Source organism: Capsicum annuum, chromosome 9, assembly GCF_002878395.1.
Source record: "Capsicum annuum cultivar UCD-10X-F1 chromosome 9, UCD10Xv1.1, whole genome shotgun sequence".
Lineage (NCBI taxonomy): Eukaryota > Viridiplantae > Streptophyta > Magnoliopsida > Solanales > Solanaceae > Capsicum > Capsicum annuum.
This window is the reverse complement of record NC_061119.1, coordinates 33,394,586-33,466,674: the sequence shown is the minus strand read 5'-3', so window position 1 is coordinate 33,466,674 and position 72,089 is coordinate 33,394,586.

Below are 72,089 nucleotides of genomic sequence, written 5' to 3'. Positions count from 1 at the left end.
TTACAATATTTAATAGTATTTCCACACAAGTTTTAATTCAAATTGATCATTTAGAAGTCAACCGAGAAAACTAGTGTGACTAGCTTAAGCTAGGTGTTTGTCTAGTATATCGTATTGGGTTATAACGTGTTTAATAATTTTATAAGGTTGCTATTGGGTATTTATATGTGAAAAAATTATTGGTAATGTTGAAGGGTCAATTATATCAAGACAAGAGTCAAAACAATAAGTTAGAAATCAAAGTGAATGAAGCCTATGCTTAACTCATGTTTCTAGTTCTCTGTCTTGGATGTTGTGTTATTTTGATCTTTAATTTATTGTGTTTAATTTGATATGATGCTTGATAAATAGATTATAATGATATATTAAGTACATACAAGAATCACGAAAGCACAATATGAGACTTGACACAAATTTGGATGCATGAAATGTCATGGATGAGTGAGGGTGCATGGGAAATTATTTTGGAATGTTATACACACCAAAATACTTATAAGGAACTTAAAACAGTGTGTACTTATGATATTCATACGTCGTATACTCTATTTCACCCCTGGACTGCACGTTGATTCCTTGGCCAACACGGCTTGGGCTTACCCTATTTCTATAAATACAACTTTGTAAACATTTGTAATCACTTTTGGACATACTTGGAAGATATTGGAGGATACCAAAACTTTTTTTTTGGTTTTATCATTCTTTAATTTAGTTTTCTTTATGGTTTGTATCATTAACCCAAGAGATTGGATGATGAATATTACCATTAGAGGCGAAACTCCCTTTCTGGGGTTAAGGCCAAAATCATGACTAGTTTTTTAAATTAAGTTTGTTTCATTTGATTATCATTGTTGGTTGTTTTTTTTATTCTTTTCATAACTATTTTAAGGATTTACGACCCTTAGAATACATTAATTGTCAACCATGTGAACATGGGAGAGAAATATGGCAATAGAACATGGGAATAAGAAAAGTATGGTTTGTGTTTCTTAATGTAATAAGGAATTCAAATTAGTATATATGATATGGATGTACTTAAATGCCTTACTTGATTCATACGTAGGATGATAGCTTAAATAAATTAAGTGGATGATTGCATCCCCGCTCAATGATGTAGTTGTAAGGTTCAACTTAGGTAAAGGATTAGAGGTTGGGAAACCATAATCATGCGATTAACCCTACGAATCAACAACCAAGATAAGTGATTTAATGAAAGAAGTTCAATAACATAGTATTATTGTTCTTAAGGCTTAAACCTGGGCTTCTATCCTTTGATTGTCCAAATTCATTACTTTTCCGCATTAGGTTAGTTTCTTTTTAGTTTACAATTCTAAAACCTTTTTGTTTACTTTTTCTCAATTGTCAAACTAGAATTGGATAGTCGGCGAACGCAATTCCCTGAGAGATTGACACTTTAGCTTTCTTGAAGCCACTTTACTACTTGATAACACCACATGCAGTTGCGTGTGCGTTTGGATGCTATCATGTTCTTGGCGCTGTTGTCGGGGACTTATAACTAGACAACTATCTTATTTTTATTTTTTTCCTATATTGAGTGGTAAATAGCTTTTGTTTAGTTTCTTTTTATTTTCTTTTATTTCTCCTTTTATCATACTTCTTGATATGTCAGCCTGGGATAGATGGTTTTCGAGTGATGATGATTCTTGTTTTTTTAATGGGGGAACACATAATGTGGCTTATTCTCTAGATTTTGATGGAAGTGCGTGGACGGGAACTACACAATATGATGTGGATACTGTTCTATCTATGGAATAGACTGCAACTTAGTGTTTTGTTTATAATCAAAGTGATCATACTGTAGCTATGTGTGCTGTCAATCCCAATTCAGGATTGTTTGTGGGCCATGATGAAAGGAAAAATTATATAAAAAACTACATTCAAACGGTACAAAATCAGCCATAAATTCAATAATGGAACAACCAGTAATAGTTTTACTAGGAACAACCTAACGTGCATGCCACTATTCAAACGAGCAATTTGGAAGAGATGATAAAACAACTTTTAGCGGCTCAAGTACAGTTGTTGGTAAACATAAGAACCATCAAAAGGCTATAAAGAAATTGTATAATTAGATAGTGGTAGATACAGAGTTGACTCCCCAACCTATTGCAAACAAAGTTATTGATAATTCGAGGAAGTTTTAGTACTCGAAAACTAAAGTTGTTGAATAAGTTGAGGAGAATTAACCACCAACACAAGAATCACAGCCACTATGTCATGACCCAAGCTGGGGCCCTAGCCGAGACTAGCATCCCAGACCATGACGGCTCGAGCACCCTTCTCTATCTAGCAATCATACACACTTTCATATAATATGAAGGGAAATGTAGAAATATAAATAATACGAGATCATGGTCAATATCATAATTCTATTGAACAATTTGGAATGTAAACCATAAAATCTAACAATGTCTGACATCAGTCTATAAAATTTATACTAACTGAAAATGACATTTATCAGAAATATTGGACAAGGCCCCTAGTCAGACGACGAATCAAAATGAAATAATAGTATAGAGTTTCATAACCAGGCCTTCCGAAGTAAGAGAGGCTCACCAGCAGTAAACTTCTGACAATTCAATCTACTGCTTACGAGATCCCTGGACTGTGTATCAGAATCTTAAGAAATAGGGGTTCAATACAAAAGTACTGGTACACAAAGAAATACAAAATAAAAAATTTTTATTCAACATATATGAGGGCAATTTATAGAAAATTTTATATAAGATATATGAAAAACACATGGGCATATTTAAAAGACTCTGAACAATTATCTGAAATCCTTGACGCACTCCTTATCTTACTTCTGAGCTAGGTGGTATACCCTATAACTCTAAAATTCCATGATCTATATGGAATATACCCTTGACTTGGCAACTAATCCCCCAACTCAACTTTGCCACAAGGGTTGGAGTCTCTATCTCTAATATGCCACAGGACACTAGGACAACGTATGGCCCCTCTTGGGGACATAATAAACCCGTATCGGCAAAACACAATTTTGAGCAAAGAGTTATTTGAACTCAAGCCTTCTTCGGGCAACCACCTAACCCTTTTTACGCCCATTTTAGCTCTTTTAAAACATGTATTCTCTGAAATCAAATCTGAAACTCTTACTCTATCATGGCATTCATTTATATGGTATCATCATACCATTGACTTGCAAGTCGCATCTCTGGGCCATTCATAGCATATTATAATTCTTTTCTTTCAAAACATAAAGTTTTGGACCACTATATCAATCAATAAATTCAAAAGGACTTTTGCTTTAAACTCATGTGAACACATGCATGAAACTCTCTCTTTTCAACCTTTCAACAACATGCGGTGGTCATGAAATTTATGGAAAATCATTAAACTCTTTTAGCAACTCTCTTAACATTTAAGATCAAACAAACCGCCCCCTCTTAAGTTCAAAATCATAATCAAGTCAGAAACTACAAATCAATTCATTCATATCATGCTTTCTCAAAATGCAATCGAGTATTTCATAACACACATAGAAATAAGAAGTTTAACAACATATATAAGATTACAAATAAAATTTGGGGGAAAGGCCTCAATACCAAAACAATAGTATCATTAAAACATTCATAATGCAAGATGGAAAACATAATTCCAAAACCTTTTTAAAATTTTATGATTTCTATAACTTTAAATCTTATTCAATGTGTTTTCAACAAGCCCATGTAGTTTAAGAAAACTCCAACTACCTTAGATTATCAGATTTGAAATATGGAACCTGGATCTTGATCCATTTCTTGGAATTGTTAATCTTTGGGATGAGTTCTTGATCTTTGGGGATGAGTTAGAGTTTTGATTTTTGAGAGAAAGAGTGAATAATAGGAAATTTTGGCTTCTTGGGGCTAAAATTCTATGTTATAGATGGATTTTAGGTGAGGGAAAGTGACCACAGTCGACGCGACGCATCAAGATCGCATTGGCTTACTGCCTCACATGGAAAATTCCATAACCTTTTGATCGGTTATCTGATTTTGGTGAAATTGGTATCGTTGGAAAGATAATTAAATTATACACAATTTGGTGAGTCTTGGGCTGCAAAATTCTATGTGTATCAAAAGTTATGCATGTTAAAAGTATACCCTTGTACAATCAACTATCCAATTTTGGATGAATGAAAGGTTCTTAGCTCAACTTTTCTTTAGACCATTTCTATGAACAGTTTTTACCTCATAATCACTTCATATACTAGTCAAAAGATCATGACACATGAATATAAACATAAACTATGGAATTAGAGCTTACCCACGTAGGAATGATGATTCAATTTCTAGCTCAAAAATGCGGGGCGTTATATTATCTCGCCCCTGGGATCATTCATCCCCGTATGATATGTAGGGACTTTTGAGGATATAATAGTATAAAATAAAGAACGTAATCTCACAATGAATAATTTTCCTCAACTAAATATACAAAGGCATCAAACGAGTTACATGCTAACTCCGAGCAAAATGTGTAAGCACGAAACATGAGGCAATGAGAATTTACATAGGGATGATCTTACACTGAGCTCTATGAAGCATAATCATCACAACATAAGACATGAGTTAATTTGGTGATAACAGGACTGACTTACATCGGTACTAATCATAAAATAAGGTTTTCATAGGTCATAGGATTTAGAAGCATTCTCCAACTTGTACGGTACACCGAATAGACTTAAACTTAGAAACACTAATCGTCTATTCCCCAAATGATAAATAACATACTTCACACTTTTAAACTTACATTTATCCCATAACACATCTAGTGTAATATCCCAAATTTGACACCTGAAATGCCACACAGTGCTCATGACCTCGAACGACCACAAGCTAATCCATGACTGATATCTGTACCTGAACACTGCATAATATACTATATAAATATGGAATTAAAGGTTGAAAGGCCATAAGGTTCAAAATTAACAATAAATAACATCTGAAAGTTCAGTATATCAATACCAAACCAAATTGAAACAAAACTGTCTGAACATACTGTGGTATGAAAATCCTCTAAAACTGAACTGTCTGAATAAGAAGTTGATGGGACATGTCCCCAACTAACTCCAACTACTGAAATAAACTAAGTAATGAATAAATAAAGTAATGATCATGTCTTCAAAGGATGAGGACTCACTGCTGACTCTGACTGTTAAGACTGGAATGCTACTGATGCTTTGGAGATCGTGCTTCTGAACCTATAGTATAAAAACACCACACCACAAATGCGTCAGTATGATTGAATGTACTGGCATATAAGTGAGCTAGGATAAATGCAAAGGGTTTAAATGCAAGAACAATGCTAACTGACTATATAACATGAACATAAGAATATATTCATGAATGAGTGACTGTAACTGAATTTGTGATGATACTGATTACTGAGTCTGAATATTGATAACACGAGTTACTGATAACTAATATAAATGATACTGAGCGGCTGTATCTGATAGTCTAGGTTATGATAGAACTAGTTGGGTTCCGTACTGTACTAAATTGATTATAGTTGACAGTCCTGAATTTTCTATAACTATCTGAGTTCTATTATTGAGACTGAGTCTATAACTGTGGTAAGTAGTCATCTACCGATATACCCTAAATAATGCATTATAAGTGAGTTAGGGTCCAATCTGTAAACCCAATTGGAAGGGTGTCAATACTGTGCCACTGGTAAAGATAGGCTGTGCGTGACCCTAAGCTGGCAGTGTCCCTAAAAGAGAATGGTGGGACCCTTATCTGATAGTGTTTATCCATATCATTATCCCTCTTCTGTCAGTGTTGATGTCTTAACCTATTATAACTACATAGTTTTGGAATGCAAGGATTGCTTCTACGATCACACCCTCAACTGTCAGTGTATGTCCTCATCCCTGGGTTCACTCGGTTCTAAATCCTACTCCCATCTAAATAAACACTAAACATGATTAACTGAACTGAACTGGACTGAGTTCATTGAGTTCTGTTGACTGATGGAATACTACTAAGATTACTAGGATTACTAAGTTTTCCTGAGTCAAATGACTGACTGAATTCTAATAAACATGTCTTGACTGAGGATATCATGAAAACATGACACTAGATCTAGGCATACAACTAAATTGTTGGGTACAAGTACCCCCAGGACTCGATAGAAGAAAACTACATGACAAGATATTTTTGAATACATGACCAACATCAACAATCCATAATACAATAAGTTGGGGATTTCATGAAGTACATGGTTATCATAATCTTGTGCATGAATGGGAAAGCATATAAACTTGTCATAATTTTATCAACTAGTCTCATGAGCATTTTATAAAACATTTATAATGCACAACAATATCATAAAAGTAATTATGATCATAAGGGTAAAGCATGCACTTATCATTTGGGTTACAATTGAGTTATGATGCATAATTTCTAGTCCCTTAGGCATTTTGTGAAACACCTTGCATGCACAACTTAAGGCATAGGCATAATCATCAAATTATCACCTCAAAACTCTATGAATCGACTAAACTTATAGATTTCAAGCCACACATTAACATAGTTTCATGAACAACACATAAAGATTTCAGCTTGGGAATCACGTCATCATAATCTCATGAACATAATCAAGCCACAACAAAATATTCACAATACATGATTTAAAACATGGTTCTTGAACTTCATGGATGGAAGTAATCTATGAATAAACACTATGCATACCTTAGTTCTTGATTCTAAGAAGTTTGACGATGGTATTTCCTTGAATTTGAATCCCCAATTGAAAACCCTAAACTTGATCATGAGGAAAATTGAGAGAAACTAGCCTATTTTGGGTGAAAATGGTTGAATTATGTATTATTAGGTTTATAAAAAGGTGGAGAATTGAGCCTTTTTCCCTTAAAAATGCAGACATTTAATGATTGAAATTGGGCATCGACGCGATACCTGACGCATCGCACCATGATTGTGCCAAGCCTTAATAGTTTCACTGACAGTCCCTACAACAATGTTAACCAACGCGATGGGAGATGCAGTGTGCCAAGATCACATTGGTCCACTATTTTAGGACACCAATCATGGTCTAATCGAGGTCCAAAAAATCCGAAACTTGTCTAGGAACACCTATTGACCTCTCTGATCATGAATTAACAAACATATGGACCATTAAAGGACATTAAAGTGGAAAAATGAGATTTCCAACTTTTTAAGGCCAAAATAAGCTAAGTTTGGGAACTTATCTAGAGTTTTCTAAGTATGGGACCCCTTGACAATCTTAAAGGACTGAATTAAGCTTAGAAATTTTGCAGGGCCTTACATTTAGCCATAAGAATTTGAGTCTCACTACTTAGTGCTTCCATGTTGAAGCCTGAATCAAAGTTAAAAGGTGCTAACTTAAGCTACGGGACCCTGTACCCTACACATCTTTCATAATATTTCTTCACCTTATCACTATCGTCAAACACACTTGAGATTTAATGAGTACTAACCACATAACACATAGGTTTATGTGTCTAGCAACCACAACATTTATGCCTAATCATTACTACACCTACTTCATGGATCTCCCCACTGAGACCAACATTTTCAATCACTCTCACAAAGATTTTCGCCATGTATCTCATTCCCAACTATTTCTTATAGTAAAAATCCATCCCCTCATTAGATATTTCACACAACAAAAGTTCATCTCCTTCTTTTTTCCTTTCAACTATAACCTTAGTTTGAGAATTCACATCAATTTTTTCACCTACAAGAACATCTACTCCCCTACCTAACACATCACTACGCTTCCACAACCACCATCATACTATCATACGGAGGGTCATTAAGGGACCCGAGCATAAATGTCATCAATGGAAGTAACACTATTAGACCATAACTTATACTTATTGTACAACTCAAGGAGGGACATGAAATGAAGATACGATAAAATAGACACAAAGTGCTCCATATATCAAGTGTCTGGATCATACGTAGAGAGTTGTTTAGAAGAAACACAATGCAAAATGAATTTTTAGGATAGAGCATAGTGAGAAATCATTGGTGCACATATCAAGATAAAATGAGAGAAAGAGACTGAATTACCCTTCTGGACCTGGAAGTCAGTAAGATGAACTGGGTACCCAATGCATTAAGTGACGGATCACGTCAGTCCCTACTAATGCGATTCCTACCACGATGCATTGACATCGCATTTACCTACTATTTTGATCATCCAAACATGCCTCAAATATCTTCTTAAAAACCTAAAACTTTCCTGAGACACCCCCTTTACACCCCTGATTATGAATTAACTCAAAAATCTACGTCTCGGGGTCGGGAAGATCAATTTATAAATCATGGATATTAAGATATTATAAATATGACTAAGTCTTTTAACAATTAGTAAACTTTTTAGGTTGTCAGCTCTCCATACATGCAACCAAGAGTGGTATCGAGTCGGGAATGCTATGGGGTGTTACATTACAACTAAAACAAAGATTTTCACTTGAAGCGATTGCTCCTCATTTAAGGAATAGAGATTTTCCATGAGTTTGCATAAACTTTATCACTTTGGCTAGACCTGACATAGTATGAATTGGTGATATATAGAAACATATTTCCTTAGGACCAAGCATGCTAAGAGACATAGATTTTTATAGATCACGAACAACATAACCAATGGCTTGAATACATGAAAGACTGGATTACTGAGAGACATAAATGCTCCTAGTTTGGAGTTTAGGTCATAAACATAAGTCCATAGAGAACTCGAACCATAGGCCTTGGCATGAATTAAACACATGACATAGGATATTAGCAGAATAATCTCTGAAATGGAAGTAGGAGGAGTATGCTTGAGTAGGAATAGATTTATCATGGCTCCTTCCCTCAACTTGCCGAATTGAGAGTAATTTGGGAACTAACTTAATTCCCCATCTCCTGTTTAGATCAAAGTCACAATCCCAGACTTATGAATATATCCCCTTATTAAATCTATAGCCACAACTCTCAAAATAAAAGAGGCAGCATCACACACTTAAACTATAAATTCTCCCTGAAGAACTATACTCTGAAGGACTTTCTTTTCTGTAAATGCTACTCTTAACATCTACTAGCCTCTATAGCTATCACTCTACAAATCCCAGTCTTATGAGCGCACACACCCACACTTTTTATCATAAAAGGGGTATCAATATACGCATGAGCATAACTCCCCTTAATAATTTTGATAGAAAGACACTAAATTCTTTCTAAGACTCCCCCTCAAAGGACACTAATCGTAACTTTCCGCTAACTCCCAAAGTCATCAACTTACAACTAATATTTTCATAGTCATAGATGATGTGTGAGAAGAGGCTAATATATTTGAGTCTTTTAACTGAGAATAATTACAATGTCTTAAGCAGCTTTTGTCATTTTTGATTGTTTTCTATTTGTTATTGCAGGAAAAGTCAAGATGAAATAAAGCCAACAACAACTGAGACAAAAAAGTTGAATAAGCAAAATAAGAAGAGAACTATAGTTGATGACTTGTCTAATCAGTCGTCAACTCCCTAATAAGTATCAGACTCATCATTAGCCTTAGATAGAGAATGAGATTTAGATAAAATTCATGATGACATCTGTGATAGGCTGTCAGGAGTGTGATAAGGTGTCAGGCTCATTGTTAGGCTTAGATAGAGAATGAGCTTTAACTAGAATGCATGGCGACATCTGCGATAGGCTATCAAAAATGTGATAAGCCATTAGGATCGTCATCAGGCTTAGGCAGAGAATGGATTTTAAAGTGAAGAAGTGACGACATCTCTGATAAGTCATCACATGTCTGACAAGCCATCACACATATCATCAACCCAAGGCAGAGAGTATCAAAGTAAAGAGGAGCTGACAAAATTCTTGATAAGCTATCAGACTCCTGATAAGCCATCACACATATGTCACCTGTCTGAGAAAATACAATGATATATGATTTTGTTTCCATAATTAGACTGAAGTATTTAAAGCATATGTTAGGGTTTTCATTCATCATCTTGGACATCTGGAACTCATGTTTTAAGCACTTCTCTCTCTAGATTCTGACTTTAATTCTTTACAGAGATTATTATAATTGTTTTGGGATTTTCTACTGGATCAAATCTGAAAAACACTTATAGCTACTTATCTTGCTATAAGATCATCTATCTAAGTATGAATTCATGTTGTTGTCTTGCTTATTTTATTATGAGTATCTAAATTCCCTTAGCCCAAGTTGTGGGATCTATGGGTTTGGGTTTGTAATGTAACTAAGTGTTCAAGATTCTAACGGCGGTAGGAACTTCTTGTTAATTCCATTATTTTACATGCTGACTATTGGTTACAAATAATAGACTTTGCTTACGGGTGATTTGCTCGAGATAAGAAATCAACCCTAGTAAGAAGTGAATTATCAACAGGGACTTGGAAGTATTAAACTTCCATTTAATAATTAATGTTGTAACAAGATTAATTAACTTAGGATAACATGCTGTTATGAAATATAAATTCCCTAAGTTCAAGAGAATTAGGTAATTCAATGTCTAAATTGGTTGAGAAATATTTAGACATAACTTGAATAATGATAGTCTGTTGTTCCTACCTACCATAAGAATCTTAAACCGTTACTAGTGTCTGTCAAATCCCAATATCCGTAGTGAACGTAACTCTGGTTTTTCTTATCATATAACTATGAAGTAATTATTCGTTAAATTTTCAAAATAAACCCATTCATAGAAAACTGGTAACTATCAGTTAATTAATCTGTAAATAACTCAAATTCACACCCTATTTCCTATTGGATTCAACCCCAACCCAGTTGGGTTATATTGTGAAAATGATCTCTTATATTTTCATAAGAGAGGTGTATTTTGAGAGTTATAAAAAACAGCGCCGTTGCCGGGGAATACGGTTGGAAATTAAAGTTTGTGTGTGCTAATTGACTGTTAGTCAAATTTCCTAGTTTTACGTTTATTTGTTGTTTTTGTTTTTTCGTAGGACTTTTGTGGTTTATGCTAAGAACCAGAATTTTTAGAGGACCATTATTACCATTTAATCTGGAACTGCAACTAATAGGCAGAATGAAAGACTAGCAGGAGGCTGACAGGTTAGCAGGTTTAGCTAGAACTCAGGTAAATGTGTAGAATGTCAGTCAATAAGTATGGCATCCAAATCCTGAGGATGGAGATTTGGGAGATAAAGAGTTGCTGAACCGTGGTAACCCAAGGCATGCAAAGCAAATAGATGCACCAGTATAGCGTAATGCTAATAGGAACCGTTCGTTCTAAGGAAGACAAGATCACCAGCCAGTCCAGTATGACCTTAATGAAGATGATGATGGAATGGATGGATCAGGTGCAATGGGTGCAATTATTTCTCCACCATTAGAACCTGGGGCAAAATTCAACATTACAAGTATTATGATTGAACTCCTTAATTTAAAGGGGCTATTTGGTGGCCTTCCTTGGGATGATCCAAACTTGCATATGGTGAACTTTTTCACCATCTATAAATTTTTTGATAGCCCAGGAGTGGGTCAGAATGATATCCGTTTGAGATAATTTTCATTGTCTTTGTCTGGGGAGGTAACATTTTGGTTTAATTAGCTGACTCTCGATTCTATCACCAACTAGAGACAGTTAAAAGGAGCATTCCTAGAAAATTTCTTTCCACCTTCCAGGAGGGTACAGTTGAGGGATGAGATTAGTAACTTTAGACAGCTCCCAACTGAAGCCTTGCATAAAACTTGGGAGAGATTTAAAAAGAAGCTGACACAGTTTCTGAACCACACTATGATAGATATACACTTGATGAAGACTTTGTACAGGGCTCTTAACTCTGTGATAAAACTAATTGTAGATAATGCTGCTGGTGGTTCATTTGTTGATCTTACATTCTCAGAGGCTTCAGAAATTCTAGATAGAATGACCAAACAGAGTTGGGCATGGAATATCAGAGACTCTATGGTAGCAAGACCCACTATTTTTATGGGTATAACTGCGGAACAACAAAGAAAGATGAGGATCATGATCAAGACATGGATAACCTATAAACACAGATGGACTTGCTAACCAAGAATTTACTATGAGGTAAAACTAAGAAAGTGAAGGCTGTCGGATCGCCGGGCAAAGTGGAGTCTCACTCAAAAGAAGTGGAAAACTATGTAAATAATCAGGAGGGTTTCCTAGGCAATATCCAAGGAAATCAAAGTCGGACTTACTATGACAAGGCTGGATATAAGAATTAGGAGCAAGGAAATTGGAGGAGCAATAATGATAGGAACAGGTTGTATGTTCCTCCTAGAAATTGTGAGGATGCTACAACAAGCTCTGAAAAGATGTCCATGGAGGAAATGATGGCTAAATTGTTAAAGGGAGTGGAGGCTACCAACTCAGAGTGACTACAATGAAGACCGATCTGTCCTTTATTAGTCAGTTGGCAAATTTACACTTCACTGTGATCAAACAGCTGGAACATCAAATGATCCAACTCTCTACAGCACTGAACCAGAGAAAGAGTGGAATATTACCTAGTGATATGGTCCAGAATCTGCAAAATAGTAGCTCATGTATGGAGATTACCACTAGAAGTGGTAAGATATTACCTGGCCCTTTTGTGGGAAAAAATATTGTTGATAAAGTAGTTGATGATGAACCAGAAGAAGGTGGTCCAGTGGAGGTTGAGAAGCTCGACAACCCTAGTGATGCTTTAGAAAAGGGAAAATAGAAGGAGACAGAGGTAGTGGTTACCATTATTCCAAAACCATCAACTTCTTTTCCTCAACTATTGAAGAAAAAAATTGATGATGCAAAATTCAGCAAGTTCATGGCAATGCTCAAGCAATTGACAGTAAATGTGCCATTGGTTTAGGCACTAGAGCAAATGCCAGGATATACTAAGTTTATAAAGGATCTGTTGATATAGAAAAGGGTAGTAAGCTATGACCAGGTGGATAATATCCACCATTGCAGTGTTGTTTCTACATGATCCTTAGTGTAGAAGAAGGCTGACCCTGGATCATTCACTATTCCATGTACAATTGGGCCTCTCGATATTGATATGGCCTTATGTGATCTAGGGGTAGGCATAAATCCGATGCCATTAGCCATGTATAGAAAGCTGGGTTTGGAAGATCCGACCCCGACAAACATGCAGTTGGTGATGACGGATAGGTCTGTAAAGCGTCCAATAGGAATACTATATTATATATTGGTAAAGGTGGCCAACTTTATACTTTATACTAATTTTGTAGTCCTTGACTGTGATGTGGACTTTGAAATACCCATTATTTTGGGCAGACCATTCCTTGCGACAGGGAGAGTGATAGTAGACATGGATCTGAATGAGCTAAAGTTCAAGCTCAATGACAAAGAAGCAAAATTCGCAATGCACTCATCCATGACACAACATAAGGAAATTAGTGTTTTCTTAATCATGGATATATTCTATGAAGATCGTAAAGAGGTATCAACAAGTTTTCTTGATAAAGTCTAAGTAGTCAAGATACTTGAGTCGTGTCGAACGTTAAATCAGGTGCTATATGGGAGGCAACCCATGACCCTCGAGATTGATCTACTCCAGGTATACCCTAACCCTTAGTTCAGTTTTTCTTTGATTTTAAGTTGAGGGTGTAAGATGAGTTGTTGTTGTAACATTTTGTAGTTGACTAGGAGAAATACAAGTACCTGAGGAAGTTAACATGGTTTGTTATTTTGTGAACACCTCTCAAATGGTCTAATTCTTTAACTGTGTAATTTTCATCTAATTTTGACCACTGTGCATCTTTGTATGGTATTAGTTCTAGTGACTTGATAACCATTGCTAAACAATTGCATGAAATGGATGAGTAGTAACTTTTGATATACATGTATGCCATGTGCGTGTGAGATTTTATTTAGTTTTCTTTGTATGTTGAATCTAGAACTTACCCAGTTAGTCTTACCTAGGTTAAAGGATAGGGGTTAGGAAAGGATCATAGGCCATTTTGATGTTAGCCCACTTTAGCCTAAATGACCTTCCCTATATGCATAATATCCCTTAATCCATTTTTTGAGCCTGAACAATCTATTTCTTTTTATGACACCTATTTCCGTCCCATTTATATCATAATGAACATGTTTTGGCCCTGGTCCTCCTTGGACATTGTGCACCTTGACTTAGGAAAATGGCCTAAGTTGAGGGTGGATATCATAGGGGTGCATGATGTAAAATGAGTATGAAGAAAGGTAGAATAAAAGAAAACAAAAAAATGGGTGCGGTGGAAAAGAACAAGAAAAGAAAAGTTGCAAAAAAAAGTGATTGTAGAAAGGACTGCACCCATCCTGAATATATGTGATCAAGAAAAAAGAAGAATAGAAAAAGGCTAATGAGTGAGTCCCCAAAATCTAGTGTAGTGTCAAGGAGGCTTATTCACTTTAAATATCATCGAGTATGATACCAGCCCCTAGTCTACATTACAAGCCAAAGAGAAGACCTATAGTGATCCTAGCTGACCTATCTGGAAATTTTGGTAATGAAAATAAGGGCAACCCTATGGTATCCGGCATACACTGAGTGGAACCTTATTTTGAGAGTGAGTGTCTTTTGATTGTCCCCATGGTTAAATAGTTGATGTCTGATATAAGTGAAGTGGGACTTCTTTGTAGTGGGGGTACACTGGCTACATTGCTAAGTGCTAATTGGTTGGATAGTGTAGTCTTGGTACATGCATGGTTGTTATTGCTGAACTGATGCCATATCTTGATTCCTGTGTGTCCCATTGTTGTTCTTCAATAACATACACAGTTGTTTTTAGATTGATTGACCTTGGAGATAGTGAAGATATTTTGAGATTATATGGATGGTTGGCTGTTGAATGTGCATTGTATCCTCTTGGTGGTGTTTTTGTTGCTTGAGGACAAGCAATTGTTTTAAGTTGAGGGTGTTGATATGTAAGCAGACTCTAACACATTTAAGGCTTTTAACTGAGAATAATTGCAAAGTCTTAAACAACTTTTGTCATTTTTGATTGTTTTCTCTTTGTTATTGCAGGAAAAGTCAAGACGAAATAAAACCAACAACAACTAAGACAAAAGAGTTGATTTTTGAACAAAATAAGAAGGGAAGTGCAGTTGACTACTTGTCTGATAAGTCATCAACTCCCTGATAAGTTATCAGAATCATCTCAGCCTTAGACAGCGAATGAGATTTACCTAGAATTCATGACGACATCTTGGATAGGTAATTAAGAGTGTGATAAGCTATCAGGCTTGTCGTTAGGCTTAGACAGAGAATGATATTCAGTTGTAATATGTGACGACATGTGTGATAGGCTGTCAGAAGTGTGATAAGCCATTAGGATCGTTGTCAAGCTTAGGTAGGGAATGGATTTTAAAGTGAAGAAGTGACAACATCTTTGAGAAGTTGTCACATGTCTGATAAGTCGTCACTCACGTCGTCATCCCAAGGCAGAGAGTATCAAAGTGAAGAGGAGCTGGCGATATTCTTGATAAGATGTCAGACTCCTGATAAGCCATCACATGCATCATCACCTGTCCGAGAAAATACTGTGATCTATGATTTTGTTTCCATAATTAGAATGAAGTATTTAAAGAATAAATAGGGTTTTCCTTCATCACGTTGGACATCTGGAACTCACATTTTAAGAACTTTTCTCTTTATCTTCTGACTTTAATTCTTTAGAGATTATTACAATTTTCTTGGGATTTTCCACTGGATCAAATCTGAGAACATCTGTTTCTATTCATATTACTGTAAGATCATCTAAGTATGAATTCAACTTGTTGTCTTGCTTATTTTATTATGAGTAGCTAAATTCCCTTAACCCGAGTTGTGGGATCTATGGGTTTGGGTTTGTAACGTAACTAAGTGTTCAAGATTCTAACGGTGGTAGGAATCTCTTCTTAATTCCATTATTTTACATGCTGACTATTGGTTGCAAACAATAGACTTTACTTATGGTTGATTTGCTTGAGATGAGAAATCAACCCTAGTAAGAAGTGAATTATCAACAGGGACTTGGAAGCATTAAACTTCCATTTAATAAATAATGATGTAACAAGATTAATTAACTTGGGATAACATCCTGTTATGAAATATAAATTCCATAAGTTTAAGAGAATTCGGTAATTAAATGTCTAAATAGGTTGAGAAACATTTAGACATAACTTCAACAAGGATAGCTTGTTGTTCCTACCTACCATAAGAATCTTGAACCATTACTAGCATCTGTCAAATCCCAATACCCATAGTGAACATAACTCCGGTTTTCCTTATCATAATGATTTAAAACAATGAGCTGAGAACTAACTATTTGTTACAATTTCAAAAAAAACCCATTCATAGGAAACTGGTAACTATCAGTTGATTAATCTGCAGATAGCTCAAATTGACACCCTATTCCCTGTGGGATTCTACCCCAACCTAGTTAGGTTATATATTAACAACGATCGCTTACATTCATGTAAGAGAGGTGTATTTTGAGTGTTATCAATAGACACCTATGTTTCTAAACACTTAACGCTCCATATTTAATTCCTTAGAATACTATATTACACCTCTAATCATATAACTTACAGCTTCCCAGACTTCTCCATACTACAAGATTCAAGAATTAAATCTAGGTACACAAAACACTTATACACATACAACTTTATTTAGCAACCTACTACCAGGGGTTCTACTTATTCTCATATACTCATGCTCTTATCCACATAATGGTTCAATTATAACTCATCAATTCTTTATTTTTTGCACTAGTCATCATAACTATATACGTATCACAACTATCCACTCTTTTTTCCACAAGTTGCCAACTTAAGCTATTTTAGACACTACTCTATCCCAACTAATTCATTCCCACAAAACATGTATTATCAATCTGGAAATACTATTCTTACCACTACACTCCACATCTAAAGTTCAAGCGCATTGTCTATCCTTAATTATATACCACCGGTGAAGTATGCCACATACTATACTAGTCCATTAAATTGGGAAATCGACCCAAATACTTCACTTCACTTAACTACTACCTTCAATCACAACCCCACCATAACCCCACTATTATAACCCAAAATCCACTACATATCTTCTCACATGAAGTACTAGTTTACTATTACTTAAAAAAAAGACCATCAAAGGGGTAAAGTGACACGCTAGGATTAGTCGATCTTAATCTTCTAATATAACCCATTTAGATCTTATCAATGTACTCTAATTACCCCCATCATACTCACTTACCTAATCATACATCACAATGCTCTTCAAAATTCAATAAAAACTAATGAGCCTCTACCAACAACTTATTAACTAATCTACCCCTTTCCTCTTACCATTTATATATGATTTCTACAACCACTATAACTATCCACTTTGAGCTCCTTCTCTATTTTGAACAAATAATAATCATATCAGTCACTTTCTTCATAGACTACCGTAGACTCTACAATTATTACTACCACATTATTCTATCACTACAAAATGGAAAACCATTCCTCAATCAATAGTTATACAAAAAAACTCTTTATTTACACAAAAGTCACCCTCACTCTGACTTCTAACCTTATGACTCCATATCACAAACTTTCGGACCAACTCGCTACCAATAGGTCATGACAACTTAACATGCACTACTACTCAGGTGGAAATATAGTTCTAATATTTTACTACACATCATTACCGATATACATCATATCCCTAACAAGAATTTTATTAATAGAGACTGAATATACTCCATACCTCAGGCTCAACTGCACAACTAATAGAGATAGGGGTATGCACTTAAATCAACACACTTTACAGTACTCATGGGCTCTTCTCAAGTCCTTGTGCAAATTCATAACATGAGTATGAAAGAATGGGAAACAACTCTATAGAGTGAGGAATGAGTGCTATGATGCAAATTCCTCACTGTTCGGAATGCTCGTCATGGCTAGGTCCCTAACTCAGGTCATGAAAAACTTGGTATCAGAGCATGGTTCATAGTCCCAGGGTGTCTGCAAAATCCTGTCTAGTAGAGTCTTGCTTATGGGTTTGTTGTGCACCATACTTATAATCATGAGGATACTGATCATTTAGGAGTTGTTTCCTATTCTTTCATACTCTATTTCATGCTATAGAGTCGTTCATATGAAAGTTATCGAAGTTCATTCTGTACTCTAAATTCCTGAGTGCGAACTAGAGTATGAAAGAATGGGAACTAGAGGAATGAGTGCTATGGTGCAAAACCTGAGTCAGTACCCCAGATGCTATATGATACTTATGATCCCGAGGGACCACAAGCTAACCCATGACTGATATCTACTGTGAGTACTAAATAATAATATTGTAATAATGTGAAAAGTAGGCTGAAATACTGTAAGGTTCAATATCTGAATACTGATAAAGAATAACAACTGTAATAATAATATCTGAAATACTGTCTGAACTAGTCTAGTCTACAAAGCCTCTAGCTGAAATGTCTGAATATGGAGTTGATGAGACAAGCCCTCAACTAACTCCGACTACTGAAATATTGAAGCTAATGAAAATACTGAAATAAAAGCATATCCTCGATAGATGAGGACTCACTATTAAATCTACTGCTTTTATCTGAATCTGTCTATGTGTGGTCAGGAACGTGAGCGTCTGAACCTATGATATAAGACATCATAGCACAAAGAGAAAGTATGCATTAGTACGTGGAATGTACAGGTATTCTAAATGAGGTAAGGCTGAATATAAGGGTTCATATGTATGAATTGTAACCAACTGAATTATATAGAGTAATTGAATATGAGTACATGGATAACTTAAGCTGCTGTAAATATTGAGTATGCAATACTGCAAATTTATGTATACTATATCTGAGCTTTTATTGAAGCTGAGTACTGATTTTTGATACCTGAGTAACTTATATTTGTGATTACTGATAACTGAAATAATTGATAACGGGTGACTGTGTCTGACAGTCCTAATTTGTAGAACTAAACTAAGTTCTATTACCGTGACTAAAACTAAAATTGTGGGAAGTAAATATCTAACTGACATTCTCAAAATAAGATAATTAGGGTCGAACCTGTAACCCCAGTTAGAAGGGTCTTAATACATTGCCACAGGTAAATACAATTGAAGAGTTACCCTTACTTGGAAGGTACTCTAATGAGAACAATGGTACCCTCAACTGGTAGGTAAGACACCTCATCAACCCTCAATTGGTAGGCTGCTGTCTCAACCTATGATGGCAATGTAGTTCTAGAATGCAAGGACTACTTCTAAGGATCTAACCCTCTACTGGCAGGTGAGTCCCCATCCTTGGGTTCACTCGGTGCTGAATCCTACTCCCATCTAAATGACACTAATTTTTATATTTAACTAGACTGGACTAATACTGAGTTTTACAAACTAACTGGGTACTACTGATAAGGGAATATTTAAGACTATTCTGTAACTACTGTAGCTCTAGGTAAAAAACTAGATTGTCGAGTATTGAATACCCCTATGACTCGATAGCATTGAAAATAAAACATGGCATGATTCTTGAAAAGCATAATAATAGATACTTGTTAACAATACATTCACCTAGACATTTAGTCAAACACTTGATATACATGAGCTTGTACATGATTGAGACCACGTAATGACATGTCATGATTCCACTTTTTACTTCACATAACTATTTTATCAAACACTTTGGGAGCATGGTTATTTTACATAATACTAGTCAATACCTTAACATCATGAATACAATAATCAATTGTAAATTCAAGGGTTTAGCATGCAATTCATATCATTCCCCATACAAACTATTTTAATTTCATGAGATATGTAATTAAACCATGAATTGAAACCCAATTAATATCATGAACATGGATACAATTAATTTCAAGCATTGAAATCATGAATCTATAACTTGTAATTTAAAAAGAGGTTCTTGGACATTATGGGTGAAAGAAACCCATCAATAAACTCCTAACATATTTGAGAAAAAAAAATCTTGAAGGTTTTTAGAGAACTTCTTGGGATTTGCTCTTGATTCTTGAAGCTAGGGGTTTCCCCTTTTTAGATAGAATGTTTTAATCTCCTCTTTAAACTAATTAGTGCCATGGAAAAATACCAAATTTCCTATAATAATTAAAAATTTCATCACTAGATTCCCAAATTTGGCCACCACCGTGACGTGGTGGCATCTCGGTGAGCCACTGGAATGTGGCTGGCACTGTGTAAAAATGGATAACTGGAAAATTTTCTCTTCACGTGATACGACACTATCACAGATCCTCACTAGTATTTGACAACTGGGAAAATGGATCTTGGCGCGGTGAGGTGGGATCGCGGTCCCTTACTGGAAAAAGATAATTTTGAACTGGGATTACAGTGCGATCCACCATTACTGCAACGACCCACTGGATTTTGATTATTTCTAATTGGACTGGCTTCGCGATGCAGTGATGTGACATTTGGTGCACTGTTTTACAAAAACAACTATAACTCTTCACTCGGGTATCAAAATTTAGGAGAATTTTATATCATTGGAAAGATGACTGAAATTCCTATGCAATGGTATGCTCTAAACTAAAAAATACTTAGCATTTTAAAAATTTTATATAGGAACATTCCTTTACTAAGAGTTAAATAGAGTTGGAGAAATGGGGGGTATTACAATATCCCTTCCTTAGGAACATTCGTCCTTAAGTGAGACTGATTAAGCTGAGAAACACTGATGGACTGAGCTTAAACAATGAGTATGCACAACTAAAACTTTATTGCATGACTGAAATCACTGATAAACTGAGTTTTCATACTAAGCATGCATATCTGATGCATGAGTACATGGATGAACTGATTCATGAATGCATGACTGAATATGCAATGGTAATGGATACCAAGTTTGTAATTGTAACTAAATAGGAAATTGAGCAAAGCTAAGGAAGAGTATTATCTCAAGCTGAATCTAAGTTTGCAGAGAAGATGTGAGGATACTTGGTTTGCATAGCTTCTTTTTTTTCCCAAGTAGCTACCTCAACGGACTGATTTTGCTATATGACTTTGACCGAGAGAACTTCCTTTTTCCTCAGTCTGCGAATCTGACGATCGAGGATTTGGACTAAAACCTCTTCGAAAGAGAGATTGTTCTGAATATTTTTTCCCTCTAAGGGAACTATAACTGCTAGGTCACCAATGAACTTCTTTAGAAAGGAAACATGTAATACGGGGTTTACTGAAGCTATATATGAAGGTAAATCAAGCTCATAAGTTACCCTTCCAAAATAACTGAGAATTCTATAAGGACCAACATATCGAGGACTGAGTTTTCCCCTTCTTGCCGAACCTCTTTACTCCCTTCATGGAAGATATTTTCAAGTACACAAAATCACTGACCTCAAACTCAAGATCTTTTCTCCTCATATCTGCATACTTTTTTTGTCGGCTCTAGGCGTCCCTAAGCCTTCCTCTGATCAACTGATCCTTCTCTAAGGCATCAAATACTAAATTGGGCCCTACTACTATAGCTTCACCTACCTTGAACCAACCAATTAGAAATCTACATATCCTACCATAAAGAGCCTCAAATGAAGCCATTTGAATACTTGAATGATAGTTGTTATTATACACAAATTCGATTAAAGAAAAGGGATCAGCCCAACTACCTTTAAAATCAATAATTCAGGCTCTTAACATATTTACTAGAGTCAGAATGCTCCTTTTTTCTTGACCATCTGTCTGAGGGTGGAAGGCTATATTGAGGTAAACTTGGGTAGCAAGACCCTTTTGGAATGATTTCCAGAAGTAAGAGGTAAACTGGGTACCTCTATCTGAGATAATGGATGCTGGAACTCCGTGTAACCTGGCCAACTCCTTGATATAGAGTTTTACATAGTTCTCAGCTGAATAAGAGGTATGGAATAGCAAGAAATGAGAGGATTTTGTTATCCTGTCTATGATAACCCAAATCAAATCATGCTGATAACAAGTACGAGGCGAACCTGTCACAAAGTCCATGTTCACTTCTTCCCATTTCCATGTGGGAATACTAAACTCCTGCATGGACCCACTAGGCTTTTGGTGCTCAATCTGAACTTGCTGACATGTTCAGTACTTGGCTACAAACTCTACAATATCTCTCTTCATCCCACTCCACTCATAGATCTCCCATAAATCACGGTAATCTTGGTGGCCCCTAGATGGATTAAGTAATGTGCACCGTGGGCTTCTGTAAGAATTCGTTGCCTCAATTCGTCTACACCTGGAACGCATAACCGACCCTGGAAACGGAACACACCATCTCCCCCTTAGGAGAAAACCTTACTTTATGATCTCTGACTGATCTCCCCCTTGGGAGAAAACCTCTACTTTATGATCTCTGACTAACTCTTTTCGCTTAATTATACTGGGATCTCTATCCTACTTTTCATTTGCTTTGGAAACTAGAGATGATTCTAAGCTATTTTGTACCTATACACTACCCTCTGCTGATTTGACTAAGCAGATACCTAGTCGGGCAAGCTAATGAACTTTCTGAACTAACTTCTTCTTATCATTCTAAACATGATCAACACTACCCATAGACAACCTACTGAGAGTATTATCTACTACATTGGCCTTACCAGGATGATACATAACACTTATATCATAATCTTTTAACAACTCCAACCACCTTCTCTAATACAGATTCAAATCTTTCTGAGAGAACACATACTGCAAACTTTTGTGATCTGTGAACACATCAACATGTACCCCATACAAATAATTTCTCCAAATCTTTAAGTCAAACCCTATAGCTATTAACTTAAGATCATGGGTAGGGTAATTCCTCTTGTGGGGATTAAGCTATCTAGAGGAATAGCCTATGAACTTCCTTCTCTGTATAAGGAAACAATCTAAACCTACTATAGATGCATCACAGTACACAACAAACCCATCTGAACTATTTGGTAACATTAAAACTGAGGCTAAGGTGAGTCGAGTCTTCAACTCCTGGAAACTCTTCTCGCAGGAATCTGACCACTAAAACTTGACTTTCTTCTGAGTCAATCTATACATAGGGGATACAATAGATGAAAATCCTTCAAAAAACCAACGGTAATAGCCAGCTAAACCCAAAAAAGTCATGATATTTTTCAGAGAAATAGGTCTATGCCAGTTTCTCACCACTTCGATATTTTGAGGATCAACTCTAATGCCATCACTAGAAATAATATGACCAAGGAATGCTACTAACCTTATCCAAAATTTGCACTTACTAAATTTGGCAAAAAACTGATGGGCTCTGAGAGTCTGAAGTATGATTCTAAGTGATCTACATGATCATTCTCGCTACGGGAATAAACAAGAATGGCATCGCTAAAGACTATAAAAAACTTGTCCAAGTACTGCTTGAACACGCGATTCATCAAGTCCATGAAATTTGATGGGGCTTTGTAAGACCAAAGGACATGACTAGGAATTTAAAATAACCATACCCGATTCAGAAAGCTATTTTTAAAATGTCACGCTCTCTAACTCTGAGTTGATAGTGGCCTGATATGAGGTCTATCTAAGAAAAGTAACCAGCGCCATGAAGTTGGTAAAACAAGTCATCAATTCTAGAAAGTGGGTATTTGTTCTTGACTATGACCTTGTTCAAATGATGGTACTCTATACACATTCTAAGTGAATCGTCTCTCATATGCATGAATAAGACTGGTGTGCCCCACAGGGAAACACTGGATGTAATGAGCCCTTTGTGTAAATGATCCTTTAACTGTTCTTTTTACTCTTTGAGTTCATCTTGATACATTCGGTTTGATGAAATAGATATGGGTTGAGTATCTGGAAAAAGGTCTATTGTGAAGTCAGTTTTCCTTTCGGAAGGAACTCCAAGAAGATCTTTAGGAAACATATCTGAGAATTCATTTACTACTGGAACTAATTCATGGCTAGGAGTCTCTAAACTAGAGTCTTTGACTCACATGAGATGATAGACATATCCATTGGATATTATTTTTCTTGCTCTAAGGTGTGAAATCAACTGACCCTTAAGCACTATGGTACTACCCCTCTATTTAAGGATTGGTTCATTTGGAAACTAAAAATGGACAATTTTGTTTCTATAATCAACTGAGGCATATAATGAATGGATCTAATTCATGTCGAGAATAATGCCAAAATCCATTATCTCTAACTTTACTAAGTTTGATGAAATGACTTTCTGAGATATCATAATCGGATAGTTCTTGTATACTCATCGGGCTATGATAGACTTACCCACTAGAGTAGGGAATGAGAAAGGTTTTGTTAAGATTTTTGGTCTTACTTTTAAATTGACTGCTATGTAAGGAATTACAAAAGACAAAGAAGATCCTAGATCTAATAAGGCATAATCATGTAAATAGAGGATCTGTAACATAAAAATGACCACATCAGGAGAACTTTCCTGATCTTGTCTGGACTGAAGTGCATAAAGCCTATTTGGCCGTTGTCCACTAATGACACTGGAAGTGACACCCTGCTGATTCGGGCAACCAGACTGAGCTGAGGAATGATTATATTGACCATAAAAACCAAACTAAGGAAAATCTCTGATTCTATGGCCTGGCTTTCCATACCCGAAACAAACATCACTGGAAGCCCTGCAGACACCTTAATGGTTTTTGCATATTTCTAACAAAGAGGATTTGTTCAAGCATTGTTGACACTACCCTGAGATTTAGAGCCTGTTGCCCTATCTTTGTTACTATTCCTAAACTTAGGGACTGGAGCACTAGCTAAGGATGGAGATGGAACTGAATATTTTAGGCGATACTAGGAATCGCTACCACCTTCTAACTTAGGCTGAGTAAAATTAAAGCTACATGTTCTAGGCAGCTTGTTCTCCTGCTCTCTCTCTACTTTTTCTTTGCTTCTTATATCCATTGAGCATGGACCATAAGCCTAGATATGTTAATCTCCTTAATGAATATCGTAGTTCTTCACTCCTTAACCACACTTTCTGATACCCCAGACATGAACTTGGTCTTTCTAGACCTATTGTCTGCTACTATATGGGGAGCATATCTGGCTAGCTGAGTAAAATTGAGGGAATACTCTCTATCACACTCATGTTACCTGGCCTGAGATTGGTGAACTCCAATACCTTAGCTTCTGTCAGCTCTAAGGGAAAGAATTAATCTTGGAAAGTAGTAGAAAACTCTTCCCACTCTATGGACTCTGCATCTGTACCCCTGTCTACCTTCCACAGGTTAAACCACGTATGAGCTACATCTTGTAGCTGATAGGCATCTAACTCTGCACTCTCACTGGAAGTCACTCCCATAATATCTATCACTTTTTGAACCTGATCGAGGAACTCCTGCGGGTCCTCTTCAGACTTAGATCCTGAAGATAGGAGAGGATTCATTAAAGTGAAGTCCCGAATCCAGAATACAGCAGTATTGGCCACCAAATTATCCTAAATAACAACTGGTCATTCATTTTGAGCTACTACAAAATTGGATAGAGTGGTTAACACAACCTTGAATTCTGCATAGGAGACATGCTCGTCCAAGTGATCTACCTGAACAGGCTGCGGTGATATCTGGTTTCTTGTTCTTCTTCCATTATTCTTTTTGGAAGGCATGCTCTATTAACGAAGGTAAGAAGGATTAGACTGAGAGTTTAACTTGATCTCATGCTGACTCACACAACATGAATACTGGAAGAAGGGAAAATTTTCCTAAAACATCTCATAGCCTCTTGCCCATAAGTGTGGCGCGCTACACACCCATGCATAAAACTCTACTTGATATAACTTTCAGACTCTCTAGGGCTCTGTTGAACCTTGGCTCTACTATACGGTACTTATGATCCTGAGGGACCAAAAGCTAACCCATGATTGATATCTACTGTGAGCACTGAATAATAATACTATAATAATACAGAAAGTAGGTTAAATGCCATACGGTTCAAAATTTGAATACTGATAAAGAATAAAACATCTAAAATCTGAAATACTGTCTAAACTAGTCTAGTCTGGAAAGCCTCTAACTAAACTGTCTAAATGTGGAATTGATGGGACAAGCCCGCAACTAACTCTGACTACTAAAATATGGAAGCTAATGAAAATATTGAAATAAAAGCATATCCTGGATAGATGAGGACTCACTACTGAATCTACTGCTACTATCTGAATTTATCTATACGTGGTTAGGAGCTTGAGCATCCGAACCTATGATATGAGACATATAGCGCAAAGAGAAAGTATGCATCGGTATGTGGAATATACTGGTATGGTAGATAAGGTAATGCTAAATACAAGGGTTCGTATGCATGAACAGTAACCGGCTGAATGATATAGAGTAACTAAATATGAGTTCATGATAACTGAAACTTCTATAAATACTAAGTATGCAATACTATGCATTTATATATATACTATATCTCAGCATTTATTGAAACTAAGTACTATTTTCTGATAACTTTGTAACTGATATCTAAGATTACTGATAACTAAAATAATTGAAAACTGGGTGACTGTGTCTGACAGTCCTGATTTGTAGAACTAAACTGAGTTCTATTACTAAGACTGAACCTAAAATTATAACTAGGGTTCAATCTATAACCCCAGTTGAAAGAGTGTCAATACCATGCCATGGGTAAAGATAACTGAAGAGTTACCCTTATCTAGCGGGTACTCTAATGAGAACGGTGGTACCCTCATCTAGCAGGTAAGACACCTCATCAAACCTCAACTGGCAGGTTGATGTCTCAACCTATGCTGGATACATAGTTCAAAAACACAAAGACTACTTCTATTGATCTCACCCTCTATTGGCAGGTGAGTCCTCATCCTTGTGTTCACTCAGTGCTGAATCTTACTCCCATCTGAATGACGCTAATTTTTATACTGAACTGTACTGGACTAATACTGAGTTTTATTGAGTTTTACTAACTAACTGGGTACAACTGATCGGGACATTTTTGAGACTATTCTATAACTATTGTAGATTTAGGTAAACAAGTAGATTGTCGGGTATTAAATACCCCCAGGACTCGATAGCATTGAAAATAAAGCATGCCTTGGTTCTTGAAAAGCAGAACAATAGATACTTGTTGACAATACATTCACCTAGGCATTTAGTCAAACACTATATATATATGAGCTTGTACATGATAGGGACCACATAATGACATGTCATTATTTCACTATTTATTTCACATAAGTATTTTATCAAACACTTGGGGAGCATGGTTATTTTACATAATACTAGTCAACGCATGAACATCATGAATACAATAATCACTTGTAAATTCAGGGGTTTAGCATGCAATTCATATAATTTCCCATACAAACTATTGTAATTTCATGATACATGTAATTAAATCATGAATTGAAACCCAATTACTATCATGAACATGGATACAATCAATTTCAAGCATTGAAATCATGAATCTATAACTTGTAATTTAAAAAGAGGTTCTTAGACTTCATGGGTGAAAGGAACCCATGAATGAACACCTAAAATACCTAAGAAGAAAAATTCTTGAAGATTCTTAGAGGAATTTTTGGGATTTATTCTTGATTCTTGAAGCTAGGGTTTTCCCCTTTTAGAGAGAGAATGTTTTAATCTTGAAAGAAATTGAGCACATAATGGGATAATAGGTTATTTAGGGGTTTAATCTTGTATTTAGACTGATTAGGGAAATGGAAAAATACCAAAGTACCCCTGGGAATAATTAAAAATCTTGTCACTTAATGCCCGAATTTGGCCACAACCATGACCCGGTGGCATCGCGGTGAGCCACTGGAATGTGGCTGGCACTGTGTAAAAATGGATGACTAGGAAATTTTCTTTTGGTGCAATAAAGAACCATCGTAGAGCCTCACTGGAATTTGACAACTAGAAAAATTACCCTTGGCACGGCGTGGTGGGATCACGGTCCCTCACTGGAAAAAGACAATTGTAAACTGGGACTACGACGTGATGCGCCATTATCACGATGACCCACTGGATTTGATTCCATTTTGCTTGTCTCCATGATACGGTGATGTGCCATTTGGCACTCTAGTTTACAAAAATGACTATAACTCTTTATCGGGTATCAAAATTTGGGCGAATGTTATATTGTTGGAACGCTGAATGAATTTCCTATGCAATGGTAACATCTAAACTAAAAAGTACTATGTATTTTAATGATTTTATATAGTAATACTTGTATACTAAGATTTGAACTGAGCTAGAGAAATACAGGGTATTACAAACACGCACGAAACACTTTCCTAAAGATGATATATGCTCTTTCTTCTCTGCGAGATTGCTATGGGATTTGATGCAAATAGTTTTATTGGAAATGACAAGACTTTTGATTTCTACACCAAGAAAATAGTGAAGATCGTCCTATTGGAAAACAAAGTTAATAATACTTGATCTTTTGTTGGGAAGAAAAAGTTATTTGTAGAGAGTTGAGCAGAAAGAAAAGTTATTCTGCAAAATAACACTTAAAGAGTTTATATAGTTTAACTTTTAACCAACACACCCTTTTATAAGAGACATACCCTTTCAATAAAAGACATATCCTTTCATAAGAGACACACTCTCTCAACAAAAGATATATCCGTTCAATAAAAGTCACACCCTCTCATTAAAATACAAATCTTCATTCAAAAAGATATATCTTATTAAAAATATACCTTTTCACTAAAATACTTTTAATTATTAATTTATTTTCAAACAAAAGTCCAACAATCCCCCACTTGTTTAAATATAAATTAAGACACAATGACTATAATGGATCATTTAATTTGAACATCACCTTACTGAAATATCACAAGACGAAAGAAAAATTTCATGTAGCATAATAGGTTTGAACGTGTTATTTCTTGTAATAACATTGGTGACACTACATGCATAAACATTTCATTCCTGCCTTTCACTCAGCATGCTAGCACTTTTATGGACATGTGCTATTCAAAATTCAGAAACATTTATGAGAGCAACTCCAACTCTCAATCGAAGAGGCACCCCTTCTATGTCCATATAGGTGAAGTTATTCTAGATTCTTTGTCATATTTGAGGCACTTTCTCTACAAAATGAACCTCATTAAGAGTATTAGAATTCAACCCTCCAAACTATGAAAACTAGTACTAGTATATCTCTTAAGTACTAAAATATCCATATATCAGTAATTTGTTGTTACCCTTTGAACCCATAACTATCTAGTTATAGTAACTAGGTCAGATTGCAATTATTGATGGGTCTAATTAAGGAGTTTTTATATAATCATACTTGAAGATGTATTCACCAACTTTATTTTAATAGGTTAGTAAATAGATTAGTCAAATTCATTTGCCTCCGCCAATGTGCTAAAAGTCATTCCATCTTGAATTAATTTTCTCATATAATCATATTAAGAAATTATGCATTTTGACTTCTCATTATAAAATATCCATATACTCGAGCTAGAGTGACTTGATATCACAAATCGAGGTCATATTTTGCAAAATCTATAGATTTTCATAATAAACACTCAATCACTCAACTTCTTTAATTTTCTTGCTTCTATTAATGCAAGGTTTTCTTGATTTCAAGAATTTGTACCCCGTCACAAGGTAAGTATCCATTATGTTGTAAATTTATTTTTCTCACATTTTCAATACCAACTTGTATCGATATATACTTATAAAATTGTATAGAACTTAGAGTTTTCCAAATCTGTAGTCTTCTAAAGAAAATCAAACCTCAAGTATTGGCCCTTCCAATAGTATTTGTTTACACAAGTTAATTAGCCTTGATTCTTTCATCATCATGGACTGGCTCGATCTAGGATCAAATAGAGTACTGGACACTTATGTTTAAGTGACAAAATTAGTTAGCACTCTTTCTCATTGTAACGAGGTTAACTCAATACATTACCCCTACTATTTTGTATAATCATGATACCTAACATAGTACGTACTTCTCCAAGTTCCTTTATTACAAATGTGAATTTTTTTAAAACCTTCTCATTCTTATTATGACTTTTATATCATTAATTTTGATCAACATATCGACAAGATATCACATAATATTATAAAATTCATTAAGAATTCTAAAGTGACGGTCGACTAACTATCTCGAATAGTTTATGTTTTTAAAATATATAATAAATAATGTTAAGTCTAATATTGACTTCTACTCTTCTGCCAAATTAGAATGACCCCTCCGGTCATTTTTTATACTTTCGCTTATCCTTGATATTAGGGCTTCTCTATAGCTATCCCAAGCCATTTATGACTTACTGGGGCTGATGGTTCGGTTATGAGGTAGTTCATTTAGTTTTTATAGTCAATTTCTTTTTTTGAAGTCTTTATTGGTTTTAAATAGCCATCGGGAGAAAACTTCAATGAAACAATCTCACATGCCAATTTAGACTATGCTAGTAGATCTAAAATATTGATTTTAGTCTGGGTGAATCTTTGGTTCAAGTTTCAATGCAACCGAGCTTATTTTGACCTATTGGTTAGAAAGTTGGAAAATCAAAATATGAGTATGGGACCCATATTTGGTCAAAATGACCTTAGATTTAAAATCTATCTTCTCCATCATGTCCGTAATATCAATTCTAGGATGGGGGACCCTTGGTTCAAGTCCCAAGGCTTCCAACTTATTTTGAGCTATTGAGCAGATTTTGTGAAAAATGGAACTATAGGTGTGGGCCCCACTTTATGCCGAAATGATCTCGAATGAAACTTTTGATGATTCAAATGAATTTGAAATGTGGTTTACACTAAATTTTCACTATTAGATCATATATTTTTAATTCTGAATGAGTTTTAAGGGTCAAAAATAAATTTTTGACTTTGTTGTCATCTGGTGTCCACATGAGACTGCAATATCTCCAAAGCTTGTAGGGGTATTTAAGAACCCTATTTGCTGCATTTTTCACTATTTTGACTGAGTTTTGAGAGCCTAAAACCCTAATTGAGTATTCTAACTCAAAATTAATTCTTATGGGTATTTAGGAAAATTGCTAAACATATTTTATCATGATTATCATACAGATTAAGGTAAGATTTCATTACTTTATTGGTGAATTTCTTTGTTCTTGTAATGCCTCGAGTCTACACCCCAAATGCCACATGGTGCTCATAATCCCGAAGGACCACAATCTAATCCATGACTAGTACTTTTTGCAATAACTGAGTAATAACACTGTAAATATACGGAAATTAGGCAAAAACTGGCCATAAGGTTCAATACTATAATTAAATTCTGAAAATAGTATATCAGTACTAAAACTGAACATCTAAATGAAAATACTGTAATGCCTCGAGTCTGGTACCCCGGATGCTACACGGTGCTTATAATTATGAAGGACCATAAGTTAACCCTTGACTGATATCTATAATAGAGCACTAAATAATACACTATAAAAATGTAGAAAACTGATGACAAGCTTGCCATGAGGTTCAAACATCTGAAATACAACTGAAAACTGAATACTGCTACATCTGTCTGAAAAGCTACTAAACTGTCTGAACTACGGAGTTGATGGGACAGGTCCCCAACTAACTCCTTCTGCTAAAATACTAAATTTGGTGCAATAATAAACTAAATATTATCCTCTAATAATGAGGACTCACTGCTACATCTACTGCTGCTGACTGAATCTGAGCTGCTAAGGGTGCTCTAGATTTCGTGCTTCTGAACCTATGGTATAAAACACCATAGCGCAGAAAAGTATGTGTTAGTGAGATGGAATGTACTGGTATGCTAGATGAGGTAAGGCTAAATATAGGGGTTTATATCCATGAACAATACTGACTAAATAATCTGAGTATATTAAATGAGGAATTACATGAATGCATAAACTATAACTAAAATCGTAGTAACACTGATTACCTAATTCTAATAACTGGATTTCTAATAATTGTGTCTACTGATACTGATAGCTAATTGACTGAAGTTGAGATCATTCCTATCTAGCGGGTGATCTCTAAATATACTGGTACTTGATACTGATAGATTATATTTGAGATCAGTCATATCTAATGGGTAATCTTTGAATCTATTGGTACTGATACTATACTGCTTAACTAAATCTGAGATCAGTCTAATCTAGTGGGTGATCTCTAAATCCATTGATAATACTAATGAGTGACTGTATTGAACAGTTCTGAATCTGCGCTACTAAGCTAAGTTCTCTGACGGAGACTGATTCTAAAGCTGAGACTGTAGAAGGTAGTCATCTAACCGACATGCCCCAAATCTGAACTAGTGGGTCCAACCTGTAACTCTAGCTGGAAGGGTGTCAGTACCATGCCACTGGTAAAGACACTTGCTAAAGAGTCAGTTCTAATCTAGCGGGTGACCCTTGAGATCAGTCCATTACTAGCGAGTGATCCCCGACTATGTTAGTACTATCTAATGGGTGATATCTCATTTCTACGCTGGCTACGTAGTTTTGGAACTTTGGGATTACTTCTAGGGACCTCTAATAAAGCTCAAATTACACTCTTAAGTGGGTGTAAGCGATCATTGTCAATATAAAATCCAACTAGGTTGGGCTCGAATCCCACAAGGAACAATATGAGTGACGATTAAACTAGTTTGAAACTAAAGCTACAAGTTAAATTCAAAAAATTGATATAAAAATATAAAATGGGGGTTTTGAAGTTTAGAAAATAATTTTTTTTGTCACTTTAATTTCAGTGTTTGAAATTAGTCTAAATGGGAAACCAGAGTTATGTGCACTATGGGTTTTGGGAATTGATAGATACTAGGTAATGGTTGGGATTCTTGAAATAAGTAGAAATAACAGAATATCCCATACAATGATACTATCTGACTTATCTCTCGACCTCACCAGACAATTTATTATGTAATTCTCTCGAACTTAGATAACTTATCTATTTCCAATATGATTTTATCTCAGGTAGATCAATCCAGTTATGGAATTGATCATTAAACAGAAGGTTGGTAACTTCCGAGTCTCTGTTGATAATTCACGACCTCTAGTCTATTTCTCTATTAGAAGCAAATAAAACCTAAGGCATAACCTAATGTTTGCAACCAGTAGATTTCAGTTAAAACAATAGAATTTCAAGACGTCCTACTACTCTTTGAATCCTTAAAATACCTAGTAACCTATCAAACCCTAGCCCATGGATCCCATAACTCCGGCTAATGGAATTATCCGCTCATGATTTGATGAACGAAATACGAAGTTGAATTCATGATAATAAGATAAACTTATGAACGGATGAAATGCAACAAGTAGTTTCTTCAATTTAATCCCAAAAATTGAAATCCACAAATAGTTAATAAGTATTGAAGAAAATAAAACTCTCCAAAACTAAAAAAAAAAAAGAACTCCCTGAGTAAACCCTAAAAGATGCTATTTATACTAAAGCCTAATTAAGGAAATAAAATAGCAAATTCAATTAATTCTCGGATTAGGTGACGCACAAGCTGACGCCGCATCAAGAGTCTGACTCCCAATCACGAATGGCATCAGACTTTCTCCAGTTTCTTTAATTTTCTGCCTTAGGATGATGATGAATCTGACGCCGCATCAAGGATTTAACAGTGTATCACCAACGTTCTCAGTTGTCTTTTCCTATTGCATATTTTCTACTTAAGGCTAACCCCATTCTTGACACCTTATCACCCACTTGATGCTATGTCACAGACATCGTCAGAACTGCTTCTCAGCTCCATTCCCTAGTTAAGGATGATGCAGCTTTTGATAGGTAATCACAAGGCATATGACTTATCACGGATGTCATCAGCCATGTTTCTTCTCTTTTGCTCAGATTTTCAAGTCTTTTGCTCTATTTTCATTTATTTCCATTCCTTCAGCCTTTTACTGCAATATCATGAGCAAATACGTCAAAACAACAAGAGTTGCTTCAAAATTCACAATTATTTTGAGCTAAAAAGCATTAAATATGTTAGTTTTTGCTCACACATCAACGTCAGTCCTTTCTAGCAGATAAGCCCCTATCCCTAAGTTCGCTCGGTGCTGAATCCTACTCCCAACTGAAAGACACTGAACTGATTACTAATTTATACAAGGCTTAACTAAACTGTTACTGATCGTACTTGTTTGACTGAGCTAAACTGAATTCACTATGTTCCATTAACTGATGGAATATTACTGAGTTCTAAATCAATTACTGAACTGAAGCTAGAATGCTACTGATACTGATATTACTGAGATTTCCTAAGTTCTGTAACTATCTGAGTTTACTAAGTTCTATAACTAACTGAGAGTACTACTAATCATGGCATGACTGAGATTATCATAAAACTGACACAGGCTCTAGACAAGTAGCTAATTTGTATGGTATAAATACCCCCAGGAATTGATAACATAAATAATACAAGATATGACAACTCGTACATAATATGGCAATAGGCTATCATTCACAATAGAATCAATGAGTATCTCTTCAAGCACTTGGACGTCTTAAACATGTAAATGTATAGGGAGTGCATACTATGATCTCATAATTCATTCAATAACGAATGCACATGAGTTGAGTAGGAATGCATGCAACATATCATAATTCATTCACTAAGTCCTTTCAACAAACACTTGGCATTCCTTAACTTATACACAATTAGGGATTTCTTATCAATATGCTATACTGACACTATTTCTGACACATATGCAATTTATCAAACATATGGGGAGAATACTTTATTCAATACACCTAATTAACATGGTTACATCAATCAACATGCACCTTGAAGGGGTTTATCATGAACATCACATAAATATTACATACTAGGATCAAAGATTAGAACTTTGTAAACAAAACATGAGCTATAACTCAATAACAACATAAACTTCAATTTCAATTCACATAAATCATTAAAACTCATAAATATATAATCTTTGAATTTAGAAAATCATTCTTGAACTTCTTAGGTGTAAGGAACCCAAGAATCAACATCTAACATATCTTAGTTCTTGATTTTATGAAGATTGACATTGGAATTTTCTTGAATCTGGATCTTCAATTGGAAACCCTAAACTTGTTCTTGAGATAAATTGAGAGAAACTACTATAGTTTGGGTGAAAATATGGCTGAATCACGTGTTTTAGGTTTATATAAGAGTGGAAAAAAATACTAAAATAAACCTGGGGTCGCGGCTATTTTAATGACTGAAAAACTAGGTGCCGATGTGCTGGTTGACGCGGCGCGTCAATGGCATCGATGTGATACCTGATGTGTCGTATCATGATCGCGTCGAGCCTTAGAACTTTTCACTCTGGCAACCTGCAACAATATTAGCCAATGCGATAGGCGATGGCGCTCCAAGACCGCATTGGCCTACTATTTTGAGACCTCAAAAGTGGTCTAAATGCGGTCCAAAAAATCCAAAACTTATTCGAGAACACCTATTGAAATAACTGACGATGAATCAACATTTAAGGGTCGTATGGGTTGAGAAATAAGATTGGCAACTTATGAAGGATAAAAAAGATTCTAAGTGTAAACATTTAGCTGAAGTTTCTAAGTCTGGGACCTCTTTTTAAGCTTTATCGGACTGAGTAAAGCTTGAAATTTTACAGGGTCTTACAATATTTCCCCCTTGGGAACATTTGTCCTCGAATAGGACTGACTAGACCAAAATGCGGATAGACTGAACTTACTTACTGGACATGAATATTTGTAATATGACTATATGACTGGATCTACTAATATACTAGAATTTCATAATGAACATGCATATCTAATGCATGGTTACTTGGTTGATTTATTCTCATGAAAGCATGACTGAAATTACTGATAAGCTAAGCTTCTTCGACAGAACATGCATATCTAATGCACGAATATCTGACTGAGGTAACTCTTGAATGCATGATTGAATAGGCAATGATAACTGATACTGACTTTGTAAGGAACATTTGAACATGCAACTGAGCAGGCTTAAGGACATGAAAGCATCGGGGAATCATAGGGTATCTGCCCCTTGGGACACTATGTCCCTCTAAGAATGCTTACTTTACTGAGATACTGGGAAAACTAAGGCGATGCACATGGCACCTACGAACTGGATCATGACTGAATATCTGGGATCTAAAGCTAATGCATGATACATGAACTGAGCTGATCTTCAAACTACTAGGACTTTCTATGTTGGAATAGTTTCATTCTTGAGATTTTTAATATTATGACTAAATGAAAAGATGGGAAACAAACTATATGAATCAAACTGCCTGACTATTAAACTGAATTATTGTCCTTACTGACTAACTCATGCTAAAAACTTAAGCTCAAATAGGAGCAAGAGATTTAACAAAGCATATCATAAAGATGAAGGACTTATAATGTACCCGAATCTGTGTTAGGGAATCTTTCTGGATCATGATGGGTCTGGAGTGTATGAAATCTATTTTGATGCTGGCCACTAGTTGTACTAGAAGTAGCACCCTACTGACGTATATCATTACCCCTCTGAGCTAGCACTCTACACTCCTGTATCCTGTGGCCTATCTTACCATAGACAAACATACCTCATTGTCTACTCTACATGCACTTAGGTAGTTCTTACCACATTCTTCACAAAGTGGATAGGTACTCTCACTTCTCACACTACCCTGAGCTTTTGAGCCTGGAGCCCTATCAAGATTTCCATCCCTTAAATTTGGTACTGGTGTACTAGCTGAGGATGGAGTTGGGACTAAAAACTTTTGACTATACTAAGAACGGTTACCACCCTGTGAGTCTAGCTAAGAAAAAATAAAACTACCTGTTCTGGCTTTCATATTAACTCTCTCTCCTTAGCTTTTTTGCCTCAATCTTCTTAGCCTGTATCATTAGTCTAAAAAGATCTATGTCTCTGTTGATCATAGAAGTCCTACACTCCTTAACCACCAACCCAGACACATTGATTACAAACTTACTCATACTAGATCTAGGGTGAACCATCTGCTCGGAAACATACATAGACAACTTATTGAACTTGAGCCAATACTCCTTCACTGACATAGAGCCTTTCCTTAGGTTCAAGAACTCTTCTACCTTACTTTTCTTATCTGGAGTGGGAAAAACTTATCTAAGAACGTATCCTGAAATATCTGCCAAGTCATGGGAGTTGCATCCTTCCGTCTACTCTTTTTTCACATCACTACCCAATCATAAGAAACATGCTTCAGCCTATAGGATGTCAATTCTACACTCTTCTCTTCAGAAACACACATAACCTAGGTGACCTTCTTAACCTCATCAAGATAAAGCTGAGGGTCCTCATCTACCTTCGACCTAAAGAATTCTAGCGGGTTTATTCTCATAAAATCTCTGATCCTGACTGTGGATAAATCCCCATCTTGCTGAGGTAAAGCTGCAGCCTTACAATTACCCTGAACATTAGTCGTCACAGCTTGGGCTATTGCCTAGAAAGCTACCCGAAACTCTGCATGTGACACATTCTTATTCAAAGGATCTACGGGCTGAGGTTGCTGGTCATTGTTTCTGTGGGCATTATCTCTGTGAAGAGGCATATTCTAGAAATGAAAAAAAGAATGGATTAGACTGAAATTCATAACTTGAGCTCACTCTCACTCACACGACATGAATACTGAAAGAAGGAAAACTATTCCTAATATATCTTATATCTTTCTTTACATAAATGTGGCACGCAACATACCCATTCATAAGACTCTACTAGATGTGGCTTTCAGACTTCCTAGGACACTGTTGAACCTTAGGCTCTGATACCAAGTTTGTACTGCCCCGAGTCTGGTACTCCAAACACTACACGGGGCTTATAATCTTGAAGGACCACAAGCTAACCCTTGACTGATATCTGTAATTAAGCACTAAATAATACACTATAAAAATACAAAAAATTGATATAAGCTTGACATGAGGTTCAAACATCTAAAATACAACTAAAAATTGAATATTGCTATATCTGTTTGAAAAGACTCTAAGCTGTCTAAACTATGGATTTGATAGGACAGGTCCACAACTAACTTCGTCTACTAAAATATTGAATCTAGTGCAATAATAAAATAAATATTATCCTCGAATTATGAGGACTCACTGCTATGACTACTACTGCTGACTGAATCTGACCTGCTAAGGGTGCTCTAAATCTCGTGCTTCTAAACTTATGGTATAAACTACCATAGCATAGAAAAGTATGCATCAGCATAATGGAATATACTGCTATGCTAGATGAGGTAAGGCTAAATGTAGGGGTTTATATGTATGAGCAATACTGACTAAATAATGTAAGTATACTGAATGAGTAATTACATGCATGAATGCATAAGCTATAACTAAAATCGTAGTAACACTGAATACCAAATTCTAATAACTGGATTTTTGATAATTGAGTCTGCTGATACTGATATCTGATTGACTAATGTTGAGATCATTCCTATCTAGTGGGTGATCTTTGAATATATTGAGAATTGATACTAATTGACTGTATTTGAGATCAGTCCTACCTAACGGGTGATCCCTAAATCTATTGGTACTGATACTGATACTACTTGACTAAATCTGACATCAGTCCTATCTAGCGGGTGATCTCTAAATCTATTGATAATACTAATGAGTGACTATACTGAACAGTCCTAAATCTATGCTACTAAGCTGAGTTCTCTTATGAAAACTGATTCTAAAGTAGAGACTATGGGAGATTATCATCTAACTGACATGCCCTAAATCTAAACTAGTGGGGTCCAACCTGTAACCCTAGCTAGAAGGGTGCCAGTACCGTGCCATGGGTAAAGACAAATACTATGGAGTTAGTCCTAATCTAGTGGGTGTCCGATGAGATCAGTCCTTTACTAACGGGTAATCCCCAAGTATGTTAGTCCTATCTAATTCATACTATGTTGTCAATGTAGTTCTGGAACTTAGGGATTGCTTCTAGGGAGCTCAGTCCTATCTAGTGGGTGAGCCTCCATTCCTAGGTTTGCTCGGTGATCAATCCTAGTCCCAACTAGAAGACACTAAACTGATTACTAATTCATACTAGGCTTGACTGAACTGTTAATGATTGCACTTGTTTGTTTGAGCTAAAATGAATTCACTAAGTTTCTTTGACTGACGGAATATTACTGAGTTCTGAATTAATCACTGAACTGAAGCTAGAATTTTAGTGACACTGAGATTACTGAGATTTCCTAAGTTTTGCAACTATCTGAGTTCTACTGAGTTCTGTAACTGACTGAGAGTGCTACTAATCATTGCATGATTGAGATTATTATGAAACTTACACTTCTTCTAGACAAGCAGCTACTTTGTCAGGTATAAATACCTCTAGGACTTGATAACATAAATAATACAAGATAGGACAAATCGTACATAACATGGAAAGAGGCTATCATTCACAACACAATCAATGAGGCGTCTCTTCAAGAACTTGGAAGTCTTAAACATGTAAATGTATAGGGAGTGCATACTATGATCTCATAATTCATTCAATAAGGAATGGACATAAGTAGGAATGCATGCAACATATCATAATTCATTTACTAAGGTCTTTCAACAGACACTTGGCATGCATTAACTTATACACAATTGGGGATTTCTTGACTCTATTTCTATTACATAAGTTTTTATCAAACATATGGGGAGCATAATTTATTCAATACACCTAATTAATATGGTTACATCACTCAACATGTATCTTGAAGGGGTTTATCATGAACATCTCATAAATATCACATACTAGGATCAAAGCTTGGAACTTTGTAAACAAAACATGAATTAAAACTCAATAACAACATGAACTTCAATTTCAATTCGCATGAATCATGAAAACTCATAAATATATAATCTGTGAATTTAGAAAAGGATTCTTGAACTTTTTGGGTGGACGGAACCCAAGAATCAACATCTAACATACATTAGTTCTTGATTTTATGAAGATTGTCGGTGGAATTTTCTTGAATCTGGATCTTCAATTAGAAACCCTAAACTTGTTCTTGAGATAAATTGAGAGAAACCACTATAGTTTGGGTGAAAATATTGCTGAATCACGTGTTTTAGGGTTCTATACAAGTGGGAAAAAGACTAAAATAACCCTGGGGTCATAGCTATTTTAATGAGTGGAAAACTGGGTGTCGATACGTTGGTCGACGTGGCATGTCGATGGCATCAATGTAATACCTGATGCATAGTATGATGATCATATCGAGCCTCAGTACTTTTGACTCTGGAAACCTGCAACAATGTTAACCAACGTGATAGGCTATGCGGGCGCACCAAAATTGCGTTGGTCTACTATTTTGAGACCTCAAACATGGTCTAAACATGGTCCAAAAATTCCAAAACTTGTCTTGGAACACTTACTGACATACTTCATCATGAATCAACTTAAAGATCGACATTTAATGCTCGTATGGGTCGAGAAATAAGATTTCCAACTTTTGAAGGATAAAAAAGATTCTAAGTGTAAATACTTAGCTGAAGTTTCTAAGTTTGGGCCTCTTTTTAAGATTTAACGGACTGAATAAAGTTTGGAATTTTGTGGGGTTTCATAAATACTTTAGTCTGAAAAACCTCTACTGTTTGAATCACGAAGTTGATGGGACAAGTCTCTAACTAACTCCGACTACTAAAATAAACTGAAATACTAAAATAAAAAGCATGTCCTCGAACTATGAGGACTTACCACTAACTTTGACTACTGAAAAACTAAACTGCTATGTATGATCAGGAGCCCCTGCTTCTGAACCTATGGTATAAAACATCATAGCACAAAAGAAAGGTATATCTCAGTACTTTGAATGTACTGGTATGCTAAGTAAGGTAGGCTGAGATACATGGGTTTATATGCATGAACAATACTGACTGAATGACATTAGTATACTAAATGAGAGTACATGTATGAATACGTAAACTATAATTGAGATCATGATAATACTGGATACTGAGTTCTGAATACTGGTTAACTGATATCTAAGTTTACTTAAACTGTACTACTGATGACTGAGTAACTATATGTGATAGTCCTACTTCTGTGTTACAGTTGAACTGTACTACTGATGACTGAGTAACTATATGTGATAGTCCTGATTCTGTGTTACAGTTGAGTTTCGTACTAAACTGAGTAACTGTGTCTGACAGTCCTGATCCTATTGCATTGAACTGAGTTCTATATTAAGACTAGAACAGAAACTACGACTGTGGGAAGTAATCATGTAATCGACATGCCCTTCTCTAAAAAGATTGATGTCCAACCTATAACCCCAGCTAGAAGGATATCAATACCACGGGCAAAGACAAGTTGAGTCACCCTCATATGGCAAGTGATCTGAATGAGAACAGTGGAACCCTAATCTGGCAGGTTAAAATACCTTACCAACCCTTAATTTGGTAGGTTGATGTCTCAACCTATGCTGGTGTCATGACCTGAACTGGGGCCCTAGTTGTGATAAGCATTCTGAACCATGAAGGCTCGAAACACCCCTATCTATCTGGTAATCATGCACATAATTCATATGATAAAATAAATGCAGAAGATTCAAAATACTATGGAAACATGGTCAACCTGAATATCAGCACAACACTGAAAACTGAAATCTAAGATATATCTGAATAATAATGTCTGGCTCAGTCTGCGAAATCTCTACTATGAACTAAACAAGCTGTCTGAAAACTGGGACAAGGCCCCCAGTAGACCAAAATAGAACTAAAGATAATTATATGAAATAACCAGGCCTTCTGGATCATAGAAGGCTCACCACTACACAATCTGATCTTTGATCTGAAATATCTACTATTTATCTGGACCCCTAGACTGTGCGTTAAGACCTGGAGAGAGGGGGGTCAGCACAAAAGTACTAGTCTGAAAGCCTCTAAATTGACTGACTGTGAAGTTGATGGGACAAGTTCCCAACTAACTCTGGTTGACTGTAAAATAAATCTTGAAATAAACATAATCGTTCCTCGAAGTATGAGATATCATACCACAAGAAATAAGTATATGGTCAGTACTTTAAATGTACTGGTATGCTAAATGTACTTAGGCTGATATGCATGGGCTCATAGATATGAATAATACATGGCTAAATGAATAACATTAGATAATTGATGTAATAATATATGTGAAAGCTGTAAGATCTAAGGATACATGACCAAGCATATAACATGATACTGAAATAATCTATAAACTGAAGTACTAAAATATTGATACTGAATAATTGATAACTATATGCTATGCTCAAGCAAACCTGAAATTGTATTTTGTACTGAATACTGAACTTAGACTGTGGGAGGTAGGTATAATTGACATACCCTAATATACTATCAGGGTCCAACCTATAACTCCAATTAGAAGGGCATTAATACCATACTATGAGTACTAACAATGGCTCTATAGATCCACCAATGTGATATCCCAAAGAACTTAGGTGTCATGCCTATCTGAAGGGGGACCCCTCAAAGTCTATGGTGGCGTCGTAGGTCTGGAACTTAGGGACTACAACTAATGCTCATGTCTAATGATGGGGGAGACAAATTCCTCATGCCTACTAATGGGGAAGACGCCATCCCTATGTTAACTCGGTGCTAAGGTTTACTCCCAACTGAAAGACACAGAATTCTGTACATGGCCTAAGTTTAACTAACCTCGATAACTGACTAGACTGATGGAACTCATAGTTTATCTAAAACTATTCTGAAAATACTGACACTTTGGAAATAGATAAGTTTTTGCGTATTCATAACCCCAGGATTCAATACAAACAACAATAAAAAGATACATGAGAGAACTTGAAACCATAATAAGTAAGCATTACTCCAAAATCACTACTTAGGCATTTCATCAAACACTTGAGGGTCAAAAATTAAAACATGAAAAAGTTAAAACATGTGATTGTAATACATCACACTTTTCCTAGCTTAATATCACTCCTAGAATGTCAAAAGTTAGCTTCAAAAATGAATAAATATTGTTACATGTATAATTCTCTAGATTTAGATCCTCTATTGTGTGGGAAATTGAATTAGCTTTTCATTAATACCAAATCCACCCAAATTCAATACTCAATTGAAAGTTATGGTGTTTTTAGTAAAGTAGTATCCCAACTGGAGAAGCTTCGCGCCACGGTGACTGGATAAATGGCAATTGTCAAATTCTAGTAGACCTCTACGATTGGCCCGCACGTAGAGAAGTTCAGATCCCAGTCATCCTTTTCTAGTGGCTCACCATGATGGTGGTGTGTCACGGTGATGGCCAAAATGGAACTCGTCCTTTTTATAGTAGCCCAACACAATTTCACCAGGTCGCGTTGGAGCCTAATTTATTAGTTGTCCCGTATCCAGTGAGCCACAGCAATAGTGGCGTGTCACGGTGGTATGCAAAGTTGGGATTTTCTAGTTCCAACGTATATTTTAAAAAAGGATCTTTGGTAAATTTCCAAGCCCCCACTTTGTCAAAAACAAGGAAATAAGCTCATTCTTAAACACTTTATGCTTATTTTCATCTATTCTCTCTCAAAGAAAAACCCTAGAGCTCAAAGCTTACTCTCCAAGAAATCAAATTCCTCCATTGTTTCTCCAAGAAAACACAAAATTGAGGATTCCCAAATCAAGATAACCAAGAGTTCATCTTCAAAGGCTCGAATAGAGATTCAAGTTCAAGCTTTCTTAGAGATTCGATCAATTAAGGTATGTGGAGTTTATGAACAAGGATCCTCTTGTGCCCAAAACCGAGTTTTTATTTCATCGAGCTGCAAGTGTGGGATTAGCGTACCCTATCTTCCATAAAACTACATAGCCAAGAAGGTACAAATTTAGATTATTCCCATTTCTATATGGATGAAAGATACAGATATGATCACTTACATTAGATTATACTCCTTGGCAAGAGTATGACACCACTCCCTATTGTGAGGTTTTCCCTTTAGGGAACAAGACGTAGGAATCCATGTTAGCTTACATGGTTTATGTTTGCTAGAAGAACCTCCCTAAATTTTTTAATCTTACAACATATCAGCAAAGAATAACAGAACAAAAATCTTTGAGAAAAACTAAGTGGAAAGGCACACTACTTTACTCAGATACTTCCTTACAAAAAAACATTAGTTACAGATTTCAGCTTTAAGATTTTAGATATAGAAGTAAGTCCTTTCTACACTTAGACAGCCTGATTTACATACAGAACACTAGTATATCTTTTAGAACTAAATGTTATGACTCACTAGATTTACAAAGTATGATTTGATATTCATGAAGGCTTTCCATCGATCTAGGAAAGCACTACGTCACGGTGAAGGCTAAATTCCCATTCATCAAATTCCAGTGGACCTCCGCAATAAGCTCACGTCGTGGTGAGGTCCAATTTCCTAATTGTTAATTTCCAATAACTTACTGCGATGGTGGCACATCACGGTGATGGCCCAAATGGCATTCCAATAGAGCACCGCGATGGTGGCACATCGCGTTGAAGTCCTAGGTCCCAGATGTCAATTTTGAGCCACCGCAATAGTGCCACATCATGGTGGAATGTAAAATTGAGAAGATTGTAGTGTTTCTAATTCCTATTAAAAGTTTAAAAGGGGCACTTTGGTCAATTCTCAAGTCCCAATTCATGAATAACATAAGATTAAACCCATTCTAAGCCTATTATGCTTATTTTTCATCCATTATCTCTCAAAGAAAAACCCAATAACTCCAAAGCTTCTTCTCTAAGAAATCAAATTCCTCCATTATTTCTCCAAGAAAGCTCCAAATTGAGGATTCCTAAGACAAGAAAATTAAGAACTCATCTTCAAGAACTCAAATAGGAATCAATAATTCAAGATTCTTCATCTAATCATCTACCAAGGTATGTGGAGTTTATGAACAAGGATCCTCTTCCATCCTTGTTCCCAAAACCAACTTTTTATTACAAATTCATATGATTTTGACTGAATATCCATGAGATTTGAATTAGGGTTCATACCTATTATTTCTATTTTTAAGATTAAGAGTTTTGAGAGATTTTGAAAATGAATTACATGTTTATTTTCCTATTTTCATTCCTATCGTAGTAAACTCTAGATTTTGAGATGAATTATCATTGTTTTCATTATCAAGCATGATTTTTATGATATTTGAACATGAACTTGATGCATGGGTTATCAAGTACAAGTTTATATGTTGATATTTCAAGAAAGAATATGCGTTAAGTATCCTATGATCAATTATTTATTGATTTTCAATTAAGTTTTGATCTTTTGATCCTCAGATAAGATTTGGAATCCATTTTACTGATTTATCTCAGATTACAGAATTCAAATCAGCTTTATTTGTAGAATGACTTAGATAAAAGTATAACTGGTTTCGTAATAACACTTATGCTAGTTTTTAAAGTGGATTTCCAATAGAGAGAGCATACAGATTAAAAAGGAGTAGTCTTTAGCATTGAGCAAGAAGTGTGAGATTAGTGTGCCCTATCTTACACAGAATTACACATCTAATGTATGTACAGATTATCAAATTATTTCCATTTCTATATGGATGAAAATTACAGATACGATCAGTTAGATTAGGTTATACTCCTTGGAAAGATTATGAAACCTCTCCAGATCGTGAGGTTTTCCCCTTAGGGGAACAAGATGTTTGACTCCATGTTAGCTCACATGGTTTATGTCGGTTAGAAAAACCTCCCTTACAGAGTAATTTTTAAAAGAATTCCCTAATGTTGTAAGCTTACAACATAACAAAAAATCTTTTAGAAAACTAAGTGTAAAGAATCACAGCTTTATTCAGATTAGGCTTTATAGAAATATATTAGCTACAGATTTCAGCTTTCAAATTTTAGATACAGAAGTGAGACCTTTCTACACTTAGATAACATGATTTATAGATAGATCAGTAGTACAAATTTTAGAACTAAATGTTACGATTCACTAGATTTATTCAATTTATTTACTACTCATGATTACAGGTTTCAATTTCTTAGTTACTCGAGCTTATATGAGTCATTTACATTTGGCATACATTGTTTTACAAATGATGATGATGATTGAAATACTATTTTTACATATGTATTTCACCGTACATACTCAATACATCCTCAAAGTACTAATCCATATATACGTCTATGTGCTATAATGTCTCATAATGTAGGTTCAGGTGCTCAGTTCTAGCAGCATGAGTAATTTCAAGCATCTCCATCTATATCCTAACAGTTAGTGAGTCCTTATAGTCCGGGGACTTAGTTACTAATATTTTCAACTTAGATGATTTAGTATTCTTTTCGGACAGTTTGAGTCAGTTGCCCAGTGGCTCTCTAGTTATTAGTAGTAGAGGCCTTTTAGAATGCTAGTTTGGATTCAGATTATTTAGTATTGAGATTCCAGACATTATTTTTAGATATTATATCTAGTCAGTTTTCTGCATATAGAATGACTCATATGTTTATGTTTCCTTTATTATGAGATTTAGACTTAGTATTAGGTAGGCAGGGTTAGCTTAAGTCTACTCATAGTCTTGAGCATTATGTGATGTCTCTGGACTAGGTTTTGGGGCATTATAGTGAGGCTGCTTTGATTGGGCCAGACATGGTGTTTGAGGCTATGGAGAAAGTTTAGTTGATTTGAGAAAGATTAAAAGCAACTCAGGGTTGTCAAAAATCTTATCCAAATGTAAGAAGAAGAATATTGAGTTCTAGGTTAATGACCGTGTGAATTTGAAAGTTTCACCTAAGAAAGGGGTGAAGAGATTTTGAAAAAAGGAGAAGCTTAGTCCCCGATATGTAGGCCCTTTCTGATATTTGAGTCTTGTTAGGAAGGTGGCGTATGAGCTTAAGCTACCCGTAGATTTATCCTCAATTTATCCAGTATTTCATATTTCCTTGTTAAAGAAGTGCATAGACGATTCACCCATTATAGTTCCTCTAGAAAGTACAGATATTCAGAATAGCCTATCATATAAAGAAGTCCCAGTATAGATTTTTTTGATTATTAGATTCATAGACTAAGGAACAAAGAAGTTCCCCTGGTTAATGTTCTGTGACGAAATCAGTCCATTGAGGTAGTTACTTGGGAAGCAAAAGTAGATATGCATACCAAGTATCCTCATCTCTTCTTCATGAACTCAGATTCAGCCGAAGGTAATATTCTTCCTTCATTCAGTTCTTTTCCAGTCTCGGATTCAGCTATATAGTTGTCTTCAAGTAAAAATCATGCACTCGTAGATCTGTTCAGTAGCTCATTATGTTGATATTCAATCATACAGTTTATTTTAGTTGTGAATGATAGCTTATAGCCTTAGATTCCTCAATATCTTCAGCTTAACTAGCCATATTTGAGGATGAATGTTCCAAAGGAGAGATATTGTAATAGCCCACACTTTTTCTATCTTAATATCACTCCTAGAATGTCAAAGATTAGCTTCAAAAATGAATAGTTTTTATTAGATGTAGAATTCTACATATTTAGACCCTCCATTATGTGGAAAATTTAATTAGCTTTCGATCAATACCAAATCTGCCCAAATCCTATACTCGGTTGAGAAGTTATGGCATTTTTAGTAAAGTAGTATCCTAACCGAAGAAGCATCGCGTCACGGTGACTGGAAAAATGGAAATTGTCAATTTCCTGTGGACCTCTGCAATTGGCCCACATTAAGGAGAAGTTTTAGGACCTAGTCAACCTTTTCTAGTGACTCAGCGTGATGGTGCCGCATCGCGATGATGGGCAAAATGGGACTCATCCCTTTTCCAATGGCCCAACATGATTTCACTGTGTCGCGTTGGAGCCTAATTCCCTAGTTGTATCTTAACCAGTGAGCCACCGTAATAGTGGCGTATAGCGGTGGTATGCAAAGTCAGGATTTTTTAATTCCAACATAAATTTTAAAAGGAGCTCTTTGGTCAATTCCCAAGCCCCCAATTCGTCAAAAACAATGAATTAAGCTTATTCTTAAGCACTTTATGCTTATTTTCATCCATTCTCTCTCAGAAAAATACTAGCGCTCGAAGCTTACTCTTCAAGAAATCAAGTTCCTCCATTATTTCTCCAAGAAAACTCAAAATTGAGGATTTCCAAATCTAGATAACTAAGAGTTCATCTTCAAAGGCTCAGATAAAGCTTCAAGTTCAAGATTTCATAGAGATTTCATCAATTAAGGTATGTGGGGTTTATGAACAAGGATCATCTTTCATCCTTGTGCCCAAAACCGAGTTTTTATTTTAAATTTATATGATTTTGAATGATTATACATGAGTTTTAAATTAGGGTTCATACCCATTATTGCTAATTGCAATATTATGAGATTTCAAGTGATTTAGAGGTTCTATTGCATGACTATTTTTGTATTTTCATTCCTATTGCAGAAATTTCTAGCTTTTGAGATGAACTATCATTGTTTTCATTACCAAGGATGATTATTATGATTTTTGATATGAGATTGATGCATGAGTTACTATCCCTAGATTGAATATTATTATTTCAAGAAAGATCATGCTTTAAGCATCAAATGATCAGTTTATTTTTAGATTTTTAGAAAGCCTTGATCTTTTGATCCTCAGATAAGATTTGGAATTCACTTTACAAATTTTCAAAATACAAATTGTTTTATTCATAGATTGAATTAGATAAATGCATAATTGGTTTCGTAATAACCCTTATGCTAGCTTTTAAAGTGGATTTCTAACAGAATGAGCATATAGATTAAAAAGAGAGTACTATTTAGCACCGAACTGGAAGTGTGGGATTAACGTGCCCTATCTTCCATACACTATGTAGCCAACGTAGGTACTGATTCTGATTATTCTCATTTTTATATGGATGACAGATACAGATATGATCACTTAGATTAGGTTATACTCCTTGCCAAGAGTATGACACCTCTCCCCATCGTGAGGTTTACCCCTTAGAGAAATAAAACGTTGGACTCCATGTTAGCTCACATGGTTTATTTCTGTTAGAAGAACCTCCCTAAAGTTTTTAAGCTTACAACATATCAGCAAAGAATAACAAATAAAAGCTTTTTGAAAAACTAAGTATAAAGAATCACTACTTTACCCAAATACTTTCTTATAGAAAAATATTAGTTACAGATTTCATCTTTCATATTTCAGATATAAAAGTGAGTCCTTTCTACAGTTAGACAACATGATTTACAGACAGAACACTAGTATAGCTTCTAGAACTAAATGTTATGACTCACTAGATTCACAAAGTATGATTTGTTATTCATGATTTCAGATTTCAGCATTTTAGATATTCCAGCTTGTGTGAGTCATTTGCATTTAGCTTGCATTGTTTTATAAACTATAATGATAAATGACATTATGTTTTATGTATGAATTTCACCTCCATATACTCTGTACATCATCAAAGTACTGATCCACATATATGTTTATGTGCTACATTGTCTTAATATATAGGTTCAGGTGCTCAGTTTCATCATCGTGAGTAATTTCGAGCATCCCTATCTACATTCTGACAGTTGGTGAGTCCTCATAGTTTGGGGACTTTGTTATTTGGGTTTTTAGCTTAGATTATTCAGTATTCTTTTCAGACAGTTTGAGTCTGTTGTGGTATTGTCCCAGTAGCTCTCTAGTTATTAGTAGTAGAGGCTTGTCGGACAGCTAGATACGATTCAAACTTACAACATTGGTTTTTCCGACATTATATTCAGATTATTCTTTGTTAACTCAAACAGTTTTTCACATTTAGCATAACTTTTATGTCTACATTTCCCTTATTATGAGATTCAAATTTAATAGAAGGCAGGCAGGGTTAGCTTAAGGTAGGGTTTTACAGTGATGGTAGCATAACTTCAATACTAAGACCATGAATTAATTATTTAACATGACAAATTCCATCATTCAAACGTGTAAGGCTAGTTTAATCGAAAATCACTTATACATATAATGTATATTCAATATTTGTAAAAGTTTCATGAAGATAACTCTTATAAACATGATAATTCATACTTTAAAACATAAAAATAGGTTCTTGGACTCCATGGATGAAAAGGGCTCATGAATGAACATTTAACATTCCTCTAAGGTTTAAACTCGGAAGAATATCACAAGGTTGAATGTTCTTGGCTTGGAAGACACCAATTATTGATCTTTCATGGATGGAAAGAAGGTTTAGCTTGATGAAAATTAAGAGAGTTTAGGGTTTCTTGTAGAATAAAATTGGGGAATGTGGGCAAATTATGCCCTTTCAGCAGTTTAATCCCGTGTTTTCACGATTTGGGGCGGTGGGAAAAAGACCATACTACCTTTATGTAATATAAATTTGCAACTGGAACCTAAATTTGACCATCAGCATGACTCGATGAGGTGACCATCACTATAGCCACTGCAACATGGTGCCATAGTAGTGAGCTATTGTTTTGGAATTCTAAATATGGTCCAAACCTCATCCAAAAAATCCAAAACTTACCGAAGACATGCCCCTTACATCCCTGAACATAAATCAACTCAAAAACTTACATCTCAGTATTGAGAATATCTCTTTAAAAATCATCAAACTAAAGAGACAAAACTTAAACTAAGTCCCCAACATAGCTAAATTTTTAGGTACTAAGCCTCTTATACATGCACTGTGGGCTGAACTGAGCTAAGAATAATACGAGGTATTACAATATCTCCCTCTTAGGAATATTCATCCTCGAATGAGAATAATTAAGCTAAAAATATTGAGGTAACTGAAATCACATACTGAACATGCATAACTGAAAACATGATTACATGACTGAGTCTGAGACATAGTGACTGACCGAAGTAATTCATGAATGTATGTAATGACATGAACATGATTATATGGCTAGAACTGAGAATTAAAAAGAGGAACTCTAGGGAAAACTGTCACCTTGAGATGATTCTGAGCATAAGGAGAAAAGGTGAGGGTACTTGGTACGCATATCTTCTTCTGCTTCCCAAGTATCTCCCTCAATGAACTGATTCCGCCAAGGAACTTTGACCAAGAAAACTTCTTTGTTCCTTAGTTTGTGAATCTGGTTATCAAAGATTTCAATTGGGAGTTCTGTGTAACAAAGGTTGTTCTAAATATTTAATCTCTCTAAAAGAACAACGATAGTTGGGTCACCAATACACTTCTTTAATAAAGAAATATAGAACACTGAAGGCACTGATGCCAAATCTACAGGCAACTCAAGCTCATACATTACCTTCGCAAAATGACTCGAGATCCTTAAAAGGCTAACATATCAAGGACTAAGCTTCTCTTTTTTGCCAAATATCTTCACTCCCTTTATGGGAGATATCTTCACATAAACTAAGTCTCCAACTACAAACTCGAGATCCCTCCTACGCACATTTGTATAGGATTTTTATGGCTTTGGTATATCTTAAGCCTCTCTCTGATTAGCTGAACTTTTTCCAATACATCAAATATTGATTATGGGCCTATCAACGTGGTCTCACCTACCTCAAATCAACCAATAAGAAATCTACACCTTCTTCTATAAAGATCCTTAAATAGAGCCATCTGAATACCAGAGTGATAAGTGTTATTTAAGAAAAATCAATCAATGGAGAATGATCATTACAACTATCCTTGAAGTCAATAACATATGCTCTCAAAATGTCCTCTACGGTTTGAATAGACCTCTCTTCTTGACCACCTGTCTGTGAAAGGTTGTACAAAGATGAATTTGGGTACTAAGACCCTTCTAAAAAGCTTTCCAATAATAAGAGGTAAATTTAGTACCTCTTTCTGAAATGATGGACAACGGGACTTCATGCAATCTAGCCAACTCTCTAATGTAAAGCTTGGAATAATCCTCGGCTGAATAAGAAGTATGGACTAGTAAGAAAAGGGCTAATTTCATTCTATCAAAAATATCCTAAACCAAATCATGCTGGCGACGTGAATGAGAAACCCTATCACAAAATCCATGTTCACCTTTTCCCATTTCTAAGTGGGTATGCTAAACTACTGCATAATCTACTAGGCCTTTGGTGCTCAACCTTAACCTGTAGACAATTAGAATACTTAGCTACAAACTCTACAATATCCCTTTTTATACCACTTCACCAATAGATTTCCCAAAAATTATGGTATATCTTAGTAGCTCCTGGGTGAATGGAATAACGTGCACCATGCGCTTCTGTAAGAATACTCTATGTCAAACCATCAACATATAGCACACACAATCTCCCCTGATAATGAAATACACCATCTACCTCTTGGGAGAAAACCTCTACTTTCTGGTCTCTAACTCACTCCTTCAGCTTAACTACATTGGGATCCCTATCTTGCTTTTATTTCACTTCAGCAACCAAGGAAGATTGTGAACTATTCTGAACCCAAACACTACCCTCAGCTAAATCAACCAACCGAATACCTAATGTAGCAAGCTGATGAACCTCATGAACTAACTTCTTCTTATCATTCTTACCATGAGCCAGACTACCCATAGAAAATCTACTAAGGGCATATGTCACGACATTGGCCTTGCCCGGATGATACAAAATACTCATATCATTATATTTTAACAACTCCAACCACCTTCTCTGACAGAGATTTAACTCTCTCTGTGAAAATATATACTGCTAACTTTTGTGATCCATGAACAAATCAACATGCACCCCATACAAATAATGCCTCTAAATTTTCAATGCCAACTTTGGAAGCATCACAGTAAACCACAAACCCATCTGAACTATCTCGCAACGTCAATACTAGGGATAAGGTGAGTCAGTCTTCAACTCCTAAAAACTCTTCTCATAGAAATATGACTACTGAAATTTGACTTTCTTCTGAGCCAATCTAGACATGGGGGATGCAATAAACGAAAACACTTCAATAAACCATCGATAATAGCTGGGCAAACCTAAGAAAATTTGGATATCTGATGGATAGATGGGTCTGGGTCATTTTCTCACTGCTTTAATCTTTTAAAAGTCAACTCTAATGCCATCAGCTAAAACAATATGGCCAAGTAAAGCTACTGATCTTATACAGAACTCACACTTACTAAATTCGGCAAACAACTGGTAGTCTCTAAGAGTCTACAATAATATTCTAGGGTGATCTACATTTTCATTATGGGAATAGACAAGAATATCATCAATAAAGACTATGATGAACATGTCCAAGTACTGCTTGAACACTCATTTTATCAAGTCTATGAATGTTGCTGGGGCATTTATTAGTCCAAAGGACATGACTAGAAAATAGAAGTGACCATATCGAGTTCTGAAAACTATTTTTGAAATGTCACATTCTCTGACACTAAGCTGATGATAGTCGGATCTAAGTTCTTTTTTAGAGAAGTAACTGGTACCCTAAATTTGATCAAAAAAGTCATCAATTCTGGGGAGTGGATACTTATTCTTGATTGTGATTTTGTTTAACTGATGGCAATCAATACACATTCTAAGAGAACCATCTTTCTTAAACACAAAGAGAGATGGAGCGCCCCATGAGAAAATACTAGACCTGATAAATCTTTTGTCTAAGAGGTCTTTCAACGAATCCTTTAACTCCTTAAGCTTAATGGGAGCCATTTTGTAGAGCAGAATAGAGATAGGTTAGATATTTATAATATCGTCTATTCCAAACTTAATGTTAGACACACCCTTTAGATATAATTTTTCTCTCAATAAGGTATGAAACAAGATGACTCTTAAGTGCTGAAGTAATGCCCCTCTATTAAAGGATTGGTTCATTCGAAAACTAAAATTAAATAACTCTATTTCTATAATCAACTGAAGCATAACATGAGTGGAGATAATCTATGTCGTGAATGACATCAAAATCCATTATCTCTAACTCTACCAAATCAACTAAAATGAGTTTTTAGGATTTTGTGACCGGATAGTTCCTATATACCTACCTGGCTATAATAGAGACACCTACTGGAGTGGAAACTGAGAAGGGTCTTACTAAGGCCTAAGACTGGCACCTAAATTCACCCCTATATAGGGGGTTACGAAAGAAAGTGAAGCCCCGGGATCTAATAAAGAATATATATATATATATATATATATGAAAGACTTGTAACATGCCTATAACAATATAAGGAGAGCTTTCCTGATCATAATGGCACTGGAGTGCATACAACCTATTTTTGGCTGATCGATGGTGACACTAGAAGTGGTGCCTTACTGAACCGGGCGACCTACTGGTGTTGATGAAGAGTTAGTCTGACCCTGCTGACGATCATTCCTACCATTCTATATACCTATCAGACATTTCCTCAACCTGTGGCCTGACTTTCCACATCCAAAACACACATCGCTACTAGCCCTACATACACCTCGGTGATTTCTACCACACTTTTGGCGAAAGTGATTAGTCCGACCACTATTTACACTACCCTGAGTCTTAAAGCCTAGCACCCTATACTGGTTGCCATTCTTAAACCTTGGCATCAGATCACTAGCTATAGATGGGGCGGGGGATAAAGTTTTATGATAGAATTAAGGATGGTTATGACCTTCCATCCTTGACTGAGCAAAACTGAAGCTACCTATTCTAGTCCTCTTATTCTCCATTTTTCTTTCCTTAAACTTCTTCTCCTTAATCTGTTGAGCATGGACCCTCAACCTAGGAAATTCTATCTCCTTAATCAACATTGCGGTCTTACACTCTTTGACTATGCTATCAACTACACTAGAGACAAACTTACTCATCCTAGACCTGTCATCAGACATAATATTAGGAGCATACATGGCTAGCTGAGTAAACTAAAAAGAATACTCTTTCACGCTCATGCTCCCATACTTTAAATTGATAAACTCCTGCACTTTATCCTCTCTTAACTCCAAAGGAAATAACCTATCTAAAAATGTTATAGAAAACTCCTCTCATGCAGCAGGCACTGCATCAGCGCCTCTATCTCTTTTCCACTACTTATACTAGGTGTGAGCAACATCTTGTAACTGGTAAGTACCCAACTCTGCACTCTTACTAGAAGTCACTTCCATAATGTCAGTTACCTTCTAAATCAAGTCAAGGAACTCCTATTGATCCTCGTTAGACTTAGATCCCAAAAATAGAGGAGGCTTCCTTCGGGTGAAGTCTTGAATCCTAGCTACAGCAGTATTAGCCACTAGAACGGTTGGGATAGCATCCTGCTAATTATTTTGGGTTTCTATTTAATGAGCTAAGGTAGTGAATGCAGCTCTAAATTTAACATGAGAGACATGTTCGTTCAGGGGATCTTCCTTAACTGGTGGAGGTGCGGGCTAATTCCTTTAGTTAGTATTTATGAGAGGCATGTTCTATAAATAGAAAGAGGATTGAATTATAAGGAGAGTTTAAATTGATCTCCTGCTTATTCAGAAAACATGAACACTGAAAGAAGGAAAACTTTTTCTTAAAATGTCTTGTAGCTTCTTGTCCATAAGTGTGGCACGCTTCACACCCATGCACAAGACTCTAGTCAACACAGTTTCAGAATCCCTAGGAAACTTTTAAACCTCAGACTCTGATACAAAGTTTGTAATGCCCTGAGAGTACATCGTGGATGCCATACGGAGCTTACAGCCACGAAGGACCACAAGCTAACCCATGAACTGGTACCTGCTGTGAGCACTGAATAAACTAACAAAGACATTTGTGGAACTTATCTGAAAATGCCTTGAGGTTTTAAAAACTAAAAAACAATACTGAATCATAGTTTTAAAACATCTGAAACATACTGTCAATACTGATAATAATCACTGAAAACTGACAATCTGTCTGTACTAGTCTAAAAGTCTCTTAATTGACTGACTGTGGAGTTTATGGGACAAGTCCCCAACTAACTTCGGCTGACTACTAAACTAAAAAAAATGCTGAAATAAACATAATTGGTCCTTAAAGTATGAGAACTCACCACTACTACCACTGCTGACGCACTAAAATGTCTAAGTATGATTGGGAACCTGAGCGTTCGAACTTATGATATGAGATATCATAGCGCAATAAACAAGTATATGGTAGGTACTTTTAATGTACTAGTATACTAAATAAGGTTAGGCTAATATGCATGGACTCATAGACATGAATATTACATAACTGAATAAATAACATAACACGACTGATACAATAGTATACATGAAAGCTATAAAATTAGAGGATGCATGACCAAGCATATAACATGATACTAAAATAGTCTGTAGAATAAAGTACTAAAGAACTGATACTGAATAACTGATAACTATGTGTTATGGTCAAGCAAACTTGAAACTGTACTCAGCACTGAATACTGAACTGAGACTGTAAGAGATAGCTATAGCCGACTTTCCCCAGTGTACTATAAGGGTCCAACATGTAACCCCAGTTAGAAGGGCACCAGTACCGTGTCAAAGGTACTAACAATGGATGTATGGATACACTAATGTGATGTCCCATTGGACTTAGGTGTCATGCCTATCTGATGGCAGACTCCTCAAAGTCTATGATGGCTCTATAGGTCTAGAACTTAGGAACCACTACTAATGTCTCATACCTACTGATGGGGGAGAAAAATACCCCATGCCTACTGACGGGGAAGATGCCATCCCTACTTTCACTCGGAGCTAAGGTTTACTCCTAACTAAAAACACTAAATTCTGGACATGATCTAAGTTTAAGTAAACCTAATAACTGACAGGACTGATGAGGATTATGGTTTATCTGACACCATTCTAAAAATACTGGCACTTTGTAAACAACTATGTTTTTAGGTATTCATAACCCCTAGGACTCGATAGAAATAACAATAAAAAGACACATGAGTGAACTTGAAACCATAATAAGTAAGCATTACTCAAAAATCATTACTTAGGCATTTCATCAAACACTTAAGGGTTATGAATTAAAGCATGAAATAGTTAAAACATATGATGGTAGCATAAATTCAATAGTAAGACCATGAATTAATGACTTAACATGATAAATTCCATCATTCAAACGTGTAAGGTTAGTTCAATCAAAAATTACTTAAACATATCGTGTATATTCAAACTTTGTAAAAGTTTCATGAAGATAATTTATGTAAACATGAGAATTCATACTTTAAAACTTGAAAGTAGGTTCTTAGACTCCATAGGTGAAAAGGCCCCATGGATGAATATTTAATATACCTCTAAGGATTAAATCCTAAAGAATATCACAAGCTTGAATGTTCTTGGCTTGGAAGACACCAACTCTTGATCTTTCTTGGATAGAAAGAAGGTTTATCTTGATGAACAATAAGAGAATTAAGGGTTTCCTATTGAATAAAATTGGGGAATATGGGCAAATTATGCCCTTTTGAATAGTTTAATCTTGTGTTTCACCATTTGGGGCGGTGGGAAAAGACCAAACTTCCCTTATGTAATTTAAATTTGCAACTGGAACTCAAATTTGACCATCACCATTATATGATGAGGTGATCATCGCTATAGCAATTGCAACACAGTGCAATTGCGGTGAGCTACTATTTTGAAAATCCAAATGTAGTCCAAACTTCATCCAAAAAATCCAAAATCTACCCGAGACTTGTCTCTTACACCCCTAAACATGAGTCAACTCAAAATCTTACATCTCGGGGTTGGGTCGGTCACCTTAAAAATCATCAAAGCTAAGAGGCCAAAACTTAAACTAAGTCTCTAACACTTACCTAAATTTGTAGGTACTAAGCCTCCTATGCATGCACTATGGGCTGAACTGAGCTAAGACTAGTACAGGGTATTACATTATTATTATATTGAATACAACACTAATTACTTTCTCAATCAACACTTATTAAGGAAAAGAAACTAGGGCATAAATTGTACTTTATTTTGCATTTCTTCCCTTATAATATTATCAAACTATTCTCTAAATTTCAGCCACATTATAATAAGGTCAATTAAGTCTCTTGAAACTCATTACCTAGAAAGTATAAATGAACGGAAAAATTGGAAAATTCAGATTATCGATTCATAATTTTTCTTGGATGGTTTTTTTGTTAGCTAAGGGATCAAATTCATAATGAAGAAATAGGAGGCCCATTTGACAGAGTTGGTCCTAGATTCTTATAATAATACCTAATTATTACTTTCCTCATGCAATGAAAGATTAGGTTTTAATTCAAGAAAATATTTGTGCATCGGCTATCAACACAACTAGCTCGTTCATTTCTTAGCTTTTTATGATGGTTATGGTGGCCGTTGTATAAGTCCACTACTTCTTTTTGACTATATTGATAACTTTGACAATTTCTCTAAAGTTATATTAATCATGTAAATAGCTAATATACACAAAAACTGTCATGACTATGATAAATTGCAAAGAAATGAATTGATCAGTTGTGATTAATAGCCAATGTGTAAAGATTTTGTCAAATCAAAAACCTTATCTTCCATTGCACGATTTTCCTTTTATAGACATTGCTTCAACCAACACAATGAAAATAGTAATATGTATAATTTGTAGAATCTTCATCCTTCATCTATGGAAAATCGTCTCTCTATCTCCTTCATTGTGAATTCAAAGTCTTAGGCTTCTAAAAAAGCCTTCTTAGTTGAATGATGCATGCTGATGCAACCTATATATTTAGTTTAATTAACATTACCTTTGCTGATCATCCTTTGCTATATTATGTAACTGATTTTACTGACATTTCAATAAAATATTAGCATATTTTTTTATATTTAAAAGTCGTGTGAAGATAACCCAAATAGTATAGCAGTAATTGTGCATTTGTCAACAAAACGTACCATTCGAGGAGTATGTTTATACATGTGTAATATGTGCATGTTGTTTTGTGGCACTTGTATTCCTGGATAATACCTGCTATACCATATAAGAGCAATGACAAATGTAAATAAGCAATTAGGAATAAAGATGGGTTTTTAGAAGACTTGAGTAAAACTATGTACTCCCCTTATTCCATGATGTAGCTTGGTTAGGTATGAAGATTATGAATGTAATACCCCGTATTAGTCTTAGCTCAATTCAGCTCATAGTGCATACATAAGAGGGTTAGAACCTAAAAATTTAGCTAAGTGTTGGGGGGTTAGTCTTATTTTTGGCCTCTTAATTTTGAAGATTTTTAAAGTGACTTTCCGACCCCAAGATGTAATATTTTGAGTTAATTCATGTTTAGGTATGTAAGGATCAGGTCTCAGGAAATTTTTAGATTTTTCAGACGAGGATTGAGGTACATTTGGATTTTGTTTTTAGAACCTCATCGCGATTGCATCGCGTCACAGTGGGTATAGTGATGAGGCGTTCATCGCATCGTAGTGATGCTCGATTCGGCATTCCAGTTATGAATTTAAATCGTAAGGGGGAATTCTTATCTTTTCCCATCACCCCAATCCATAAAAACACGGGATTAACCTTCAGTTAAGTCATTGTATGCCCAAATTTCTCAATTTCTCTTTAAAGTAAACCCTAACCCTTCCCCAAGTTCATCAAGTTCAAGCATCTTCCCTTTAAGAAAACCAAAAAATTGTGCTTCTCAATCCAAGAAAGTTTAAGTAAATCCTCTTTCAAGATTAAAGCTTTAAGGTATGTGTGATGTTCATCCAAGGGCCCTTTTCACCTATGGGATCTAAGTGCCCATTTTTTAATGTTTTAAATTATGAATTTACATGTTTATGATGAATTATCTCCATGAAGGTAGCCCAAAGTGCCAAAAGTCCAAAAAGGAAAAAGAGCAATACCAAAACAAAACTATGTGAAGCTAATTAATTAATTAGGAAAGTAACATATGAAGGATAGCTCAACAGACATGAAATTTCTAGAGAATTCCATTGTCGGAGAAATTCATCCAAGCTCAAAACTCGAATTCTCACAAGAGACGATGAATCAAAGATGTGAAAAGGCTTTCCAGTAGCTCAAGGTATTTCTTCTTTAACCATGCATTCCAAACTGAGCAATCAAATGGATTGGAGTTGTTCATTGAACCTGTTCAACCTCTTTACCATAGTAGATTCTTGAACGTGATATACAGGTCTTGGAAGCTGATATACAGGTTCAAAGGAGCAAAAAATAGAAGAAGAAGAAGAAGAAGAAGAAGAAGAAGAAGAAGAAGAAGAAGAAGAAGAAGAAAGCTGGTCTATAACATGAATACAACCAAAACGTGAGAGAAAGGCTATGATATACGGTCAATATACATTACTGAAAAAGGGACTAAAAATCCAAAGGATTTTAAGTCCAAATCTGGACTACTTTTAGAGTGGGCCAGATAAGAACCCCAAACTTTTTTATTTATTTATTTTTGTATAATTCATATGTGATTAAGTGTTGTATTAAATTATTAAATTTGGTTAACCTTAATAAATTCTCTTTGGATCAATATTTTTGTTTTCTCTGTATTTTCCTTTGAAGTGTTTATCACATAGAGTAATGTTCAAAATTAGTTAAAAAAAATATGTTTTTCTCTCTTAAAACAGTTTTTTTAAAGGTCAAAATAACATTTTGTTTTATTCATGTGTCAAATTAGTTTATTTAAATTAAAGAGAATTTACTCCAATATAAGAAATTATTTTCTTGTCAAATTTTGTTATGTAATTAGTTAAATATTTCACAACTTTGTTTAATATTGATGTTTTCTTAAAAACATTCATTATTTAAAAATTGAAATTCAAAATCACTTTTCTTCCCTTTTCATGAAAATAATTTATCTTTTCCTTAAATTTTTAAAAATCGGATTTAGTTTAATCTTCTTATTAGGGGAACTTTTTTCTTTAAGTTCTATGAACTAATTTTTCACTTGAATAAAATAAATGTCATGTTTGCAAACGAATTTAAGATTTTATAAAATTAATCATTTTTCCCAAATTAGTCAAATTAGTTAAATTGCCGTTTGGTCAATTGTTTTATAACGGACACTCTTGAGTGCCTTAAAAACCTTCTCAAGGCATTACCTGAATCCTTACCTAGTTTCTCTATTTCAAAAGTTTATTTCTATTTTTAAGCTTTTGTATTTTTAGCTTTTCTTGATATTTTCTTAAATGATCAATTGGCGAATCTGTAACTTCCTAATTATTTTAAATTTTTCTTTAAAGTTTAGGAATAATTTAAAAGGTCCAAAATCAATGTTTTTCAACCCTTCGAATCGAAAAGGGATAAACCAACAGCATTTGCAATAAAGAGGTAGTAAGTTCAGGTACAGACTGTTCACCTACAACATCAAATAATAATCAAAATCAGCACACTAATGAGGGACAGAAAGTGATCCTGGCTATTAAGAATAAATTGGTTGTAATTGACTCCCCCTTAGTCATGACGACTAATTGGGGGTGGGGGTGAGGTGGGAGGTGGGGGGAGTCTCAGGAAGTGTTTAAGGTTATTTTTTGTAGGATTTTTTATGAATTAGAAATAAGGATTTAAGAAGAACAGTAAATTCAAAATTTGAAAAATTAAGGTTCCTTGATTGTAGGCACCTTCTAAGAAAATAAAATCGTAAGAAGGGAAATATAAAGTTATGTGTATGGATTATAGAGAGAGAAATTGTAAATATGGGTTATTAGTAATTAGCTTGGAGATTTGGAATATTGTGTAGTAAAAACAAAGTAAAATTATGATTTTTTTACAATTTTTTCCTTTTTTAATTATAAGGTGAGGTTAAAGGGCCTCTTTTATTCATAAACGGAATTGTATAGAGGCCTGGCCAAAGAGTGACCCGGCCCAAAGTGGAAAGAAACAAAAACAATAAACAAAAATAAAAATAAAGAAAGGTGAACTCCTAAAAAAAGATGAAAGAGTATATGAGTGGAGTAAAAAAGTCTCGAAGCTTGACCCTTCATTTCCACCGCCATATGTTGTAGCTCCACATCATATTTAACGAGGAAAAAGAGCTCTACAATGGTTCTGGCTAGAAGGATCTGACACATATACTCTCAACTATGATAAATAGGGCCTCCAAAGCTGTCAAATCGAATGTTGAGGAAGGTAAACTGTCTATCTTAGAGGTTTACAACTTTTTTATACTGTGCATCTAAAATTTATATTGATTTACTCTCTCCTTTTTTAGGAACTCATCCTGTTTGTCATCGGTGCAGTGGGATTCTTTCCAAAGAAAGATTTTAAAGAACTTTTTTTTAATATTTATTTGTGCATAAATTATATTTTGAATCTTTTTTTGATATAACTTTCCAACTGAAATGGTGGAATCCCTATCTTGTCATTGTCGATTTAACCATCGAGATAAGTTGTCGATCAAAATGTAGATCCACGTATGGACGGAGTTGAAGAATATTTATATTAAAGAGGTAAATTAAGTATGATTAAGTCAAAAATCTAGTCCTAAGATCTAATTTTTGATGGGTTGAATTTCCTAGAGATAGATACCACCATCTAAAAAATAAATCATCAAAGAGATAACTGACTCAATACTTTGAATGTACAAAGTGTTCACTGTGACCAGAAGGAGAAGAAATGGACTAATGTAGCTAGTTAAACTAGATTTGCATCTCTTGAAACCAGATTTTGCATCACACAGATACCCCTAAGCTCCCACCGGGAGAGGAATACCTTAAACCAAATGAAATTACTTCAAAATTTGAAAGATTACATCAATAAATTAGCAAGAATGTTATAGCTATTTCTCCCCTATTGATTATTGAAATGAGCAGCTGAATCTCTGCCATCTAAGATGTTGAATCAACATAGCATATCCTTAAATATATGTATATCTAATCCTTATATAAGGAGTGTTATTCTTGTCCAAGTTAATGATTGATTTGCCTATGCTTGGAACTTTCTAAAAAGAATTAAACTAATAAGTTCCTGCAATAATAAAATTTAAGTTAACAAAAAGAATCACCAAAAGTATTTTCCTCTCTTAAGAAATGTTGTTCTATTACTGAAATAACATTTCTTATTCTGTAGATGGAGTTACCCTTCATTGTCGCACTCTATGAAATTCCAACTTTTCATTAAGAATGCGAATCATAGCCATAGAATCAGTTTCTAGGATGATATAAGAAAGCTTATTATCCAATAAATACTTCAAACCTTCCCTTATAACAACTGTAGCAACTAGATTAGTAGAATCTAGAATCTTCACCCGTGTAGCAACTATCAAGTTGTCATTATAGTCTCTACAAAATATGCAACAGAAGTGGGAACAGAATTACCCCTGAAGGCCCCATTTGTATTACACTTCATCCAATCAGTTAGAAGAGGGATCCATATTAGTTTTATTATTCTGGTGAAAAATTTGGCCTATGGTTAGCAAGAGGAGCTACCACCAGTGGCCAAGTTTGAGGAATATTCAGTGATCGCTAGAACCTTGATCTAATGAATTTATGAAAGAATTGGCTTCCTAAATTACTTTTTCTCTAGAATATGATTGTTCATGAAGAACATCGTTTCTTCTTTTTTCATAAAAACCACAGAATAATTATATTAGTAGCTTGAATGACTATAATCATTCTAGCATTCCCATTAGCTTACCACCATCTCTTCACAAATTGTCTCACCTGGATCTAAGGACCATTGAGAAATTAACAAAATGACTTAATATTTGAATTTGAATTCTAACCAAAATCACCATAAATCTACTGTGGAAACTTAACTAACTTTCGATCAATTATTAGTTAATTTTAATTTTGATCAAAGTCGCCCATAATGTTTTTATTTTGCAATAATTTTTTTAAAAAATGAACCATATGTAAAGAACAATTACTTGAGAGAAATTATACAATTGTGCACGGCGTGTACAATAGCTCTATGATATCTTTCTATCACGATATAAGATCTAAAGCCATTTTAGTAAATTATCATTTAATTAATGTCACTAACTAACTTTCTTAAAGAGTGTCTCAAACTTCAAAAATACATTTTAGACTAGAGAAAGAATTAAATAGAATGCATAATAAAATAACTTTAGGTAGAGCAATGACGGAACCTTTGAAAATCTATGTTATGCAGAAAAGATTGCAACAAATCTTGTCAACTACTCACACGTTTCTATCATAGGGCTTTAACACTTGTCAAAAGATCGAAACAGTGTCTGCACCAGGGCCGGCTCTACCTATTGAAAAAATAGGCAACCGCCTTAGGTCCCCAAATTTCAGGGGCCTCATTTTTTTTTTACAGTAATAGATTATATACTTTTTAGAAAAAAATATTAAATATTATTCGTAGAGAAAATAAATTTATCATAAAAGAGTAAAGAATTATCAGAAGAAGTTTGATATATATTGAAACTTTAAAGTATTATGTCTTAAAAAGATTAAATACGTTAGTTATATTGACGGAAAAAGAATTGCTAGAAGAAATCGTTATAAAAAAATATTAACAACTTTGCATCTCAAAAAAATTAAAATATTGACTTAATAAAAAATATATTTATTTTTCTTAGAAATTTAAGGCCTCCATTTATTTTTCTTCTCCTTAGGCCACCGAAATTCTTGAGCCACCCCTGTTTTCACCCTAAACACGTTTAATTCATGCAAGAAATTTGTTCATCTCACACCTAATGACAATTTCAATCCTAGTATTTTATTTCATTTTAAAGACTTGTCAATGCGGGGCATAATATTGTTTGATAAATATATACTTCCTTTAACATTTTATGTGACACATTCGGTTTTAAAAAATTACACATTTTCTTATTTGATAAATATTAAGTGATACTATCGAAAGAAAGTTTCATAGATACTAATTCAAGGATGAAATTTAACCCTCCTTAGATACACTCACCTAATTATGATACATAGCTACTCTTTGTTTTTAATAATTAAACACCCAATGGGACACTTTATTAATCAAAACAAAGTACACACAAGTGGCTCAAAGTTCCAAAAGTCCAAAAAGGAAACAACGAAATGCAAAAAAATGTGAACCTAATTAATTTAATTAGGAAAGTAACATATTCAGGATATCTCAACAGACATGAAATTTCTAGAGATTTCCATTGTCGGAGAAATTCATACAAGCTCCAAACTTGAATTCTCATAAGGAGACGATGAATCAGATCTGTGAAAAGGCTTTTCAGCAGCTACAAGGTGTTTCTTCTTCAATCATGTATTCCAAACTAAGCAACAAATGGATCGGAGTTGTTCATTAAACCTGTTCAACCTCGTCATCACAGTAGATTCTTGAACACAATTTTCAGGTATTGTGGTTATGGTAGATTAGATTTCTTTTCTTAGATCTAAATTTCAACGAGTTGAATCTCCAAAGGAGATTGATACCACCATTGATATTTAAATCCTTAAAAATTTATCTAATTTTAAATAATTTTGAGGTTGGGTCGAGCTGCTTCAAGCTATTAGGATTTATCTGGTCATGCTAGTCAAAGTATCAAGCTGAAATTTTCAAGAGGAAAATAGACATACAACTGAAAACTCTACAAATTTGTACTAACACCTAGTTTTTACACACTTTTCTTTAATAGATTGAACCCACATAGGTTAATGCCACCATTTTAAGTGAAGGGCATCAAAATTAGAGTGAATTAGTAAGATCTATGACATAAGTGCATAAATACTAAACGAAATATTAAAAAATCTCCTACTATTAACTTGTGAATCTTGGTTTCATATCATATGTAACACCTCAAAACTCTCGCCAAGTGCATGATATAGTAGCCAACAAAACTTAATTTAGACTTCAGAAAGTATATTAATAGGCCTTATTTTTTAAACTTAGCAATTAGTATTCATATCATATAATTGTACAAGAAACTATGATTGTCTAAGTTGTAAAACTTGTAATAAAGTTCTTGATTCTCATGTTTAATTAACTTAGCTTATCAATATTGATAATCCTTTTTCCTTTAATTGGAACTTCTTGAAAATTCCTACATTCAACTATACCTGCAAAATCAAAAATCAAGTTAGTAAAATAGTCACCAAAAGTATTTGCCTCACTTAAGGAGTGTTGTACTCTTATTGACATAGTCTCAATAAGCTTTTAATGGACTTGACCTCCATTGTCACACTCCAAGGGAATTCCCAAACTCCATTAATGATGTGTGTGAAATCCAAAGAATCGAATTCAATAAGGATATTAAAGAAATCATTATCCCAGCAATCCTACAAATCTTTTCCAACAGCCACAGTCTTAGCCACCAAGTTAGTATAATAAAAAATCTTCAAATCATTTGCACCAACTAAATCACCATCACTATTTATTACAACAAAACCTATAGAACTAGTACCTAGATTACCTCTTGAGGTCCCATCTGTGTTACTTTTCCACCAACCAGCAAGTGGTGGTAACCATTTCATTAATTAGCACTGAAAATATAGCCTATAACCATCCAGTAAAGTTACCATATAAGGCCAAGTTCTAAGAATCTCAGTATATTGAAATTTCAATTTGATAAACTTCTGAAGAGTACTGTTAATATCATACAACACTTTACCTATATAATACATTCCTCCATGTAATACTTTTTTTTATATTTTCGTATAAACAGTAAAAAAATATTAGAAATAGCTTGAAAGATCACCTTTTGCCTAGCATTTACATGTGCATCCCACCACTTTTTTATGGTTTGTTTTACTTGAATCGAAATACCAACGATACTAGCTTCATTTGACACATAATTCCAAACATTGGTAGCTATTTCACAATTTAGAAAAAAGTGTTCCATGGTCTCTCTAGATGGTATTGTACAATAAAAATAAAATTGAGAGTTGTTAGAGTTCCAGCTAGTCAAAATTTCTACAACAGAGAACTGTTGATCCATACTCTCCACCCAAAGAATGAAATTTTAAAAGGAAGGCCTTTCACCCAGATCCTTTTAAAATAATTTGAAACTTCATCCTTTTTTCTCAAGAATTTCCATGTACTCTTTACTGAAATTTTTTCAAAACTTCTCTTAGTTCACCAAGGCTTATCCCCTATCTCAGATTTTCTGACATGATCTATATATTGCCTAACATGATCCACAATGTGGTTAGGTATCTAATTTTTTATTTCTTCATAGTCTCAGCCTACTTCATTCATAAATACTTTTATTTCTATCAAAGAATGACAAGAACTCACAGTGATTGCTATTATAAAGTGGACCAAGCATTATCTAATTACCATACCAAATAGTTACTGAACCTTCCTTAGGTTTCCACCATAGGTATTGTTCAATGCAGTCTTTATTATGTAGCATATGTTTTTACTGTTGAGAACCTCCCCCCAGTTAGCCAATGAAGATAATTGTTTCTTACAATACTTGTTCCATAAAAAGATAACCCAAAAAGTATTTTTAGTTTTAAATATCCACCATAGTTTAGCATACATGGCTTATGAGATATCAAACATAGATTTAAAATCCAGTCCTTCTTCCTGTTTAGGAAAGAAAACTTTATCACAAGCAACCCAATAGTTTCTCTTGCCAGTAATCTTATTACTCCAAAAAAATTTAGCAAAGATTCTGTGAAATTCTTTGATAACAAACTTAGGAGGACCTATGGCTCAAATTACATGTATAGGTAAAACACTTGTGATCAACACCTCTTTGCCTCCATATGATAACAGATTCATTTTCCAATATTGTAACTTTTTCTTAACTCTGTTGATAAGATCAGCGTATTATTTTTTAATTTTTCTAGCATGGGTTATGAAACACCTTAAGTATTTCAAAGGAAAGTGGTCTTTTCTAAAACCTGCGCACTTTTCCATCAATATTATCATACCAAATGCTGCATTTTGAGGCAAGTAATAAGCATTCTTATCCTTGTTGACTTTCTGACCCAATTGATCATCATACTCCTGCAAAATTTATACAACTTTCTTCAAAGAATACTTATTAGTTGAAGCAAATATAATAGTGTCATCTACATATGCAATATGCTTTAAGTTAGCAATTCACTTGGGTAAATCATACCCTACAAATTGAGTATCTTCAAATAAAGAGTTTAAAAACATGCTTAAAAGCGGTACAGATAGAATAAATAAAGCAAGAAACAAAGAATCTCCTTACTTCACTCCCCTAGTATAATGAAAGAAACCATGAGATTAACCATTAATCTAGATAGAATATTAGGTGTTTGAAATTAGCCTCCAAATAATATCAATAAATACTTCTAAGAAACCTATTTTTCTTAGAACTTTTATCAAAAAATACATTGATATTCTGTCATAAAAGGTTTAGCCATATCCATCTTTATGATAAAATTGAAAGATTACCCCTCTTCCTAATATTAGTGACAATCTTTTGATGATAAAATTGAAAGATTACCCCTCTTCCTAATATTAATCACAATCTTTTGAGTCAATATCAAATTATTGATAATGCTTCTGCTCTTCAAAAAACTTTATTGATTACATGAGATTAATTTGAGAAAAATCACATCTATTTGTCATGAACAACCTGGAGATTATCTCATTAATAAAATTGCTCAAACTAAAAGGTCTCAAATTTGTAAAAGTTTGTACCTGGTCCTTATTAGGTAGAAAAATCAAATTAGTGTGAGTAATGAATTTACAAAAAGTATTACCCCTAAAAAAATTATGTACCCGCTTGAGAATATCATTCTCCATAATCTCCCAATAGCCTTGATAGAATCTTCCTGTTAGACCACCTGAACCAATAGAATTATCCTCATTTAATTTAAAAACAACCCTTTTAACTTTATTTACATTAGGTTGTCTAGAAAGCTCTACATTTTCTTCATCCCCAATGGATTCTAAAATATGTCTGTGAAGTTAGAAAAATGTGGCATCTCTTTCTTCATAGAACTGATTCTAATAAACATTAATTACATCTGTTTTTATGTCTTGTTCATCCTCTAACAAATTTCCCTGATTGTTTAGAATCCTTTGCAAATGTAGTTTCTTTCTTCTCTATTTCACAATATTGTGAAAGATTTTAGTATTTCTGTTGCCATTCTCAAACTAGTCATATCCTACCCTTTGTTATCAAAATATCTCTTCAAAGTGTAGATATCTTCAATATTCAACTTGGGCTTTTTGCAACACTTCTCTATTTTCAATTATGGGAACCTCATCAAACAACTTTTCTTTAATCTCCACAATCTATTCTATAATGATAAGTTGCATAAAAATGTTATCATAAGTATTTCTACTCCATTTTATCAGTGTTGATTTAACATTCTTGATATTCTCCTTTAAATCTAGAAAAGAATTCTGAGAAGCATTTGGAGTCTAATTCTATATAACAATCTCCTTGAAGAAATTATTCTCCATCCAGAATTTGAGAAAACCTAGAAGGTTTCCTATGAATGGCCACCCTAGCTTCATATATCAGCAATATAGGTGCATATTTAGATCCCGCTCTTGGTAAATATTCAACTTCGATATGATTGAACCAATCTTGCATCTGTTGATTGATTAGAATCCTGTCTAATTTTTAAAAATACAATCATTGCCTACCCTATCATTGAATTCCCTTAAATTATTTTTTTGTTAAATCACAAGATGATATGCAATTCCCGAAATCTTCACAATCAACATCTTTAACTCGTAAAACCACTAATATTTTCTTCTAAATTAAGCACCACATTAAAATTACCCCCAATCAACCGTGGATTATCTATTTTTTCTATCAACTCATATAAATCCTCCCAAAGGATCATTCTTTCATCAAAAGTCCATTTAGCATACACCTATGTAGCATATAAGTTGTTTGTATGACAATGATGCTTTAATTGCTTGGTTAGCTATTCATCTGTGTCCTTAATAACTATTATATCTACATCATTATTTATAGCACATCAAATCTTACCATTATAATATGTTGTAGCACTTGACATCTTCAATCTCCTCATATATTTATTGATGTTTCTGGAATTTTGAAATGGCTTCACTATGCCAATAAATGAAATATTATGGAACTTGTAAAGCATTGCACCCGTTGAAAAGTTTGTTAGGATTTCACAGATCTTATATTCAATATAAAAGCCTTCATTGATATCTTTTAGGGGTTGATTTGAGTCTTTTTGGGTAAAATTTGATTGGCTGACCGTGCTCTTCACTACCTTGTTTTTTCCCTTTTCTTGCAGATTTCAGCATTCTTGGTGATATGCCTTCTTCTATCAAAATATTCTCTAGTAAGTTATCTTACATCTCTGATTTAGTGATATCCTTGGCAATCTGTTCTTGATATGCAACTTCTCCACCATTGTTTTCTCCAAAGATATGAAATACAATTTCATGCAAGATTATGTTAGGAGATTCCATCCTAACCAATTGTGATTCATCTATTTCACAACTATAGGTATCTCCATCAAAACAAACCTATCATTCTAAGATTCTACCTGTGAATTCACATAAAGATCTTCTTTATCAATTGGGAAATCATGAGCAATGTTGGTATTTTCTTTCTAGTGGTCTAAATTTTCTTTAACTACTTGATTGTTGCAACTACCATCATGTTGACCATGCAGATCAGCAATTAGAAACTTTTTAGGACCACTATTTACTCCTTTATTTGCATTCTATACCTTTTTCTTTTCCGCTATGACATTTATGTTAACATTTTTTCACCTTTGAGCTACTCTAACTTGCCTTTTTGTTGCATATCATGTGCATTGCTCATTACTGTAACTTTATTTCCTTTACCAACACTTCTCGGCACTGGCAATGAATTTGTCTTCTGCAATATGGAAGTAAAAGCCTTAGAGACCCAACATTTTATTGATTCTTTTCACCATTATCGTTATCTCCCTGGTTAATATGTTGTTCACTAGTCATTATAGTTGCAGAGTTGTCTTTATTTCTACATTCTGCTTGCATATTATCTTCTCTACTCATTATAGCAATGGTGTTGCCTTTAATTCTACATTCCACTGTAATCTTATCTTCACTTACTAAAGCTTAGAATTGATTAATGAAAAAGATTGATTGTCATGATTGGAACTACTTCTCCTATCCCTAACTACTTCCACTTGCTTGGATCCCTCACCCCTCTCCCACTTGAGAGAACTTTGGTCCTTCTAATTTGTAATCTTGGGATATATTTTTCTTGAGTATTCTGCATGATCTGATTATTTTAAATATTTTTATTAACATGATATGAACTATGCTCTTCCTTACTCCTTGATTTTTGTAGAACTCTGCAAGTAGCTTATCATGTCCTTCAATTTGACATTCACAACAATACTTAAGCACATAGTCTAATCTGATATTCACCATAGTTGTTCTCACTTTTTTTCAGTCTTATCATTTGCAATGTTCATCTGCACCACCTTAGGAAACGTCTCTTTAGATCCACCAAAACCTTGACACATGCACAACTAGGCTGGACCTTATTAATAGTGGCTTGATCTAAATGGACTGGTTACCTACTGCAATCCTAAGTGAAAAAACATTCTTTAACAAAGAAGGTGGGTAGTAGGTTTGGAAATAAAATTTATGCCATAGCCATTGAGATTTCTACATTCACTTACATATTCCTCCTTGCATGTGATATAAAACTCTCTTTGAAATTAGGTTAACAAAATCTTCCTATTGGGATAATTGAATAAGAATATGCTTGCTATAAAACAAGCCAATTTGACAGCCTACTTTTATCCCACACCGTAGTGGATTTATTTTCCTTAATTCCTCTAGATCTGACTAATCAAAAATAAATTTACCAATAACAATATTGGAGATCTTTAATTTGATTCATTATATTCACCTCTTCCTCCCTCCATTTTCTTTGATGAACCCTTTATACAACAATGATCTCTTTTCTAAGTGAAACATATGATGACTGGGCATTAGACCGACTGATGGTATTTTCGAAGCATAAACCATTAGGAAAACTAATGGTATCTAAATTCAAGTGTGAGAAGAGAGGTGGAAAATCTGAAAGAGTAAAAAGGTGGGTCACTACCGGAGGTGGCTGGCTACCGTTCAGTCAAACCATGCTTTAGGGTTTTCTCTAATATTGTTAAGAACATTTTTTTGAAGTATTTTGACATTTGAGTTCCATAATTCGTAGCTGCTATTTTGATACTAAGGAAAAAAAATCTCTCTCGCCTCTCTCCCCAATCTCACTTGCATTTCTCTCTATTTCTCTTCCTCTCCCTTTTTGTATTTTATATTTTCACCCTTTTCTCTCTCTCTCTCTCTCTCTCTCTTTGCATTTTGTATTTCATTTGTCTCTCTTTATTTTTCTTTTGTATTTTGTATTTTTAAATTTTAATCTCTCTCTCTCCCTCTTTGTATATTATTATTATTTTACCTCTCTTTTTATTTTTTTATTTTCCTCTTTTTAATTTATATTTGTAACCCCCTCTCTCTCCGTCTCCCTCTTTGTATTTGTATAAAGTTTTAGCTTGTATAATGATACATTTATATCAAACAATTCATTAAATTTATATATGACTGACTCAAACAAATACAAATAATCCATATACTTTTTTATATACAAATATATTGTACAAATATAA